Source organism: Pogoniulus pusillus, chromosome 12 (assembly GCF_015220805.1).
Source record: "Pogoniulus pusillus isolate bPogPus1 chromosome 12, bPogPus1.pri, whole genome shotgun sequence".
NCBI classification, from domain to species: domain Eukaryota; kingdom Metazoa; phylum Chordata; class Aves; order Piciformes; family Lybiidae; genus Pogoniulus; species Pogoniulus pusillus.
Genome location: NC_087275.1, coordinates 11,272,508 through 11,344,596, shown reverse-complemented (window position 1 = coordinate 11,344,596; position 72,089 = coordinate 11,272,508). Strand labels below are relative to the sequence as shown.

The 72,089-nt window shown below is 39.8% G+C and overlaps 1 long non-coding RNA gene across 1 annotated transcript; it reads right to left on the bottom strand.

Moving 5' to 3' along the window:
- Positions 1-49,197: 49,197 nt before the first annotated feature.
- LOC135180106 (uncharacterized) lies at positions 49,198-61,004 on the bottom strand. Its single transcript, XR_010304276.1, has 3 exons — positions 60,824-61,004; positions 51,598-51,743; positions 49,198-49,280 (listed from the first exon to the last, which is right to left on the bottom strand). It is a non-coding gene; the product is annotated as an uncharacterized LOC135180106 (long non-coding RNA).
- Between the last annotated feature and the right edge of the window lie 11,085 nt (positions 61,005-72,089).

Sequence of the window (72,089 nt, the reverse complement as noted above, 5' to 3'; positions counted from 1 at the left end):
TCTTTTAAAATAAGAATATCCCTCCATTTCTATTAAAAAATGTAGTTTCACCTTTCACTTGAGATATACTTGTTCAGAATAATTTTCTTGAACATTCAGTTCCAGTTTGGTTATTTTGATGTGTTTGAGACCTCTGTACAGGAATGCTTTGATAGCACAGATGTTTCCTAGTAGTTCCAGATTCTGGGCCCAGGGAATAAAGTGGAAAATCTGGATGATATCATCAGGGAAATCACTTTTATTTCATGATCTGTTTAGTAAAAAATAATAGGAGGAGTCCCCATTCATTTTCTTGTGGTGGAGAATAATTTCCCAGTTTTATTTGGTTTTACAATAGGATTAAATAGCAAACTTAAGCAGATTTTTATCTAACTGCAATTTGAACAACTGCATTTGACAATTCAATAATTTGTATTAATAAGAAATAATCAACCACACTGCTTTGTGATGCCAGACAATGCGGTTACTGACACCATTGCAGAAGAAATGTCAGAAAAAGAGTGAAAGTTAAACATTCTGCTGGTTTTCATCAGTTGTGTCCAAAAAATGTTAATGTATGATAAACTGACTTATGGGTGAAGTAAAAACTTAATTCAAATCATTCAATTAGAGAGTCTGTCAGTGATATCAGAGGTAAAGATGAAATTAAATATTTGAAATTTTGGCTAAGTTGTAGCAGTGAGACAATTAGACACTGTTATAGCAAATAGATTCAAGCCTTCCCTAATTCTGCTTCACCATGGTGATGAGAACCTATTTGATTACTTTCCTTAAGTTAACCAAAATCCATTGGCTTTGTTGTCTGTGCATACTGAAACAGCATCAGTGACTGCCATACAGCTGAGACTCATCATCAGACATACTGTTGTGGTTGTCAGGAAATTCTACAGGCAGAAAAGGGACCTATCCTGTCTCTGTTCATTTTCATTGTTCAGATTCTTAATTCTTTCTCTATCATTCTCCTAGATACTTCTTATTTCTTCCTTTTTTGCCATTTCTGTATCCATATGTCCTTTTTTCTCTTCTCCTTCTCTGCATATGAAACTCCAACTCAACTAAGACACTCTCAGAGAAACTACTTTCCCAGCTGATTTTTCTTTTTTCCTAATTTTTCCTATTTTAATATCTCTCCATTAAAATTATTTCTTTCATGTGATTATTTCTCCTCATCTGTATTTTACCGTAATGGTTGTTTCCACCAATAATATCTCAGCATCAAAAATAAAAGCATTACAGTCCTTTAATCTCAATTGATAAGTTTATTAGTGTTTGATGTTTGGAAAGGTTTCTTTTATGTGTCTTTGTAATGGCATTGTGTAAGCAGAGTAATGTCTCTCAAACTACTTTGAGACCTCAAGGTCATCTATCTGACAGGAAAAATAAAGAACAAAAAAGGTTGTATAATGCAACCAGTCAATATAACATATGTTAGCATTTGGTTTTGTTTGACTGCAATTTGGGATCGTTCCTTTTTTTTTTTTCCCTATGTAAAACCTGAAAGAATACTAAGCTCAAATATTTTATGTAGTAAAATACAGCATGCAAGTTGCACAATTTAATGAATAAATAAAAATGCAGCTAAGTAAAGTCTGTAACATTTCAAGTTTAGGTTTATCCTTCAGGTAGTATTCATTGGTACAAAACTCCAGCACATGGTTCTGGTACAGAGAAAGGTGCTTCTGGAATAAAGAAGGTGAATTTGAAGCAAAGCTCCAATGCAGACAAATAGATTTATAGGCAGGAAAGAAACTCTCCTTGATGAGGAGGTGCTTGAGAGGATTACCAGTCAAGAATTTTGAGCAATTATCCATGCTGAGTTTGTGACGTGTTAAACCTTTCAACAATCAGCCAATGCTGTAGTCTTACAGCAAGCCATCATTTTTTCAGGTAACAAAAGATGAGGGATTCTTCTGCCATGAGTGTGAACGAGAATCATTTGTCATGCTAAAACATCGTTTTGATATTGCATCCTTAATATATCTGCTCTGAAAAAAACACTGGGTCGAAACTATGCTGAAAACTGCATTTGTATCATTATGATAAAACTGAGAGAAGTCTTTCCTTAAAAGCAGCGCTGCTTTTCAGCCTAAACAGCTGCCAAAAAGTTACTCCATTTTGATGTGTGTATATAAGATTACCATCATAGCCTGAATGCCATACTTGCTTGGTGAATCTTGTTGGTGGCCATCTTTTTTCTTGATGAGCATCCTCTATCTGATGGAATCTTATCATTCTTATATTTAAAACTTAAGGATGTTCATTAAGGTAAATTAGTTTTCTATTATTATGTATATATGTGCTGTTTGTTTCAAACCACAGAGCTAGAGATCATATTCATGAAGCACCATGAGTCACAGATTCTCAGAATTAAGCAGGTTGGAAAAGACCTTTGAGATCGTTGAGTCCAACCTCTCACCCAACACCTAATTTAGCCATGGCTCCAAGTGCCTCATCCATCCTCCTTTTAAACACAACTCTGAGCTCTGCCCTATCTCGGTGGGAAGAGGATGGAGCCAAATGCTTTCCTTCTACCCCAGCTGCCATCCACTGACTCTTCCAAACACTACATTGAGGTTCACATCAGTGACTGAAGCAGCACCCAGATGTCCTCCTCTTCGGGAAGCACAACACTATCCCAGGGCAGCGTCAGCACAGGAGTGTGCCTGACTTTGGCCAGGTTCACCCTTAGGCACAAGGATCCAAAAGGCAGCACTTAGAGACCCAGGGTCCTGCTCTCCTCTGGGCAGAATGAGGCCAGCAGAGCTCTGTGGGTCAGCACAGCCACAGGGCTGCCTGCAGGAGAGAGTCCAATTAGTAAGCTGTAGCTTGAACAATCCACAAATGGCATCGACCAGGCAAAACTAATACTGTGAACTCCAAACTGCTGTGACACACTTTGGCTCAGAAAATTCATCGAGATCCTATTGCAGCGACTTGTCCCTAAACAGAAGCAACAAAGACACTCAGAGATTCATTTAATATCAGAGTTTGACTCTACAGTGAATCATACCTATCATTCAAAGTAATTCTGAATACCATGTTGTCAGACTAAATAATCACTTCAAAGTACACCATTTCTTGTTTGTCTGTCTTCCCTGATAGAAACCAGGGAATCTATTGATTTTTTTAATACCATTTTTTATTGTACTGCAAGGCATCACAACTGCTATTAACTATAATATTGTATGGGAAGTGAAATAGTGCTATTGGTTAATGTGCAAGCAAATATTGACCAGTAATTTTCAACAGTAAATGTAATGATACACATGAGTGTTTGTCTGTCATTTTATTTTGACAGTCCAACAATTGGAGAAAATCTAAGAGTCATAATCTAGCTATCATTAAAATTTATGCAATGATTTTTTTTATCCATCTAGGTTTGGCAAAATTGACTGTGAGCCAGGGGTCTAATGACTTCAGCTTTAGCAGAAAATCAATGGTATGCAAATAATTATTGAATTATCATACACTAAGCAAAGCCACTCAAAGATTTAAACAAAAGGAGGAGTTTTAATTCACAAAACAAAGGCTTGCTTCTGTTTCCCTTGCAATGCAGGCAGCGTTTCAATAAGTAGTCTTTTTGTTTCCTTAGGAAAAATTACTGGGAAGATAAGTGGCAAGCACATTTAAGATGAAGCACATTTAAGATGAAGCAGTTACCTCTTTTACCAGAAACCATGTACGTTCTCTTAGAAGCACATAAATAGTTTACTCTTTGCATGTCAGAGCATTTCTGCAATAACCCCTCTGCCATGTATCAGCAATAGGCACTGTGGCATAGAGCCTCTCCTGGTACCTGTTGGTTTCAGTGATGGTACATACCCTTGCCTCAGGGAAGGCAGTACCCCTCAGACTGCACACCCACTGTGAATGCAGCCATCAACTTACTATCATTTTGGCTTTGCTTCAAGAAAGTCACAGACCTGGGGCTTGCTTTGGACTGAGCATGCCTTTAGACATGCCTTATGGCCAAGTAAATGGAAACGCTTTGCTGTGGTAAAATAAAGCCTAAATTTACAATACAGAAAGGAAATTACTATTTCTCTGGTCAAATAATTGTATGGCTATGTGAATCTTTAACACTAGAAGGGCTGTTTATTTGGTGGCCTCCTTTTAGGCATAAGAAGTAGCGTTTTACAGATCTGAGTACTGACAGCCTGCTGAAGACTTGAAGAAAAGTGAGAAATGTCTCCTACCTATTTTGTGTAACCCATGATATCTTGAAATGGAGCGGTAGAGCATCTGACCTCTTTATTCAAAACCAAATTATTTGTCTGTTAATATTAGCCTATGCCACTAAAAGATGAAAGATTTATTATCAAATTGCTAGGAAACACAAAGCATTCAATTAAGATTTGAATTTGTGTTTGCATGTTTTTAATTCTTCATCACAATCAGGTCTTTTGTGAATCACTCATCATTTACGAAACACATCATGAGACTATGCATAATGTTAATTTTCTCAAAGAAGGAATTAGAAGGAAGTCAATTATTTCAACAGACTATACTATTAAAAAAATATTTCCCAGAATTTTAGTTTTTATTAGTGCAAAATGAAGTACAGAACAGTTTCATTCAATGTAGCTTTCCTTAATTTATGTTACATTAATAATATTACACTGTGACCCAGTAAGTATACTTGACACTGCTGAGGCAGCCGTTGGGCTGTGTCAGTTCTCAGAAGGTGATTCAGTTGCCATTGGCCTGCACAGGCTGGACTACGTTTACCAGACACCCTGTAGCCAAGTACCCATTGTCCAGCCTGTCTGAGCTCCGGCTCAATGGGTGCTGCTAGAAAAGGGGTTGACAGCCCCAGGCAGTCCCTGCTGGACAAACAGCAGGGTGAGCTTTTTGGGAGGGAGGTGGCTTGAGTGAGAAAATGCATAATGATGGGATATGAGATTGAAGACACTACTACAGACAAGGGGGTAAATACTAGGAAGATGCTTTTATGTATTTAACTACTTTGTGTCTTTCATGAAACTTTTTTGTCTTGAATCATTTGGAGTATTTGACTGTGCAAAATGCTAACCAAACAAGTCATAAATGGCTTGCTCCCTTTAGCCACAACAGTGTTTTGAGAGTCTGCAGACTGTATATCTAATTTACATTGGGCTGATTAGTATGACCAATCTTTAATTTGCTTCGAAACCTACACCTGTATTTCATTAAGTGCATAATTGATTACTTTTTTCCCTTGTACAACAAAGACTAGTTAAAGCAGCCTTGTCCTTCTATTAATTCATGTATTAAGGACTCTTCAACTGTATTTTCCTATCTGTCTTCTTCGCTGAATTTTTCACCATATTGCTTTCCCGGTGACACAGAGGGAATTTAGTGTTTTCCTTGTCTTCCCTCTCAAAGCGAGAGCGGCCCTGGCAGGAAGGGAAACAGATTCCACAGGAACCACTGTCTCTTTAGTCGCTTCATCTTAGGGTAAGATAAGGGACATTAAAAGTGTTTTTTTTGTCAGGCCCCACAAGCAGAAGTGCAGGTGATAGGCTAGCAAAACTTATTTGTTAATATAATATTCCTTCCCTTTCGGTTTGAAAGCTATTAAGTGTAACAGATGGCAGTACTATCAACATAAGATAAGGGACATTGGTTGATACTGGAACACTATGATAATATTTATGCACTTGGAGACTTTTTCTTTACAATAACCTGATTCCCTTAATCAGGCAAGAATTACTTCCAAAGAGATACTGCTGTCATCTAGAAGTCACTTGGAAACTGTTCAAATGTCACAAAGGTCAAATTAAATGGCAGGTCTTATTTCCAGTGGATATTTCTCAAACCATACGATCTCTTCACAACTGAAGCAGTTCTAATCCTTTGCTAACAAAGAGAGTGAATGTTTAATGAAGAATTATTGGAAGAGTTTTCTAAAAGCAAGGGAAAGCAAGATGACAAGTTAGGAAGAATCCCATCAGTGTGGACACTAATTCACTTATTTTGTCTGTCTCAGTTTCAATACTTAACATTCAAGTAATTGCAGATAAGACCCAGCCATCCAAATTTTGGAGGATTTCAGTGTTCACTGGATCTATAAACCACCATTTTTTTAAAAGAAGAATCATTCTTGGCTATCTGAAACAGCAGATCACATGGACTAGACATACACCCAAGACCACAGAAGATATTAGACTAAAGCTACAATCTTAGTCTGCCCCTACTTAATATAGATTGTCAAAATTTTTCCCTGGATTCTAATAGTTGAGTTTTATTTTCTTATTAACCTACCTTTTACATAATGATTGATGGAGCACTGCAAGATATTTAAATTTTGACAAGAAAATCAAATATCATTGCTACAGAATGCAATCTGGAATCTAAACCTATTAGCTTTTTAGGATATCTCTACAGTAGGAAATTATTTAATCTATTTATTTTAATTCTCCTGCCTGTAGGACATCTCTCTATGTCTTGGAAATAACATTTGACAAGGACTTCAAGATTATAATGTTAGGATTATAATAATAATTAGATCCATTTGCAGCATTTCCTAGTCTTATTATAATATAATAATACTGTAGTAAAAACTATTCAGTGTTTGGATGAAAAAGCTTTATTGTTTTCTTATGGTCAGTGCCAGATTCTCAGGTGATGTAAATCAACTTTGCTTCCAAGAGCTAAAGATCTTGGCTTCTATTTTTTATACATATTTTGTTTACATTACTTAAGAAGCATTGTGATGGTTGTTCTTTTCCTTCCCATCATTATTTTTTCTATCTGGAAGTTTTCTTTCTTCAATCTCATTTTTATTTAAATTGGAACAAAAGAGGTTTTTTTCCACTTCATCATTAGTTTAGTGATTTTGCACATGGTGCTTAGTTAACACCAATTTTACTGACAAGAGGAGAGACCTTTTTAATTCCATGTTATCCCCAGATAAATGTTACAGATCCTTCCTAAGTAATAATGATTTTTAGTTTCTTAGAGAAATTAATACACGTTGGACATTATTTGCAGTTCCATATGTAATGATAGAATCATAGAATCAACCAGGTTGGAAGAGACTGCAAGATCATCCAGTCCAACCTATCCAACCTATCTATCCAGTCCAACCTTTCCAACCAAGATCAGTCCAGCCCTATCCAATCAACTAGACCATGGCACTAAGTGCCTCATCCAGGCTTTTCTTGAACACCTCCAGGAGTGGTGGCTTCACTGCCTCCCTGGGCAGCCCATTCCAATGGCAAATCACTCTGGGAAGAACTTCCTCCTAACACCCAGCCTAGACCTCCCCCGGCACAACTTGAGACTGTGTCCCCTTCTTCTGTTGCTGGTTGCCTGGCAGAAGAGACCAACCCCCACATGGCTACAGCTTCCCTTCAGGTAGTTGTAGACAGCAATGAGGTCACGCCTGAGCCTCCTCTTCTTCAGGCTAAACAACCCCAGCTCCCTCAGCCTCTCCTCATAGGGTTTGTGTTCCAGGCCCCTCACCAGCTTTGTCGCCCTTCTCTGGACACATTCCAGTACCTCAACATCTCTCTTGAATTGAGGAGCCCAGAACTGGATGCAGTACTCAAGGTGTGGCCTGGCCATTACCAAGTAGAGGGAAAGAATAACCTCCTTTGTCCTGTGCCTGATCTGTGCCTGATCCAGACCAGGATGCCATTGGCTCTCCTGGCCAATTGGGCATACTGTTGGCTCATATGATATGGGCCCTGTGTTAAAATGGCCTTCTGTCTTGAGATCTAAACAGTAGAGTTGTTTATGTATTTATAGATACAGGAAGAAAGCTTCCACAAGAAGCAGTAATGCAAATCACTAAACATTGATTCTCTGTGTTCCAGCTAATCTCATCAACAAACTTCTCTTCTGCTAAACATTCTCTGTTCATAACTTAATCAACCTGTTATTAGCTGTTAATCTCCTATGCAAAAATTGAATTTCTTATCTCCCAGGCCATAGTCTTTACCACCTCTTACTCTACTTAAAATTCTTTTTTCTGTATTTTGTCTTGCAGTTACACCTATTCTCTATATTGCTTCCTTCATGAAGTTCATTTATGTCTTTTCTTATTCTTTCTAAAGAATAGAACCTGTTTCAAGAGGTTACAGAGGCGATTCTACTCTGTTTCACTGATTTGTTCATTTGCTTCACACTGTCTGGCATTCACTGGCAGATTCTGGCCTCATACATCCATTTCATCCTCTGTGATGATGGTCTAATCTTTGCTCAACCAATTGAGTATTCTCTCCTTTATACAGTGAATTCTTTAGTGATGATCAAAATCTGGCCTAACAAAAGAAGTCTTAAAGATCCACATATTTTCCACAATTTGTATTAAATTGACCCTAATTCCACAGTAGATTTTTTCAGCAGCAGGCTTCCAAAGTTATAAATTGAGCCTGCCTACCAAACAGGTCATGATACTGTATGTAAAAAAAGCATGTGCTATGACACCTGCAGTAATAGAATAATACTGATAAATTCTGAAGAGTGTAGAAATACAGTTTCTTAGAGGCAGGAAGTAAGATTTTTTCCTGCACATTTGCCTTGGATGGATGGGATCATTTCGAAGTTTTTTGTTCTAGCCATGTCTGAGCCAGGGAAGACAACAGGACAGTACCTGATCAGTGGAATGGAACATGGGTAGAATCCTCTTTTACACAATGTCAACCCTGTTTGAGAAAGGGTGATTTTGACTCTGAAATGGATTTCCACGTGAACAGCAGAACATTTTATCCAAAGGTTGGTCGGTTCTTTCTTTTCACATACTGAAGCAGTGCATCATACCACAGAGGGTAATGTCACTGTTGAAAGCAGATTGCAAGCATATATTACGAATTAAAATGTTAGTTGGATTTGGTATAGTAACCTGTATCTTTTCCAATGTAATAGCAGTTGCTTCTTGCAGAGCTGTTCAAGAGGAACAGTACTTGAAGGCAGTGAGTAGATATTTGCTGCTCTGAAGCTACTGTTTCTGGAGCACTATCATACACAGTACCATCAGCATCCCTGTAGAGCAGCAAACAACCAAGATGCTAAGGTTGCTAAGGCATACTCTCAAGCTCCTGGACTATTTGGAATATCTTAGTATATAAAAGGAAGCCACATCTGAAACAAAAATGTAATGAACCCTAACTGACCCCTAAAGACATTTTAGTGCTTTTAATTGTTTAACCAGTTTCTTTCAACAATTGACCTCTGAAACATAGCTTAATTCTCTCAAATAAGGAATGCATTGTCTTGGACTGAATGTGTTTATCACTTTGTGCTTGCAAAATTTTAAATAGTTATGGGATGAAGCCCTATTTAGACATCCTGTAGGTCAAATCTGAGTTCCTCATCTAAAGCTGATGGGAAAACTGATGGATTTTTAGTTTTGGGTTTGGAGGGGAGTTTTGAGTGGGGTTTTTTTGAGCTGTGTGATTTACAAAGCCCTACAAATCATCACCATTTCAGTATATACGCTTGCTGTGCAATTTTGCTACTCAGTCATTTCAGAAATTGATTTCAGGGCTCTTTTGGTGCTTGGTTTGTATGAAGCAGAAACCAGGTGGCTTTGCTTATTATTAGGTATAAGCAAACCAAGCCAGCCAGACAAAACTGTGAGACAGAACAACAATAAAAACAACACTAATAGCAGTAGTAAATTGTGTATGTTTTAACAGGTTTCTTGAGTATTAATGAGTCTTCCTAATGAGTAGATTGTAATAACCCATAATGTAAGAGCAGAACTCCTTCCTGATCATGGATTCATATAATTTAGTACCTGACAGTCCACAGGAGTGATGCTGACACAATTCTCATCTTGTATCTCTCTTGTAATTTCCTTAGGTTTCTAATGTGTCTGTCTTCTTTCCTTGGGGAAAGATGATAGAAATGTCATCCATTTGTCCACTCCTGCAGATGCAGAATAGTTGGATTCACAGATCAAAATGGTGATGTGTTTTCAGTTTCTTGAGATAATTGTCGTGTTGAAGTATAGTGTGCAAAATGCCTCACACTGAACAAAAGAAGAGGCAAGATGTTGACTTTAGACTACAGATATGACCTGAGTGAGAAACCTTGGGTTTTCCCCCTCTGTCTCCCGCACTTCTCCTATGTTGCCTGGGCTATGGGCAGCATTGGGCAGAGCAAAACAGCCTTAGTGATACTATTTTCCAGCATGCTGCACCGTTCCCAGCTAACTCTTAGAACTGCCTGAGCAGAGATCAATAAATCTTCCTTTAAAATAAACACAGATTTCTATTGGCATCCCTGCATAAGAAGTTGTAGAAAAATGGAAAGGAAGTCCTTAACCACCAAGGTGCCTGAAAACAAACAAAAAGTATTGGAGACAGAATAGTGACAGCATAGTTTAGTTAAATGTTGGGGTTTTTTTCTTTCTTCCCTGTTAGTGGAAAGAAGAATTGAATTATATGTCAGGAGACATTCAGCAAATTGATGGCTCATGTATTCTGTAGGGCAGGTATGTGATGGATACCGACACCTTGATGCCTCCTGGGAAAGCTGTGTTTGCCTTCTCCATTCCTATTCATCTAGCATGCCCCTCTAATGGAAACCTGAGTAGCCAGGTCTTCTGCCATCATAAAATTGCTTTGTAGCTATGCAAACATTTTCTCAGTTGCATAGTTGCAAGCCATATCTGCAGGGTCACAGTCAGTGGCCCTGTTTCTCCAATGTTCTTCATCTCATGAATTCACAGAATGACAGGGGGGTCAGGTTTCAGCTGGATGGTCTCACAAGATGGGGGAGCCAGGGCTACCACTGCCAAGCTAACACAGGGCAGAGCCCTGCCACAGCAAGCAGAGCCCACTGGCTGTCAGAGGGAGGATCTGCAGACACTGGCAGGTTTCAGCTGAAAGAGTGCACCAATCAAGACAGGCAGCTGGACCAGCCAATGCATATTTGACACCATCACGTCTGTTGTGTAAGGAAGGGGCTGGCTGGTGCAAAGGCTGATGGGGCTTGTAGTTCGGACTGTTACATAAGGTGCTTGCTGTTCCCAGGGGCTTTTTCAGCTTCTGGCCTTGGCACATTGTTCTCTTCTGCTTGCTGGCTGATGGCCTGAGGGGTGTTTTCTCACTGGTTTGCTTCTGCTTTTGCTGTGCTTGCTCCTGAAATTTCAGTACCTTTGTTTTGTATTTTTCCTTTAAACTCTCTGTATCTCAATCCACGGGGCTTTTGGATTTTCTTCCTTTTTGCTCCTTTTTGTGGGAGGCTTGTGTAGGAAGGCAGTGTGGGAACTTAGGCAATGGCTCAGTTAAACCACTGTGCAGGGGTTGGAAAGGACTTCTAGAGATCATCTAGTTCAGTCCCCGTACTAAAAGCAGGGTCAGCTGGAAGAAGTTGCACAGGCCTGCATCCAGGCAAGTTTTTAATGTCTCCAGAGAACAAGACTCCACAACCTGCTACAGTACTCTGTCACTCTTTATTCTTTTTTTCCCCTTATTTCCAGATGGAACTTCACATGTTCCAATTTGTTCCCTTTACTCCTGGTCCTTCACCAAGCATCACCGATGAAGAGTGTGGCCCTATTCTCTTGACCCCCACCCTTTAGGTATTTATGAGCATTGATACGTTCCCCTGTCAGCCTTCTCCAGCATAAACAGTCTCTCAATAAGAGAAATGCTCCATTCCCCTTGTCATCTTTGTAGACTTCCGCTGGACTTTCTCTAGTAGTAACAAGCTGAACTCGAGGACCCAAGTCATTCTTTTCAGCCTGACAAAATGCAAAGTGAATGAAAATGTTAACTAAAGCCTTAGGCATCTCCAGCTCAAAGGAAACTGTTGAAGTTCCTCATTTTCAATCTTCCTTATTCCTTCACATGATGTAGTTGGATGAGAGCAACAACAAGAGATAGAAAGTAACAGCTTATTATGACTGTGCTTAATTTGGGGAGAGCTTTTCTTTTAAGTATCTCAGAGCCTGCCTATCCTGGCAACAGTACCATACGTAGAGGGGAAGCTGAGCTATTTTGGAGAGGGAAAGGGAAAGAAAATAGGAATCATACAGTGAAACCACAGGACTCACAAGTAGAGAAAGCACAAGATGTGACAAGAAATGGCTATTTAATATTTGGAGGGCAGCATAACCACTAGTTATTGCACCTTTTGCTGTACAGTACCTAGTAATCTTTAACTGTTGATATGTGCAGCATTGGTATCTCCTCTAAGAGGAACAGAGGAGACTACATGATCAGAATAGACTCCTGATCTAGGGTAGAGTGTCCCTGCCTGTGGAACTAGATGATCCTTGTGGTCCCTTCCAACCCTGACTGATTCTACATTTTCCACAAACTGAAAGCAGTAAGGAAGTAATCAGTATCAGTAGTGCAACTGAGAAAACAGGGCATTTCTGTTTATTAAGCAGGGATATCATAAGTAAGGCACATTCTAATGAAACACCTTGCGTGTCGTTATTATTGCAGATGGGCTATTGCGTAAGCAGGCTATGGGACAGAACAGCATAAAGGAAAATATGCTACTATTAAAAATGATGGGAAAAAATAGTAACAGGAAATTGAACTTATGGTTCACCTTATGACTAAAAACATTTTTACACAATGGGACACCTGGTATTCCACCAGAGTCAACTAGCAAATCCATTCTGGTGGAATATAAGAAAGAGAATAGGAAACTGCGTGTTTTGTTTGCATTCTGCCAGAGCTGATTAGAATAGCGTGTTCTATGCAATGCTAATGATTTGAGCAGAAAGAGACTATGTTAAAACAAAACAAAGGAGGACAAATTCTGGAGTCCTTGGCTGAGTGAGTTATATAGCCTTTAGTAGAAATACGGTAAATATCAGTTGGTTTGTACTTGCTTACTTTTATGTGGTGTTACCTGTATTTTTTTGAGGCTCTTGTGTTTCAGTGATAAAAATGTCTGTAGCCTGCTTTTTGTAAATATTACTACTGATTCCCACAAGTCCTCGTTTCCTTGTATTTCGACAGAGATGAGGATAACATTCTTACAGACTGAAGAAGATGCTGGCAATGTGACAGAAATTACAATGAAAATAAGTGGGAGCATTTCCATCTTTCAGCAGAGCCAGACGTAGTATAGTTGAATCAGTAGAGCACTGAGCCATAAATGCTAAGTCAGTTCAAGACTACAGGAATGTGGCAGTATGCTTAGGGAAGCATGTGTCTCTGGTTAGCATCAGTCTGCACTGGGTGACTGTCCTCCCATTTGGTATCAATTAACGGATTCCCTGAACTCGTCTTCTTTGGCCAGTACAGATATCCTTTAAGCCTTTAGATGCAGAAAGGTCAGTGTCCTCTGTATTGGTTTGAGCTGACTGGCCCCACTGGAAGGGACGAGAGACAGAGGACAGGGCTATCCTGTGCCCTGAAGTGGCACAGTGCAAGCTGGACTAGGCACTTGATCAAGTGCCTTATCTGCTTTGATTTATTTATTTTGTTTGCAATCAAAGTAGATATTTTTATATTTAACCCTTTACTAATTGAGAATGCACTTTTCCAATGTGCTTACTGCTATGTACATTTCAAAAGCAGAATGCAAGCTCATCATTCGTTTTATTTCAGCAATCAAAACTGAAGAAACCCTGCTTGTTTAGTTGCCCTCTGAACGGCCTAATAGAAATTACATTTTCTGTATAAGTCATCTTGCAACACAAGGAAAAGAGGCTTCATCTGTAGATTTTCATCAAAGTTCTTTGTGGATTACTTTGCTGATAAGTGCTTTGTATAGCATATATGTAAGGTAAAAATGGCCTAGAACTCCCAAAATTTGACTTTCTTCTTTTTTCCCTGGCAGGTATCTCTACCCATTTAGACTTTTTAGCATCCACTTTGTACCATCTATACCATGTGCAAATCTATTACCTTTTCCTCCAAGCAAGACCCTGTCTTTCTTCTATTTTTAAAGTACACCTTCCTCATCCACAAGCCCATCACATCCAGTTAACTGCATTATTGTAGCTCAGAGTGGCTTACTACATGATGAGAGTGGATTTTTGCCTTAAAGTCCCAGCAATCCTAATCAAACTGTCCAAGACATTCAAACCATATCCCTGTATTTATCTTGAGTTTCACCAGTGATTTTTGAACACTAATGACATATTTTTTGCTAATCTTAACAGGTAATAGATTATTTTTCTATTGGTAGCATTTTTATGGGGCAGCAACTCGTGTTTTAATATAGAATAATCATTATTCTGAATTAATAATAAAAGTAGCATTACATTGCTCTTGGATATTATTATATAGAAAAGCCATTGAAACTCTACTGTGGAGCCCAGGCATTATTCATTATCCTATTCTTTATAGGAGAGTAAAAAGGCACTGTGACAATAAAGCAGTTACACTCCAGTAGGACAATAAATTAAAAGCAATGAAGCAGAAATGAAGGTCAAAATTCAAGATTTATGCACATAGAATATCCATAAACCTTAAAATAAAAAGGAGGTTGTCTTTTCAAAATGGAGATGGTGGAGCATGAAGCTCAGCCATGGAAATGTAATAACTTAGCCCACAGTCAGCTCTCAGAGCAATAAGAGAACCAAGCATTGAATGCAACATAAGGCCTTGTATCCTGCGCTCTGTTGCATATCTGCTCTTCTGATCTTTGCTACTACTGAGTGGAGCTCTGAAAGACCTGAAAATGTTTAAACAATATATGTGCCCCAAACCATGCTGAATTTGATTCCACTGCCCTTACTTTCCCCAGCAAAATTACTCTGCAGTTTAGATTTCTCTTAATCCATACATGATCGATGCATGCATTTAATTCTGATAGAATTTTTCATCAAAGGACAAAGCCATCTTCACTTCTCATCTTGGTGAGGAGGATAATTTTGCAATAGAACAATATCTCAATTATTAGAATATTCAGATGACTGTCTGGTGGAAAAGTCAGGCATATATGGGAACAAAAGCTTAATTCCTGTGGTATATCCTTTTAACTGTCATACAGCTAACCGTACCCAACAGCTGAATAATTTGTGATCAGCTACATTACTTAGACTGCTTTATAAATATTAAAACTAAAACAAATGAAATTTTCAAAACTGTATTGATTACACCCTGATAGGTAAAGAAACAGAATGTATTCACAGTGGAGGAAACATAGCATGTCAAGTTAGTATTATTCACAAACCAAAACACTACTCAGGAGAAATGAAGTTCCACAAGATCCAACACAGCCAAAAGAAACAGGAAGTTAAAAACACTGTTTCAGAATAAGCATGTTCAGGTTCACATCGAGATTCCACAAAGGCAGAATTGCTGTCTACAACTACCTGGAGGGAGGTTGTAGACAGGTGGGGGTTGGTCTCTTCTGCCAGGCAACCAGCAACAGAAGAAGGAGACACAGTCTCAAGTTGTGCTGGGGGAGGTCTAGGCTGGATGTTAGGAGGAAGTTCTTGGCAGAGAGAGTGATTGGCATTGGAATGGGCTGCCCAGGGAGGTGGTGGAGTCACTGTCACTGGAGGTGTTCAAGAAAAGACTGGATGAGCACTTGGTGCAATGGTCAAGTTGACTGGACAGGGCTGGGTGCTAGGTTGGCCTGGATGATCTTGGAGGTCTCTTCCAACCTGGTTGATTCTATGATTTTATGAATATACAGTTTTAGGCATTTGATCCACACAGCGTATAGAATAATAAGTTAAGGGGAACAGATGGAATATATTGCAGTGATAATTACTTGGGAAGACTTTGATTTACTTGCAAATTGCAAGATAGAGTAGCAAGAGAGTAAGTCAGAGCTCAGTCAACTCTTGAAGAGATATAAAGTAACTTTTTGCATCATTTCTTCCTTAATGATGCAACCAAAAGAGTTGTTTCATTTACCGCCCATATGGGATGAGGACATGAACAAATGTACAACTTACTACTATTGCTTCGCTGTTTGTCTCACAAACAGTTTTAGAAGCAGTCAAGGAAATCTTCTCAGTACTTTGTCCTGTAGCCAAATGAGGGATTCAAGATTTGTCTTCTCTGTATATCCTAGCTTCTGAGTCTCTGTGCTCACTTGAACAGGGGTAGTGCATATCAAAGTAATCTGAAACTTCTGAATGCTGCATTCTCAAAGCTAGAAGAAAATCTTGTTTCTTTTCCTGCTGCAGTCATTTGAGTGTTTTTATACAAAATGGGTGAATAAATATTTACTCTTTCCCTATGCTGTTTCACTGCCTGCTATCTCAGTCTGGAGGAAAGAGACTAAAAATGTCTTGGTCCAGAGGATAGAGATTTTTTTGTTCTTACATATTCCCATGTTGTGAAATTAAGGTGGAAGTAGGGTCAAATATCAAAAGCAAGACTATTTATTAAAGGATAAAGTGAACAGCACAGGGAAAAAAAGAGAGGAAGAGGGAGAAACAAATGGAGAAAGAGAGAAGAGCAGAAAATGAACTATATATGCCACACTGTCCTGCAAGACACTTTCTTTGACTGGAGGGGTTCGAGGAAGGATACTGCTGCTTTGGCTTGGAGTAGGTGTCCCCAGGTTCATCCTTGTCAGCTTCTGCTGTCTTTGGCAGGAGGAGGGAAGGGAGAGAGCATCTGGTTCTCTCTTCTCTGACCAGTTTCCAGTATTAGAAATTATTAGAAACACATTATTAGAAAACACCAGAATTAATCCATGGCTTGATATGCAGTAAATCTTATCAGAGGACTTCCAGCCAGGATCAAATCATTGTGACCGCATGCTATATAGCACTTGACTTAATATGAGCTCACCTTGATGATTTAGTTTTCACTGTGTTCTGATTTGAGGCTAATTTGAATTGGAACCATCACACACTGATTAGTTAGCAAGTTTTATTATAGTAGACTAATTGCCATTTCTCCTGCACCTGATATAAAGCCAACTGAAAGGTTCACACTTTGTGTGTTCAGGCTGATTCACACAAGTTCAACTGTGAGGCCATGCCTTGTGTAGCTGAATTTTTCTTAGTGATAGGCCTGTTAATACACAAATGTGACAATAAAGCTGTGTCTTCATCCTTGCATGCCTCACGGAATATGAGTTTGGACTTCAGTCTAATGGCAAGCAACATATCTACTAGAAGAGCATATTTATATATACCAACTGAAGCTTTAGTCAGTGCTAATTCGTATTTATAAATGTGTGGCCCTTTTAAAGGTCTGTTTTATGTAAGTCATCTTTCTGAAAACTTTTGGGCTAAGCTAGGTATTGGAGTGGAAGTCAGATTTCCCCTAAAGCAGAGTTAAAAGTTGGAGGATTATAATCTAAATTCAAAGTATAAACATTAGCTCATCACAGAATTTATGACAGGATTCCTTGTGAAGCATTTTTTGCTTGAACTTCTTGAAAGTATTTATAGGTATAAGAGAAGGAAGTTTTTGAACCCAGGCAAAAAAATGCTTGATAGCAGATATGCAATCTTTTGTCTGGCAAGTTCTTAAACACTGGTGTTTATCATACTTTGCCTTTTCAACTCTTTCCACAGTGTTTTTTCAATAGACAGAATGAGCTGCCCAGGAAGGTGGTGGAGTCACTGTCCCTGGAGGTGTTCAAGAAAAGACTGGATGAGGCTCTTAGTGCCATGGTCTAATTGCCTGGATAGGGTTGGGGGATAGGTTGGACTGGATGATCTTGGAAGTCTCTTCCAACCTGGTTGATTCTATGATTCTATGAAGTGAGGATAGTGGATATTTCTCTAAATTACTCCATTTTCCCAGATGGATTCTCATTGATTCTGTGAATACATCTTCCAAACAAATAATCCATTTCTGCTAGCTAGATGTGATAATCTTTACTTTCATTTAACTACCAAAAAGCCTTACCAGTTGAAAACAAAGAAAACCAATGTTTATCACATCTTGGTACATACACGTCTTCAAGAAGATCACAGAATAACTGCTGATTGATTTATACTTTTTCTCTTCATGAAGTCAGCCCTGCCTGGTTACAGTGTTTATACTGTTGGCCCCTGATGCCCAGCTTTTATAGTATTGCATTATTTGCTACATGTCCTAGAAACTAGCATTACTTCCTAATACATTTAAGAGTTATCTATGTTAATCCCTTGTGTTGCGTACACAAGTCATGCTTCTCGTGGGCTTAGAAATCTCTTAAGATAGCGATGCCTAAATCGTAGCCTCACTGAAAATACTTTGTAGCTCTTGAACAGCTGTGTGTTTGAGCTCCCTGCTAACATAAGGCTGTTGAAGCATCTGGATAAACTTTTTTTCAGGATTTGCTTTGGCAGTAGCTGACCTGATAAATATTGATGAATTTGTATTTGAAAGAGAAGCTCTTTGTGCAGAAGTCTCGGCAGAGAGGGCAAGCAAGGAATATCATTTGGAGCTGCAGAGATATACATCTGTGTGGAGCAGAGTCTGTGCTGCTGCTTTCCTTGTATATTATATGAAAGGGGGACAGACTGGGAACAAAGGCAAATCTGCTTCTTCCCCTAGCCCCCTTCCTTGTACACACTCGGAGATGGTACTTCTCACTGAGAACTGATGATTGTTCCTTCCCTGGGAGGAGCAAGTAATATTTTAAGTAGATACTGCAGTGCAGAGGGAGGCCAATAAAGAAATTAGAAGATAATACAGGAAATGAGGAAGAACAAAGAAATCCAAGAGAATATGTATCCAAGAGAATATGAATACACATTTTAGGCACTGATGCAATGATCATTGTAAGAAAGTGGCCAAACCTCTGGCTAAGAGTCCTAGTCTCATCACTATGTTTTAGGAACATAGGACTTCCAACATCCATCTCATCTCAGATCTCATGTAAGACAGTTCTGAAGATCAGATTCCCAGAAGTTTCCTGGAACAAGTTAATCCAGACTTATCTATCATCAAAACATCATCTAATAGCTGGGCATATATTTATTGATGTTAAAATAGTTACTAATGAGAATTGGTCTTTGCAAGAGTGTCCAATGGAAGGTCCCATCTAACATCAGAAAACTGCTTTTAAAATTAATTTAAGAAACTTTGGGAACATAGGTATGTGTTAGAAGTCCCAGACCCAAAAATATTGCTGCAGATTGTACTAGGGGAGGAGAGGGAGCAGGCTACAATCTTCATATGTGCAGAGTGCTGCTTTGATTACTTGTCTGGTGAGTTATAATGTTAATATTGGTAATGTGGTTAACTTTATTGTTTTATCTTTAGCTCTATAATATTGATAGCTTACTGAAAGGTCACGAGATTAGATAAACTAACTCATCTGATTCAACTTCACTACTTAACAAGTTTCTACCAAATGACTTTCAAGGGAAAGCTTGAAAGCATGACCCACACCAGCTAACAGGCACCACATCATCTTTATGCCTTAGAACTAAGGTAACAACACTGAGCAATGTCTTGTAATTTGCAGCTGTGAGTACTCTGCCTGTTAGTTTCCAATGGCTTCTTTTAGTTTACTTTGCAGAGACTGATTAAATGGAAGAAAGCTGATGTATTTTAGTGGAAAACTGGTGACACCTAATTACTTAGAGCTTTCTTTTAGTTTACAACTACAAGAGAGAGAGTTGTTGCCCTGGTACATCCCTAATGCAGGATCCAAGAAGGTGGGAATCTGTTGTCCTATTATCTATTCATCTGAATCTAGAAATTTTAACAAAGTATCAGGTCTACCTTATACATATGTCCAATATCATAATTGAAACAAGAAACATTGAGGAACAAAATGCAGGATTTATTCATCGCTACTGGACTGTGCACCCAGATTGTAAGATCTTAGTCCAGAATACTAATGGTTACAGTTTCAGTTACCAAAATAAATGTTGCTTCATATTAGAAGTGGAAATATAAAGGAGATGCTGTTTAATACCATTTTATGTATTTTTTAAAGAATGATTTTAACATCTGCTACCAAATTATAATATGAAAACATGAAACAGAGCATATTGTATTTACTAAAATTCTGGAGTTTATTAAAGGAATAATGTGGTAAAAGTAAAGCAACAGAAAAAAAGAAAACATTAGCTGAAAGAGCTACATTCAGGGATGCAGTTTGTATTATGGAATATCCTACACGGGTGTAAAATGAGGGCCAAATATTAGCTTTTATATCTGTAGCATTTAAAAAACCATTTTGCAGCGTCTTTAGTAAGTGGAGGTAATGCAGCATCCTGGTGAATGAATGTTGAAATTTTCCAGCAGAAGACAAATGGAGTCAAATTCCAACTTACGTTAAACTGATGCAAATCAATTTCCTGTCTAGGCTGAAAATGAAAGCAGGTTTTGATCCAAGTACTGTGCATAAATCAGGTATTCATCGTATGTAAATTCATACAATTTCACTCTTTCCCTTTTAGTCATACTATTCCAATAGATAATTTTTCTCCTGTATACATATGTACGTACCCCACAAGCTAATAGGTTTAAAGCTCAGCCAAGAGTGTATTCAAATCATTCATGTCTTTATCAAAAGCAGCATGAGTCACATAGGTGACTGAAGTATCATCCTTGTGATTATATTAACTAGTGTTTGGGATTCTGACGACCACAGGTTTTTTCTTTTCAGGTGTTTTTATCCACTTATCATCCTCTAAGAAATGTAGGGATTGAAAGAGGAAAAGAACTTTTTTTTTTTAATGCAGTGAGGGAGACACTTTAAAAATATTTTAAATAAACCTGTGGCATTGATGGGTTTTATAACATGGAAGAATAAAAGTTCAGGTTGTAAATTTACCAAGAAAACATCAGTTATAGGAGCATTGCTAGAAAGCCATTTTTATTTACAGTATGTTTTACAAAGTTAAAGAGAATGTGGTTCAAAATTAAAGGAGGTAAATGGTGCTGTACATTTGTGGGTGTCTTTGTCATGGAAAAATAGGGGGTTTAAAATTGTAGTTCAGTTCAGGAGGAAAACTGGCAAATCACAGAAAAGAAATCCACTAAAACCACACTGAAACTGAAAAGTACATAGAAATACAGTGAGCCCCTGAGCTAGCTGAACATACTCCAGAAATATTAGTGAGAAATACCATACCTGTGTGGGCCTTTGTTTTCTCAAGGCAACTACTTAGAGTTACTGCCCTCTAGTAAGACACAGAGCAATGCAGACTCTTATACAGACCCACTACATTCTTAATCCAGAATCTTGGACTCAGCAAACTTTTGAGTCTTTCTGAAAAGCTGTAACCACACCTTTGCTTTCAAGACTGGCAATCCTACCTGATTGTGTGTGCCACATCCTAGCTGTGCTCAAGCTCTTTATGCATTCCTTTACTTGAGGAGTGCTTCTAGAGACCTCTTGTGACCTTCAGTTATACACTAGGCTCAGCTCTTCCAAAGCAAAGAGCAAAAGCATGATTCTGTTGCTTCCTAGGTTATATGTGCAGTACCAGATTACTGCACTTCATATTTCAGTTTTCAGCTTCTATTTTAATTGGTGTCAAAGTCTGGATCTTACCATGGATAATAAAAATAGGAAGTGCTGGAATTGATAGAATAAGGAATTCTCTTGAAATGAATGAGGTTAATATTACGTCCAGAATGTGGTATCAAGTGTTTTGGCTTAGTTCTCTGAGAAAGCAAAGTAATTGATCATACTTTGTGAAGTGTGGTGGACTGGTGAGTCATGGAAATTTATGAAAAGCAGCAATGTATTTATAACTTCCATGTAATGGGGAAAATATATATTGATTACAGAGAAGCTTAGCATAACCTTCAGCATGACCTTTCACAGTGACAGACCACAGTCATGGCAGCAGGTGCGTATTGTTATGTTAATTTGTTTACTAATTTGGAATAATCATATATGAAGGCTCCTGTAACTTGTCAGCATTTTTTTTCACTACTGTTTTGACATTTATCTTTCTCTCTGCTAGCCCATAAAGCCCTAACAGGCTAGAAATAAAACTGTAGCTGCATTCCACAAAATGCTTACCACAGTCATGTTGGGGTAAGCCACCATTGAACTGCAATATGTCTAAAGGCTATTGACCATTCTCTTCACACATGAGATAATACTGCAGGTTCAGGGGATTATTTAGTGACTCCTCAGAAGCCCCTGGGCTGGCCAACACTGCACATACTACCAATGATTTCCAGTCCTGAAGAAGGTAACTGATAGGAAAATGCTACTTTCAGGAGGAGTTAAGACACTTGAGGGTCTCTCACCTCCTGAAGGACATTCATCTGTGGCACTGATTTAGATTTCCCAAATGAGGAAATAAACAGAATGCAATGAAATTAAATTCTAATGCACTGAGTTTTCATTCTTAGTTCCTTTGAGCTCACCTGGGGAAAATATGGGTATTTTCATGCCTCTAAGAGGCAGGAAGAATGGAGAATAAAACACCTGTAATGTACACCTCTATGGGATGTGGCTTCCCCTTCTGCTCTACAAATGCAGATTAGTTAAACAGTGTCAACCAATACTGTATTGGAGAACTCACATATTTACTTCTCTGTGAAATCCTTGGCATACCTTTGCTAGTGAAAGAAGGACTGAAAGCAGACAGTTCCCTGCTTTTACAGCTTTGAGACAACTGTCCTTGATTCTGGCTGATTTTGCCCAGCTGTGATTTTCATGTTCTTTGTACCTTCTCTTTAAGAAGCTCTCACTTCTGGAAAGCTACTTTACTTCGTAACACTGATTATTCCTGTGAGGAGACACACTGGTTCCAACTGGAGTTAATTTTCTTCATAGCTGCTACTGTGGAGTTATGCTTTGAATTTCTGCTGAAAGTAGTTTTGATAACACAGGGAGGTTTTATCTGTTGCTGACCAGTGATTACACAGGGTCAAAGCCACTTATCCTTCTTACCCCACCAGTGAGTAGGCTTGAAGTGCACAAGAAGCTAAAAGGGTTGACTCCAACTGACCAAAGGGATGTTCCACAACATACGGTGCTATGCTCTGCGTAAAACACTGGGGGAAGAAGAAGGAAGAGGGAATACATTCAAGGTGATGGTGGCTTGTCTTCCAAAGTTACAGTTACCTGTGATGGAGCCTTGCTTTCCTGGAGATGTCTGAACATCTGTTACTGATGGAAAGTAGGAAATTAATTCCTTGTTTTCCTTGCATGTGCACCTTTACTTTGCCTATTAAAATGTCTTTATTTCATTCCACAACCTTTCTCACTTCTACTCTTCTGATTCGCTACCAGGGAGGAGTGACTGAGTGGATGCATGGTGCATAGTTAGATGTTGAACTGAAACCATGACAAGGTGTTAGTGGTCAGTTCAATTTGATTTCTCCACAAAGACCAAATAACAAGAGAAACCAAGTCAGGAAGAACCAGGAATAGACTAGGTTAGAAACACAGGAATTTCAGGACAAGCGAAACAGTATTTGTGCATTGTTTAAAGCGAGGGATGGAGTTAAGTCAACTCTTTGATACGTATTTTAATACTTTGTGCTTTGAAAGGAAAAGCCCTGAAAAATGTGACCTAATATCTCCAGCAAAAAAACTGTCAGCTGCCACATCAGAGATAAGCATTGCTTATTAAGCTGATAATGTTCTTCCTCCCTCGAGGAGGTTTGTGGTCACCGACTCCTGAGAACAAAGCACTATCATATTTAGTATGTGATTCACCTGGAGCTTTGCCAGACACACTAGATGAAGAGACTTATCAGGTCCCCTGTGCCTCCATTTGACCTGTTGCTTGCTGATAGAGGATGGTGTTTGGGGCAGCCTGAGGAAAGACAGTGTAGGAGTGCAAGCTCCATAAGGAAATTCTGCATATAATCCAATCTGTTCAGGCCAGTGATGGGTATGGTATTGATTAAAGACAGACAGATCTCTTCACCTTTTCTGACTAAGACAGAACAGGGGAATGGATGTGTTAGAAATCTGACATCCATTTTCTTCTCATATGATACATTACCTTAACATATCTTTGGGCTGTTCCCAGATTTCCTGTCAGAGACAGCTTCCCCTCAGGAGAGGAAAACTCTCACGCTAATTGTAGTCTCATTTCTAGGGAGTTGTGATGTTAGCAGAAGCTCTGCTTTATTATTCTGCTCTCATATGACAGAAAAATATGCAGAAAAGTATGATTTGATCATATGGCAGCAGGTATATCAATTGTCCCAACTGTTGTACTTCCATTTCTACCATCGAGTCAAATGCTTTAAATATATTTTTAGCTAAATTTGCTGTAATGTAGGAACTTTGCATGAAGAGTTCTAATTCATATGCAGTCCTTGATGGTGTTTCTTTTTTCAGTTTTTTCCACACATATTTCTCATCTTCCTGGAAGCTATAGGGAAGTCAAGATACCAGCAAATCCTTGCCAGTCTCTTGCTGAGCAAATGTTTCAACTACAGAATGTAATCTAGGTAAAACAGTGTCTGACATGATACGTGGAGCAGGCTGCTGTGGCTCTTCAGAAAGCCATGCTGAGCACAGAGTTAGAGCTCCAAAGTGTCTGTAACAGTGGCCATGTCACTGGCTACTTTAAAGCCTGTGGTCTTGTGGATTGCAGTAGTGCACAAGTACCCAGGTTCTTTGATCAAGGCAGCCACACATTCCTCACCTTTTTGCTACAGGTGGTGCACAATTGGAAGTAAATCTGGCCTGTGACTAGTGTTTAGGCTTGTGCTACTTGTTCTGAGATGCCATACACAGTTGTATGCCCCACAAGGTGCTACTGTGTGCAGGTGCTGAGCCAAGTACAAACCGACAACTACAGAGAGGCGGTTGGCATGCAGAGCAGGTGGTTGTGCATGGGGTATGTTGTGGCAAACCCCAGCCTGGGGTGAAATGATTAACAGGTGCACTTCAGTTTGAGCAGCATCATACTGCCCCTTTCACATGTTTCTGCAGGTCGCTGACTTGGTGTTTGCATTTCTTTATCATGAGAAAGCTGATTACAAACCTTTTCCCATTCGTTTCATCCATACTATCAGGACAGATGTGATTTCATCATTGGTTTGTTTGGGCTTTTTAGGCTATTAAATGCAAGCTGCATATGTGGAGTGATTTTATTCTTCATTTAGAGAAGGAACAACCTTTGAAACATTTATGGGTTTGGGTTTTGATGGTTTTGTCATGTTTGGGGTTTTTTTGTTTGTTTGAAAGCTCAGAAAATGTCTTTTCTTTCCAAAATTATGTTTTATAAACTCAATACTGAGAGTTAAAATGCCTGTTTGCCATTGAAACAAATTGATCTTCCTATCCACATAAACCATGCTTTGTTGTTTCAACATGGTTATATAGTTCAGCTTTTATATTTAATTGGGGTGCTTCTGGCACATGTCAGATGAGAGAGAGGCCTAATGGTCAGTGAGTCTGGATTTGCAGTCTGAATTATTTTAAGAAGTAATCATTCAAGTAGGAAGAAGTAAAGCTTACTGGGGCCATTGTTAGATAAGCTGTTGAAGGAATGGGGAGAATTGCAGAGTTTATTTTTTACTGTTGTCTTATACACACCCCTGGGCAGTATTACAAAATCTGATGGCTTCATAAAAAAAACATCTCACCCATTCAGGGTAGTGACAGCCAACGTGTCACCTCCTGGGAGCTGTTTGAACCATGGAGTTATGACTACTTTTATTTTTTTAATATTTCCAGAAAATTAGGAATCAGCTCATTGAAAGTGCAATGACAAAAAGCTTTCTGAGAAGATAGATGGCAGATCAATAAATAACAACAACCAACAGTGATCCCGTAGAGCCTCTCTTATGCTACTGTCCAGACTCTCCCAGAAACCTGTAGACTTGATTTACCTCTGGCAAAGGAACAAATGTGCCAATGACTAAGATATTTTGTAAAAAGTACTCAACCTAAGTGCTGTCACCAGCAGTAGATGGATTTAAGACCCAGGAGTTCCAAATCACATGTCCCTCAAATAGAATTGAAATTCATATACTCCTCCTTCCAAGCATCATTTTTTTATTTAATTAGGTACCTCCTTAGTCATCCTGCTGCTGTGGATTTCTTTCCCAGGTGTCTGAACAGGGCTGTGTTGCTTAGTGGACCCATATAGCTGCATAAGACAGCTGGACTCTGATTTTGGAGAAGCAAGGAAAAGTTGGTCACTCTTAGGCTAGAATTTCCCAGTGGTCCTAAATTCTGGTGAAACAGCAAGGAGAATAAAGAAACTCAAGAAATGTCCACCTACCAACATTCAAACACAGAAAATAAAATTACACTTTGCTGAGGATCCTTTTTAAGGCATTGCTTGAGCCACAGGTAGAAAGCAGTGTACAGGGAAAGAAACAAATCGAAGATTTCTTGGACAAGTAAACCTTCTCTGATTGGTATGTGTAGGAACGTGTTTTAAAGTGTTTGCACCACATGTTGAGAGCTCTATGACTCTTGTGGGCTACAGTTACAACCAGAGTAAATCCATCATCCTCTGGAATGAGGAGCTACCAAGGATATAGCCTACAAAATGACATGGGTATGCTCTAGCCTGCAAAGTAGCATATCTTTTGGTTTTAGCATCCAGCTTGTACTACTTCCTTGTTCTTTGTGAACTTGAGTAACTTAGTCCTCCACCAAACGCCCTGACACTATGATGCCAATTTGGAGCGCTTGCTCTAGCTCAGAGAAGACTGGGATTGTGTTCTTGGTTCATGGCAGAGTTTCAGTCCTCAGTGTCTTGAGTGATGCTTTTTACCACATTCACTTTGCTGCCTGGACTATCTATTTGCAATTGCAAACTTGACTTTTAATGTGATTAGCGGCAAAGCTCTGCTTTTTATTGTCAGAAGATTTCTTGGCTGCTTTTCCCAAGCTGCTGCTTGCAGTGTTTGGAGCCTGCCCTGAGCCTGAAAGCCCATTACTGGCTGGCATCGGTGAAACAAGATGGAGAAAAAATATATATTAAAAAATTGCTGATGCATCATTTAATGCAACTGGAAAGCACTTAATTAATATCCTGGGTTTGTGTATCCAGTGATTAAAGATTAATTAATTCCTTTGCCTTACTGGTGTACAGAAGGGCTAACTACTTCTCCAACAAATGCTTTTCATATTGTTTTAAAGGCGTTTGGAAATTGTCTTACGAGAACTAAAACACCCTCATCATATGCTTCCCTTTTTTTCCTTCCAGCTAGCTCATGAACTAAGAACTGAATCAGTAGAAATTATGCTTAGAGCTGATGGCTCATCTATTTCCTTTCTTTGGCTGCTTTTACAAGTAGGCAAAGAAGGTGCTGACTTGGCAGGCTTCAGAGCCAAGACTCTTTAAGACCAGCTAGTGATTTGGAGTTCTTATGTTTTATATGCTTGGCTTGAAATGCTGTAGAGGCAATTGATTTTCAGAGGAATGGCACTCAGCACTTTGTAGAAAACCAAGCCCTTTCTAGCACTTTCAGAATTACTGAATGCTTTTTAAAATCTGAGTCCAGGTCTTTGAGTTCAGGGTCTAACAGTGAAAAATCTGAGTACAGATTTTCAGTGCCTCTCAGGGTTTGGAGTGCCAGAGCCATTTGGAGGAGAGAGGTTCTCTTTGGATGTCTCCTCTTTCTCATGCTTCATTTGGTTTTTGCTCTGTTTAGTTGCTGGAGGAATTGACAGAGACTGTTTCTCTAGGTAAAATTCAAATCCATAATTCCTGCTGCTTTGGGCCTCTGGAAGTACTTTGAAGTTCAGTTTGAAACCACAGGTGTTTTGGATGGAAAGCAAAGTACTCTGAATTTTTCAAAGTTGGTATTTTGACAGAAGTATAGGCAGATTCATAGAAGGGAAGGAGTTTATAGTCAGTTTCTACTCCAAGTCACAAATCAGAGCACATGAAGAATTGAAAGCAAGGCCACAAAACCAAAGGAATAGATGTGTACATGCCCTCTCCTGGGATAGAGCAATTCATCAAGCAGAGAAGGCAGTGAAAAGTGTGTGCTTACTGGTTTGCTTCCTGGGTGATCAGGAGCCACATTGGTTAACTTTCCTGGCTCTCAGCAATGTAGGACTGCATATGTTGTCTGTTGCAGTGTGGGAATGATGTGGGAACATCATTTTTTAAATAATTTTGGTTGTAAAGCAATGAAAGTTTGTCATCTAGCCAAAGATCCCAAATGTTACCATGCAAATTTAATGATCAGTCACAAGATGGTAACACAAAGCCATCAGAATGATCATTGGAATCAACATTCATTTAACAAACCAAAGATATAATTGATTTGTGTGAACCAATCTGGTGGAACAATCTGGTAAACAATAAAAGGATATAAAACTTTTCAGCTAGTATTTCAGCAGAATAATTCAGCCTGCTTATGCACAACATATATGTAAGGCTAGAGAAAATGAGGAAGAACAATTAAGCTAACAAATCCCCATCTCTAGAGTGCTGGCTGACCTATACCAATCCCTAATCCTGGGCATTCACTCTGATGAGCACCATGTTCAGAAGAGCAATCCATGCAGCAGCTTTCACCACTTGCATTTCATCAAGTAAATACGGCAGGTCTTGTAATCAGCAGAATTAATTCAGTTAGACTGTGTAAAAGGCTGCCAAAAAAACCTTGTGCTTGATGGTTCACTTCTTTGCTGGAGTTTCCAGCAAGTATGTCTCCAGTGCTAAGTGGCTTGAGGGCTGCTGCTGCTGCATGAGAAGCCATAAGAATATGCTGAGCTTTGTAATTGTGTCCATTTTATACAGTCCATGAAATTCACACTAATTGATCTGCAAGAAAAAAGCAGCTCCCTCTTTTATTACTATGTCTTCCAAGTGCCTTTTAGGAACCAGCAAAATCGATATGTTTCTGTAAATAAAATTCATCTGTGTGGTTATAAATTTGATAAAAAGCTGGCAAATTTAAACTAATAACACTTTAATAAAATACATATTTGTATATCAGTAATTATTTCCCCATGGCCACATTTAACTCAAGAGAAAATAGCATGCCTATGAAAATAAATACATTTACTATTACAAGAGTTCTTTGCCTCTATGCTTTACTGTTTCCTAAATGCATTTTAGTGTTGTTACTTTAATTATATTTAAGTCATGTTGAAAAAAAGACCTATGAACATGCACAAGCAGTTTCATAGACAGCCATTTAGCAGCTGCAGCTGCAAGCAAAAGTAGCTGAGTTTTGCTATCCCAAGCTGTCCCAGGCAATGACAGTGTGGATGTGTGGCTCTGCCCAGTCCTAGCAAAAGAGCTGTAACCTTACTGTCTATGGGTGGTGTTTTCTGTAGAAGTTTAGTCCTCATAGACCAAAGACCTGCCCTGTTGTTCCAAGCTCAAAGTTAGTCATGCTTGGCCAAGAGAGCCAACAGCATCCTGGCCTGTATCAGGAACAGTGTGGCCAGTAGGACGAGGGAGGTTATTCTTCCCCTGTACTCAACGCTGGTCAGGCCACACCTTGAGTACTGTGTCCAGTTCTGGGCTACTCAATTCAAGAGAGATTTTGAGGCACTGGAACGTGTCCAGAGGAGGGTGATGAAGCTGGTGAGGGGCCTGGAGCACAGCCCTATGAAGAGAGGCTGCGGGAGCTGGGGTTGTTTAGCCTGGAGAAGAGGAGGCTTAGGGGTGACCTCATTGCTGTCTGCAACTACCTGAAGGGAGGCTGTAGCTAGGTGGGGGTCAGTCTCTTCTCTCAGGCACCCAGCAACAGGACAAGAGGATACAGTCTGAAGTTGTGCCAGGGGAGGTGTAGACTGGATGTTAGGAGGAAGTTCTTGCCAGAGAATTTGCCACTGAAATGGTCTGCCCAGGGAGGTGGTGGAGTCACTGTCCCTGAAGATGTTATAAAAAAGACTAGATGAGGCTCTTAGTGCCATGGTCTAGTTGATTGGATAGGGCTGGTTGATAGGTTGGACTGGATGATCTTGGAGGTCTCTTCCAACCTGATTGATTCTATTCTATTCTTTTCTATTCTATTCTTCAATGAAACACCTTTCCATGTAGCACTATCAGCAAGCTCTCCTGTGGCATTCAAGGAATTTATGGGGTGTATGTTGGTTGGATCTATCAGTCCATGAAGACCATTAGGTGGCCAGTTCATTGCCTGTGGCTGCCCAAGCTCTTGTGCCCACGTGGCATCAATTCTACTTTTGTCTCTTCTTTCTTAATGTCACAAGAGATGGTGCCAGTTCACCTGCAGTGTGTCCAGCCAAGAGATAAATGTCTTGCAACCATGAAGCAACTTATTAAAACACAGCTGTTCCTTTGCAATTTTTGTTACCCATCATGAGGTACTGTTGATTCTCAGAAATGAAAAATCCTGTCAGGCATTTTTATTTTTGTTTCCCTTATCTATTTTTTCAGTCTGCAAGTCCCCAGTGATTATTCCAGTCCAACATTCAATTTGCATCCATTGATGGCTAAAGGAAAAATTATCTTTGTATTCTCAGTATATGATAAGTCTGCCAGGTGCCTTTTGACCATGGCAATAATCAGTTTATAGGAAGTTTCAGCTAAGGCAGGCCTCTCATAGATAAAGGTAGACAGTTTTCATTCTTTGGGCAAGTGGCATTTGGGTTTTGCTTACACTCCTTAATATGCAAACCAACAATTCACAGTGTTTACTCTATTTTGTTAAGACATTTACCCTAAACTACTCCTTGACCTGTTTGCAGTCAGTTTGAGTCTGTGCTCTCTGTTACAGTACCTCAGCAGTGATAAAATGCCAAGCTTTCTATTAAGACTTCCAATGCACAAACACTGAATACTTTTACACATCAATGCTTTTAAGGTGTTATGGTTAGCTACATTACAGACAAATAAATGCCAGCATCATTTCTTTTCTCTGGCATTTAATTTCCAATGCAGTATTTAAGTGTTTCTTCCTTCTGGGCCTGACAGTTTTAGAGCTGGCATCTCAGTGTCTCTCTTTTCAAAACTACCAGTTGCTATGTTATCACTACATTTCCCAAGGAGGAAAGCAGGTTATTTATCTGTATTCATCATGCTCAGTACATACTATCAAATCATTGATTTTTTCAGTGAGATAAATGCACCCAAATGGCAGTCCCTAGAAATGGTGCTTTCCAAAAAGGTTACAATAAAACATAATGCAACTTACGCTCTGGTATCATAAGGTAACCGGCCAGATTCCTGATGATAGTTTGGACAGCATAAATCACATCAGCTACCCCCTTTACCAGTTTTTACCCTCTAAGTATTTTAGAAGTTGTAAGGGGTTAACGTTCCTGGGAAAGTGGTCTTGACCCTGACCCCAGGTCTTCCTGACCCCTCCCCGGGGATGAGTCTGAACCTTTCTCCAGGTATAGTGTTTAGCTGACTCCCACTTCCTGTCTAGACCCCTATAAAACCAGAGGAACTTCTTGTTTCTCTCTCTCTTGCCCTGCCTCCCTGCCTGACAGCATCATCTTCCTGCTACTCTTTGTCTTACCACATAGCCATGGTACACAAGGCAGACAAAACCATTGCCATCAATCTAGTTGTGTTTACATATTTTTTATCTTACTTTCCCTTTGCTATACCTTTTGTAATTCCCCTACCTCAAATACCTTTTATTTATTGTTAAAGTTTTCTCTTTTAACTTCCAAATCGAAGTGAGGCTATTCATTTTGATGTGTTATACCTTTTCCTCTCTACCTCTAATCGCTTTTCTTTGGAAAAAAAAGGGGGAAGAGGGAAAGGCATCCTAAACATTGTTATTGGTTCTATTAACTATATTTCAGTCTCTGGGAAATTTAAATTAGAACCATGACAGAAGTATAGCATAAAACAGGTTGTAAGGTTATTTAGATATGGAGCCTATATGGCCCAGTTCCAGCATTAGGTAGTATTCTCTTATTCATGTTAGAAGAAAAGAAAAAGGAAAAGAAGAAGTTTTATAAGGGCATAAGTGGTGAATATGTTTCTCTGGTATTTAGCCCTTTGAAAATTCATCTACATCCTGAAAAGTTCAAACTACCCTTCCTAAAGTGCACCTTCTTAACAGAAGGAGCAGACACATACAGTTGAACCTGGTACCATTTAATTTCTCTCATAATGCTACAAATCTAATGTCTTTCTAGGTCTTTTGCCTTTTTATTTATAGAATCATAGAATAATTTTCATTGGAAAAGACCTTTAAGATGACCAAGTCCAAACAGAGAGAGTGATTTGCCATTGGAATGGGCTGCCCAGGGAGGTGGTGGAGTCACCATCCCTGGAGGTGTTCAAGAAAAGACTGGATGAGGCACTTAGTGCCATGGTCTAGTTGAGTGGATTGGGCTGGGTGCTAGGTTGGCCTGGATGATCTTGCAGGTCTCTTCCAACCTGGTTGATTCTATGATTCTATCACCTCACTGTAGCAAGTCTAATAGTAAATCATGTTCCTCAGCACCATACCAATAAGTCTTTTAAACACCTCTAGGGATGGTAATTGAACCACCTCTCTGCTATTCCAGTGTTTGAGAAACTGCAATGTAATGTTTGTTTTATCTTGTCCCCTTATGATAACAATAAATTATCTTACAGTGCCTGTTTTGGTACCACAGACAGCCTTTATATTCATGCTCAGCATAAGTTAGTGAATGTTTCACTTGCTTTTATACTGATGTTCCTATCACACCCTGCAGAAGCACTTTCTACTGCTCCTGTGAAGAATCCCTCAGTCGTTGTCTGCGCATCCTATACTGTGTCTGTAAACACTTGCAAAGCAAGGAAATGTAGTTCTTGCTTTGGCATCTTTTTTGATACGGTGTATGCAGACATGGCATATGTTGTGTATATGGTTTTCTACAGTCCACTGAGGGAATTGTTTTCAGTCTTAGTGCTGCACACATACTTTGTTTGTGTCATCTTTATTTTGATCTTCCAAAGCCACCTGAGAATCTAGGCAGGTCAGATGGGCATAGAATTTCCTGAGTGAGGATGTGAAGTTGAAGTTCAGAAATCAGGGACAGTGCTAGCTCTTGTGTTTGAGCTCTGTCCTGAAGGTAGACATCACCTGCTGATTTACAGCGCTAATCACTCCCATTAGTAGCAGTCTGTCTTCCTTTTCTTGCCAAATTATAATGGGTTCCTAAGTGATTATTTCTGAATCTTCCAATAGTTTCTTGGGGGACACAGATGGACAGATTTATCTGGTCAAATAAGAACTATGCACTCTAAAACACTGTTAGTGATTTAGACTGTGTAATGAGTTACAGAAAATGCACACATCTAGAGAGCACTTTCACTTATGTTAAAGGGGATTTCTAAAATAGATAAACCATGTTCCAGAAGATCTTACTTCTCTTTAATGACTGTAGAGGATGTGCTAGTTTGAAGCAGGCTAGAATGTTTTGGTGAGAAGAACTAGTTTACAGGCTGTGGAAAGAAAACAATGGTGATGCCTACTTCGCTCACAGCCCTGCTGAGATGTATAGGAACAGAAAATAAAAACATAGATAACCACTCTCACTTGGGCTGCTGGTTGAGCTGCATCTCTCTAACCTCACCCTCCATTTTGGACTAATCCACATTGCTTCCTAACCTCTGGCTGAACCTCCATTCTTCCTTGGGACTGGGGTAAGGTTGAGAGGGGTAGGGGGAAGGTGAAGGGGTGGTTGAGAGCACCTCCTGGGGACTCAGGTTTCTGGGAGGGGAGTTGTGTTTCTGTGTTACCTTTTTACCTTGTATATTTCTGTATATACTGTAAATACCTGCTTGTATATTGTGCTAGCTGTAAATATAAGCTTCATTCATATTTCCAGAGTCGGCTGAGTCTAGTCTGGGTGATTTCTAAAGTGTGGGGGAGTGGGGAACATCCAAACCATCACAGAGGAGCCTGTAAAAATCATGCAGGGAAATAGCAACACCACTGGTGTCTGAAGTCAAATGATGTTTACTGCTAGCCTTTAAATCTCTCCAGATTTCTGTGAAGGACTCAGCAAAATGTACTGTTTAGCCCTGTATCAATAATGAGTCTTTGCATGTTTTCATTTCTCTCAAGTCTTGTACGTTCCATTTTTTGATATGGAATGGAGCATCCACTGGTTTTGTATAGCTTTCCTACCTGCTTTAGCTGGAAACAGTTAAACACCTGAGCATCAAGAAAAGATATCTACAGAAATGAAATTATTTTCTGCCTGCTTTTAGTTTTGATGACAACTGTAGCTTGAAGGTGCAACATGGAGCAGTGTCTGAACTCTCCTTTCAAAGGGTACTTTAGTTGTATCTCTGCTATGCCTAGTGTTCAGCGATCAACTGATGTCTAAGAGTTATGTGCAAATACGTTGGTTTGGATGTGGTCCAACTAACTGGGCATGATGGCAGTAAGAGCTACACTGCCTCAAACAAACAAACAAACAAACAAAAATACACACATAAAAAAACCCTTCTGTCCCCTTTTACCTACCCATATTTATTGCCAGTCTGGTCCTTAAGCTTTCCAGAAGGGGTCAGCTCTGAGTTTGTAATGACTTCAATATGAATGAATTTGCTGGGCAAGTTGTGAAGATGCTTAGATCCTTCACAGCTGAGTGGACTGAAGGGACTTTCTGCCCAGAGAAAGGGAACGTAAAAAATGTGCTCTTTCTTTTTTTTTTCTGCTGCACCAGCAGCAGAACAGCAATATGCTAACTATCTAGAGTACGAGCAGTCCAACTATCTTCTTATTCTGCTGGAAACGTGACAAGAAATGGGGAAGAATGCTCTAGAATACAAAATGAGACAGATGGTCTGTTAAAAAAATTAGTAGCAGCAAATCTCTCTAAGAGGCAGTTAGGGTCTACAAAAAAACCTGAAAGAACCAAAGGAAGCCAAATTACTGCTGCTGTTCCAATTTTATGCATGCACAGTTGGGTGGGCCTTTAGAATATAGGTTCGGAGTCTTCTCTGCATTTATTTAGGCAGAGATGCCAGTAGTGAATATAGCAATCAACCAGCAGGCAGAGCAAGCCAGTCCAAATGTAATGTTAGTATTGAATTTTTTGTGGGAGGCAAAGGTAAGATGAGGTTGAGGCTTCTCTCTCTCGCTCTCTTTTTTCTTGTCTCTAATTTAACTGTTGGAAGACTCTCAAATGTGATCCATCTGTGAATAAGGTACTAGAAGGTAAAGGTATTAGAGCTTGAAGCTTAGAAGTATAATGGTATTAAAGTTATTGTATTGTGCATGCAGCTGATTAGGATTCCCATCTGAATACTGCATTCATCTTTGGCTTGTGTCTAAATGCTGAGGTGGAGAGCATTCCATCACTTTGGCAAAAACTATCAAGGCCCAGTTTTGGCTTTGAGTGAATTAATTCAGACATTTAGAGTACTTAGAAGTGTGTTAACAGAAGCAGCAGTCCCTTACAGGGAAAAGAGTGTTCATTTCTGTGACAGAGGTATTTGCTTCATTGTTATGAGGTAAATCATGCCAGTTGTACTGATGAACCTATCACCAATGCTTGCAAAGAGACTGGCTTCTAACTAAGCAGCAAATGGTTAGAATGAGAGCCCTGTGGCCCAAACCAGAACAGGTGGTACTGCTTGCTAGGTCATCACGGACAGATCTGGGGGCGGAATAGAAAAGATTTGGCAATTTGGTTATTGGTGAATGGAAAAGAAACTGGAGAAACCTTCTGAAAATTCACTGAAATATGAAGTGTGCAATGAGAGCTTTCAGAAGACAGAATAAAGCCCCTATTTGCAAACTCAGGATGCAAGTGAGAAAGTAGAGCCTGTGCACAAAGTACAGGTGCCACAGTAACCCACTAGAATAATGACTGAGGTGCTCAGCAGAAGACAGCATCTCCAGGTATTCGATGTGCCTAAGCAAGCTGCAGAGGACTGCTTTCTTATTATCTTACAAGAACTCCCTATTTGGATTCAGTGGCATATGCTACTACTTCTGTGCACGATGTCTTGGTTCTTGGGGTTTATTTATGTTGCTTTCCTTAGAAATCTAACCAATCTCACAAAACCAGCTTGTGGCTGCAGGAATGGAAACAAGTGGAAAGTGCCAGCAATTCCATTTGAACTTCAATGTTTTAAAATAAATTATTGTTTCAAATTACAATGCTTTGTCACACCAATCAATCTTCAGATATACAGCATCATGTGTGGAATAACTGCTTACCTCAACTGATAAACCTTCAACTACAGAAGAGGAATCAGGGATCTTAGAGATAAATCTCATAGTAGGTTAGGCCAGGAAGTTCAAAAGATAGGGGGGAAAAAAGTGTAAAAAAATTGTGGAGATGGCAGCAAAAACTTGTGCTGCTCTAGTTACATTTGCTGGCTGACCATCAGATAAATGCATGGTTAATTTGTGCTTCCAGCTTGTTATTGAGGCAAAGCACATGACTCTCACCATGTGCAAAACTGCTCCTTAGAAAGAGCTTTGTCTTTCTGAGGGTTTTAATTTTCTCATGTATTCCTGGTATCAGCAGGTCTGCCAAAGAAACTGCATTTCCTTGGACATGTATCACTTTATAGTCTTCAACACAAATAGCGGGGCCACATCATTCTGTGCCATTCTTTATTCCTTGCTCTGCTGTAACATGTACTGACAAAGCCAGAAGCAATAACTCTTTGAAATTATTAAGCAGCATTTTCTCTGGAAATGCTGACTTAGATCTACCTAGATAGGGCAAGATGACACAGAGTGGAGTGAGCAGAGGGGCTCTGTGAAACAGGAATAGATGAAGTTAGAAAAGTGACATAAAATGCTGGGGTTTATTTTAAGAATGGAAAGGAAGCAAAGATGCACAAGAGGGAAAAAAAAAGGAGTCAAATACACTCTCATCTGTCAAGTGTTGGTCCTGGGATACAGGAAGGCAAGGACTGGAGGTTCTGCCCATTAGCCATGTTGTGATCAACTCTGCCGCTGTGCCTGATCTGTGAGAGATCTTTCAGGTAAATGAAAGTCAAATCAGCACTGCTTGGCTATTTCATTAGTGCCCATGTAAAAGAGAAGTCAAACTCGATCAGCACTAGAACTAGGTGCACTAGAAATACACGTATGTGTGCATGGCTTCATTCCCCTGCAAAACTTATTCCAGAAGATGTTTCATCTTGCCATGCAAACATTGCTGTCTTCATATCTCTTTAGATTAAATTTCGATGTAGAATAATTTTACTGGAATCAAACTACTTAAAACTTTGATGTTATTTCTCTTACAAGCTTTTAACTTTTCTAGTTTCATTATAGTAAGACTATACATCTGTTTCTAAATGTAAAATTTGTGAAGCACTGGAGCAGACCAAAACACCTCTTGAGACAGAAAGTAGCCATTTGGAAATGTCGATCCACGTTTCTGGCCAACTCTGTGCTTTCCTAATCCTGCAAGCTTCCCAGCATCAGTTCACTTGAGCACCAGTTCACAGCACAGGGCTGATTTGATTTTCACTGATTGCCAGCAGCCTCAAGGGGCCAGCTGTTCTAGCAGTTGGAGACTAGCCAGGAGAAAAGTGGCCCTGGCCGCGATCCCTTGTGCTAATGGCAGGGGAAAGGAGGTGTACAAACTGCTGCAGTAACTGCTTGCAGATTCCTGAAATGGGGCAGAAACCCAGCAGCTGATCGCTACTGCATCAAGAATGGTGTGGTCAGCAGGAGCAGGGAGGTCATTCTGCCCCCATACTCTGCACTGGTTAGACCACACCTTGAGTACTGTGTTCAGTTCTGGGCCCCCCAGTTTAGGAGGGACATCGAGATGCTTGAGCGTGTCCAGAGAAGGGCGACGAGGCTGGTGAGAGACCTTGAGCACAAGCCCTACGAGGAGAGGCTGAGGGAGCTGGGATTGGTTAGCCTGGAGAAGAGGAGGCTCAGGGGTGACCTTATTGCTGTCTACAACTACCTGAGGGGTGGTTGTGGCCAGGAGGAGGTTGCTCTCTTCTCTCAGGTGGCCAGCGCCAGAACGAGAGGACACAGCCACAGGCTGTGCCAGGGGAGATTTAGGCTCGAGGTGAGGAGAAAGTTCTTCACTGAGAGAGTCATTGGACACTGGAATGGGCTGCCTGGGGAGGTGGTGGAGTCGCCGTCCCTGGAGCTGTTCAAGGCAAGATTGGATGTGGCACTTGGTGCCATGGTCTAGCCTTGAGCTCTGTGGTAAAGGGTTGGACTTGATGATCTGTGAGGTCTCTTCCAACCATGGTGATACTGTGATACTGTGATACTCTAGCTTTTAGGTCACCCTTGACCCAGCAAATTGGTGCCAAAGTGTCCTCCTAGTTTGAAAGATCTAGGTCCATGTGTATATGCTTCCTTACATTTATTTTTCTCTCCTACCTTTTTTTACTGCAAGCAAGGGGTTGGCTGTACAAAAATAATGACACGTTTGCTTGTTTTCTAAAATCATATGCGCTACAGTAGTCAATTTAATTCAGAAACCTATGTTGTGGAACTGTACATGGTCAACATACAACACAAGGAGTGGAAAAAAATTCCCATAGAGCCTTACTTGAAGCAAGATTTACACAGATTTAAAGAGCTCAGATAATCTATAGAGAAGTTAGAGAAGGCAGGACCTTGTAAACAGTGTGCATAGTGGCGATAATCTGGAAGAACACAGAGCTGGCCATGGCACTCACCAAAGCACAGCAGAGTCTGGTTACATGAACCTTTCCAGCTTGCAGTTATCTAAGCCAGAAAAATCAGCATGGTACAGCGCAGAATCCTGAAGGCTTCCTAGCAAGCAGAGAGACAACACAATGAGATTAATACATCCCCTTCTAGAGCACACTATTGTAGCTGAAGGAGATGAAAACTTTTCAAAACTTGTTTGTCTGAATTCCACCTTTTTGCAGTAAATGTTCCACAGGCCTAGGATAACTGTAAAGAAAAATCCTAGGGTATGTCACAACCCAACATCCAAGGCTTTGACCTAGGGTGTGAGATCCTGAAGCAGTCTGCAAGCAATACCCCCAAAACTCATATCATATCCCTCTAAATTCATTGCTTGTGTAGCCAGATAATCCACCGGTGGATTCCAAACAAAAGCAACAGTAGAGGTGTGTGAGGATAATTAATTCTTTAGAGTTGTTTTTCTTGCATTTATTTTGTAGATGTTGACAGAATCAAACGTCACTCGTCCTGGGGAAAAAAGTCTGTTAGGTTTCAGTCTTGAGAGTTTCTTGTTTGTTTGCTTTCTTTAATAATAATAATGAGACTTAACTTTGCCTTTTGTTTACAAAATTGTATATTGTATATACACTGTGAGAGCTATGGCAAAGAAATGCAAAAACGCAAGTGAAGATGTAGTTGTTAAAATGTTTATTTTGCAGTTCTAGCTGTACTGTAACAATCCACTCCTTATTTCAAATCCTCATGCTTAGTAAAAACACAGTAGACAACAATACAGAACTGCTTTACAGTATCAACAGTGCTCTAAGACATCCAGTTAACTACCTTCTAACCATTCACACATCACCAGGTAAATTCCCCTGGAATAAGATTTTTTTCCTGTAATAGTTATAGGCAAAGGGATTTGTTTATACCTGAAGTCATTTTTGTGATAGTTATTTGAATTAACTTGGGGGAAAAAAACAAACACCTGTCTACAAAAATGGAAGTATTGGGTTTTTTTTGTCAATGAATAACCTGAACAGGATATATTTTCCACCTTTTCAGGCAGATGAGTTTACATAAATATTTTCCAAAGTAATCTACTTCACTGAAAATTTCAGATGCTTATTTTGTTCAGTATGGAGACTTCTATAAAGTATTTTTTAAAATCTAAAACTATTCAAAGTAACAGAATGCCAGATTTGATGTATCTTTTAAATATACAAATTTAAATATGTGCTTTATTAGCCACTAGTGATAGAGATTTATGCCTATTCAGAAGCTGGCCCTTTAGAGGTGCTTTCTGTATTCCTTAAGTACAAAGATATTGTTAGCAAACTCTGCAATGCAACAAAAATCACAGTAGGTGCCTTTTGTCCTTAGCCCATGCACACATGGAAATGAGGCAACAACAGAAATGGGGTTCCTAATTACATAAGCATATTTTGTTGTAAAATCTAAGGCTTTGTCCACCTACACAGATGAAATCCAGAACTCTTCTGAGATCCTAACATTTCTAAATACCTTTATTGTTAGAGGAAGCCTATACTTTCAAGTAACCCTCCACATGAGCCTGCGTGCACTTCAAAGGTTTCTGTCTACCTTTTGAAGTACACTATCCGTATCCAACGCTAAAGCTTTCCTAAGTGGAGACTGGCAGCTGCAAAAATAGACTGTAAATCTGGTTTCAGCCAGACTGTAAGTAGATTTAAAGGCATATTTTAAAAAGCTCTGAGAGTCTGTCTTGATTCTTGTGCCAAGAATTTCTACCTTGACATTTTCACTCAGTAACTCCTTTCCCTAGTGGCCCGTCAGAAACCTCTCTGCTCCTCATCACCTTCCCCTTAATGCTTCTTAAGAAGAAACAGCGCTGGCTATGAAGTCCCTGATGTATACTGCTTCCAATGAAAGGCTGAAACAAACGGTCAAGGCTTTATCTGCAGATAAAAATACAAGTATTCCTGTGTGCTGCCATATAGATACTAGCAGGAACAAGACAAACAGAATCACATAGAATCACAGAATGTTAGGGCTTGGAAGGGACCGTGGGAGATCATCTAGTCCAACCCTCTGCCAAAGTAGGATCACCTATACCAGATCACACCAGAATGCATCCAGGTGGGTCTCAAGTATCTCCAAAGAGGGAGATATTGTTGTAGTCAATTCCATAACAAAACTTCAACTGAAACTCCACACACAAGAGCATGACTTGGTAAAAGGATGTTAAGGTCAGACTTTTTCCATTGTGCTTTCAAAGTACACTGTTTCCAACTGGATGATAAAACTGCTGTTCTACTCACTGAAGTATGAGCATTTCAATAGCTAGTCAGTTACTCAGTAAATTCTCTTTCCTTAAAGTCAAATATATGAGCAGTTCTTTTGTACTTATTTGTGTTTTAAATGCTCTGCTTCAAGAGCAAGAAGTATTTACACTGCTGTTACAAAGAGCAGCTTCTGTGGACTGCGCTCTTCCACTCTTACCCAGAATGACCAGAAACCTCCATCACAATAAGCCCCAGTGCTCTTTCTCCCCCCCCTGCATTGTCAGGCTAGCACAGGCTGGCCAGGCCCAAAATGTCCCACACTTTAGTCAGGCCAAACAGGCTGGTGATACTCCCCCATTGTTACCAGATAGTAGATGTGTCTCTCCAGGAGGAGAGGGAAGGAGCAGAGAGAACTGGCTTTGCTGTCAGCCTAAATAAAGCAAGAAAGAAGAATTATGGGAGTGAAATAACCTCGGGATTACAATTTCCTCTATACTCCTGGCCACTCTGGACCTCTTGAATGTCTATACTCCATAGTTCTGATTTGGGTGTTACCCGCCCTCCCTCCACCCTTATGAAATCACCTAGTCTAGACTCAGCAGAGCTGAAAATTAAGAATGAGCTTTCTATTTACAGCTTAGCACAATACAAAAGCAGATATTTACAATATATACAGCTATAGACAGACATATACAAAGTAAAATTGGGCTGCCCAGGGAGGTGGTGCAGTCGCCGTCCCTGGAGCTGTTCAAGGCAAGGTTGGATGTGGCACTTGGTGCCATGGTCTAGCCTTGAGCTCTGTGGTAAAGGGTTGGACTTGATGATCTATGAGGTATCTTCCAACCTGGTGATACTGTGATACTGTGATACAGGCTGTGGAAGGAAAGCAGTGGTGATGTCTACTTCCCTCATAGGCTTGAGAAGAATCAAAACATAGATAAGGCTCCCACTCCTGCTGGGAGCTCCGAGCCGCATCTCTCTCTAGCCTCTCTGACTAATCCACTTTGCTTCCTAACCCCCTGGCCGATCCTCCATTCTTCCTTGGGGCTGGGGTAAGGTTGAGAGGGGTAGGGGGAAGGTGAAGGGGCAGTTGGGAGCCCCTCCTGGGGACTCAGGTTTCTGTGAAGGGAGTTGTGTTTCTGTATTACCTTCTACCTTGTATATTTCTGTCTATAACTGTATATACTGTAAATATTTGCTTGTATATTGTGCTAAGCTGTAAATATAAGCTTCATTCAATTTCCAGAGTCGGCTGAGTCTAGTCTGAGTGATTTCCAAAGTGGGGGTGAGGCAGGTAACACCCAAACCATCACACATATGGAGCCCACCTACATTAAGTTTGTCAAAATGTAAAATAGCTAAGTGTCAGTGCTGGCTTGCCTGCTTTCTGAAAGAGTGTGGTTTTTTTTTGGTTTATTTTATTTTGGTTTGGTTTTTTGTTTGTTTTATGTAACAAAAGAGAAAAGGCAGCATGAAAAGAGCAGTTAAGCCACTCTGGGTAAAGCTGGAGTACTTTGAAAATGCCCTAGGTGGTTGATGGGATGTTGAAGTGTTGTTGTTTTCTTTTCTAACAAAAGGATAAGAAATTACTGCTTCTGATACTCCAGCCAGTGGTTTGAAGCTTTACTTCTCATTCTTGCCTGATTGGTGTTTCAGAGAAACTGTCCTGCTTGCTTCCTTTGCCCTTACTGATTCTCTTTTCTGAAACAAGTATTTAGTAGTGCTTTACTTGCAAAGTAGATGTATTGCATTCACAGGAGCTTTGCTTTACTTTGTTTTCAGATTTACTGTGGGGGTTTCACAGAAACACAGAAAACAAATCCATCAGTTGTCTTGTCTTTTATGTTTACTACTCCTGCATTCGTATTGTGTTTCGTGTTGCAATGGTCTCGCTAAAAAAAAACCTGTCTTAATATTTAGACAGTACAGAATAATGTACCAGAACTAACATTTGCATATTGTTTTATTAGTATTGTCATGATGCCAAAGAACTGTTATTGAAAATTAATTATTGATGGAGAAATTAATTACAGTAAGAATTCACTGGAGGAGTAGTAACATTTGGCTTCATTCTTTATGGTTTCCATTCTGAGAAGGTTGTAAAGTCTAATGAAATTAATCAGTAATAAAAAACATTATACTGCATTCTGAGAGGTAGAACTGTCTTGTCTAGGATTGCTTTCCAGTGTATTTATGGTATTAAAATATAACAGTTGACACTGGTGAGGAGGTTGTGATGCTTTTTCCTTAAAGCAATATTGTAGGACACCCACTGATGCTGTAGCTCCTAAGCTATTTCAAAACCTCCTAGCCCTTTTTCTTTCCTGCTGCTAGCCAGAGTCTCCCTGACCTCCTTGGTGCAGTGCCAGAGAAATCTCTCATCTCTCTGCTTCTCTTGGTTCTGTCATTGTCCTTATTTTTTGTGCACATTTTCCCTTTACTCTCTAACCTATGTGTGGTAAGCAGTCCTGTCTCCTAAAGACCTCTTTTGGCTAGATTAGGTACAGTGAGATTTTTATGGCGTTAGATACGGGAACACAGCTCTCAGCCACACCTTCCTCCCTCTGAGACTGGGGATTTTCAAGCCCATATCTGAGAAAATATATGCATATACATGTGTGTGCATTGTCTCCTGCATAATTCATCTCAGTTCCTCTCTCTCTGCTTCTGCTTCTCTCTCTCTGGAAGGCCAGTTCTGACCTCAGCAGGCAGGGAGGGGAGATTGGCAGCAGGAAGCCACAGAAAATAACATTTACTGTGGAACAGATTACCAGGGAGGTTTGGGATGCCCCCTCCCTGGAGGTGTTTAAGGCCAGGGTGGATGAGACCTTGAGTAACTTGGTCTAGTGGAAGGTGTCCCTGTCTATGGCAGGGGGTTTGGAACTAGATGATCTTTAAGGTCTCTTCCAAACCAAACCACTTTATGAACTCTGTGCCATTTCCACATGACATGCTCTATCATACTTCAGTAATTGTATCTATCCTGTAAATAAGGGTGAAGTTCTTAGATGCATTTCCTGTTGAGGAAACACAATCTGATAACTAGGAATAGAGCATTTTAATTTTAATATTTTTGCAACAGGCACTACAGCTGGATGAAAAATCCAGAGGAATATTTCTTAATTAAAAAGAAAAATTAAATTATGACCTTTTTTTCTAAAGTTTGGTCTATTTCTCAAATTGTTCATATGAGGTGAAGAGGAACCTCTGAAGATGTTCTCTCTATGAGGACAGACTGAAAAAATTGAGTCTGTTCAGTTTGAAGAAGAGGAGGCTCCCAGGTGACCTTCTCGTGGCCTTCCAGTGTCTGAAGGGAACCTACAAAAAAGCTGAGGAAGGACTTTTCAGGATGTCAAGGAGTGACAGGACTAGGGGAAACAGAGCAAAGCTGGAGATGGATAGGTTCAGACTGGACATGAGGAGAAAGTTCTTCAGCATGAGAGTGGTGAGAGCCTGGAATGGGTTGCCCAGGGAGGTGGTTGAGGTCCCATCCCTGGAGGTGTTTAAGGCCAGGCTGGCTGAGGGTCTGTCCAGCCTGCTGTAGGGTAGGGTGTCCCTGCCCATGGCAGGGGGGTTGGAACTAGATGATCCTTGTGGTCCCTTCCAATCCTGACTGATTCTATGATTCTAAGAGTTATCTATCTCAGTGTTTCCTTAAAAAGTGTTTGTGCTTATTATATTCAAAACTCTTTTCTTGATTTTTTTTGTTGTTTTTATAGTTAGATCAGAAATTTTTAGACTTATCAGATGACCAAAGAGCTGATTTTTTACCCAACTCCATCATGCAGGCATGTTCTTAGGCAATGCCATTTAAATGCTTTTAATATATCCCATTGTTAATATGTGGTAGAAAAAGATTAATTTGAGTGGTTCTTAATCAAGCATAATTGCTGTGGCAAGTGGCCCTACTGAGCTGTCTCAGAAGGAACATAGAGAAAATAAACAAGGACTTAATGATCAACCAAACGAGGTGTAAAGGTACAGCTTCATGGAGATACATTTTCCTAAGCTATTTTACTCCAGTTCAGTAATTCTGTTGTGAGGTCCCACAACAAAACTAAAACCAAAACAACACCAAAAATAAAATCAACCAAACAAGTCCTTCAGAGCTGGTATAGCTAGACAGAGGAAATGGATGGTGAAGTTGCACTACTTAACGAAATGGCATGGTCACTAAAAAAATACAGTCATGACCATGGGCATAATCTACACTGTTGGTGTTCCAAATCAAGGATTTCTAAAAATCCCCCACTGAATGTCTTTGGAAAAACAGTTTGGAATTGCTAAAACTGTGGCAAAACCAGAACTTTCACCAGGCAAGTAAATGCCACATCCTGATTTCATTTTAATGTCTATATTTTAGTCAGTACCAAGATGGAACAAACTGAATGTGGGTCTAGATTGCCTGTGGTTATTGCCAGTGTAGCAATAGATGGCCTGCATTGACACACCAATGCTTTCTAAAGCCCTCCACTAAGACTACTCAACCTGCTCTGCCTAAAGCATCATCTTTTTGCATTCCCTCCTCTCTAAGATAAACAAGTATCTGTAGCCCAGGTAGTGTCTAAAGCAGGAGCAAAGCAGTTACCATTCTGTCAAGCCCTCACTGGGTCACAGAGAGGCATGCACAAAAAGCACTTTAATCTTGTTTGCATTTTATGTCATCAGAATGGCTCTAGGGGTGAATAGATTGCACTACAACTAATCCTAAAAGTGGTGGTGTGGGTTTTTTTCTTTTAAAAAAAGCAAAGGAAGTAGGACAATCCCTGCAAAAATAATCATATTAGAACTAAAGTGATGAGATATTTTTATTTAAGGAGGATGAATTTGACATTCTGAGCTTTTACTATGCATTTCTTTCATGCTTTCAGCATTTTTGCTTACAGCTGTGAGAGTTACATTTTTTTGCCCCCTTCTCCTGTTATTTTGTGCAATATTTTTACCCCAGAATCTGGACTTTAAGAAAAATGTTATGTCGTGCAAGGCTCATAATAAAACTGAAAGAATGTTGTGGACTTTTTTTAATTAAAGGTTTGTAGATACAATTTTTTTTTGAAGGCTACCAAAACCAGCACACATTTATACATGTATTTATGCATGTGTACATATATATATGTGATTACTGTGTCCAGTTCTGTATTCCTCAATTCACAAGAGATGTTGAGGTGCTGGAACATGTCCAGAGGAGGGCAACAAAGCTGGTGAGGGGCCTGGAACACAGCCCTGTGAGGAGAGGCTGAGGGAGCTGAGGTTGTTTAGCCTGGAGAAGAGGAGGCTCAGGGGGGACCTCATTGCTGTCTACAGCTACCTGAAGGGAGGCTGTAGCCAGGTAGGGGTTGGTCTCTTCTGCCAGGCAACCAGCAACAGAAGAAGGGGACATAGTCTCAACTTGTGCTGGGGGAGCTATAGGCTGGATGTTAGGAGAATCTCTTCCCAGAGAGAGTGATTTGCCATTGGAATGGGCTGCCCAGGGAAGTGGTGGAGTCACTGTCCCTGGAGGTGTACAAGAAAAGCCTGGATGGGGCACTTAGTGCCATGGTCTGGTTGATTGTCTAGGGCTGGGTGATAGTTTGGACTGGATGATCTCAGAGGTCTCTTCCAACCTGGTTGATTCTAGAGTACTAATCAATGTGCTCATTAAAAAATCTCATTGCTTCAGAATAGGTTTATTTGGAATTTACTTCCTGGTTCTAACCCTATTCCCTTTTCCTAACACAATGTACAGTAACACAGTGTAATGCAATGCTTTTCCTAAAAGTTCTTCCAGTCTGAAAAACCAGTGGTGCTCTCTGGCCTGACACAGCGGCTCTATCCACCCATCAGCTTGTTTTTTGGGGGTTAAGTTAAATGACCCTCTCAAGATCTTTACAGCTGGCAAGTCCTTGCACTCCTCCAGAAACCAATCATAGTAATAGTATCTTCCAGTGGCAGTGAAGAGAAAAGCAAAGCCAAAAGAAACCCTACTGGGGCAAAAGCCTCTGGGCCTTGGGACTCTATCCAGGGGTGAGTAAATTCAGTCAGAATCACTCCACTGACAGCAAGAGGTAATATATCAAATCTCCAGAGCTGTGTGAGCTCTACAGAGCTCCTCTCTATGGAGAATCAACAATGTCCACACTTCTTGACTTGATGTAGACAGAGCAGAGGCTGGAAATCACCTCTCAGTCATCTGCTTGAGAAACAGAATTTCCCTGAAAGCTGTGATTTCTTGGTCCCATTGCAAGTCCTTGAGTGCAATTTTGTCCAATGCCTGCTGGCATTGTGTTGATCAATGCTAGAGATGTGCATGATACAGGCAAAAAGAGTTTTGCAGCCCAGTAAACAGGTCCTTTCTGTACTCTGGGAATAACTGATGAAGGCCAGAAAAACATCTGGAAATTCTCTGGCCGTGATACCTTTCCATATGCAAGATTTGTAACATTTCCAGAGTGAGATCAGCTGTGACTTTTTATTTTAGAGGAGAGAGGGGAAGAGGGTGGGGGAAACTGATAAGGTTTTGAGGTGTTCTTTACACTACCATGAAAGCTTTTGAATAGTTCTAGTTAACTTGGCCTTGATTTACTGCCTCAGACTACTGTCAAGGCTTTCTTTAGCAAAACCCTGAAAGCTAAAATTCAAACCCAGAAGTCTTCACTTAAAGATTTGATGTTTATTGGTCAGTATAACCTTCTTAGGGCTTGAATAGATTTTTTCATAGATTGACTATTGCTTACTTTCTGTAAGGAAGTTTGCAGCTGTTTTCTTGCATGCATTTATTTCAGATGAACAGAACCTACAGAAGGTGACAAACGTGCAATAACAGTGTGTTTTTATAAGCCTCTTAGCCTCTTCCTTGCATTGATATTCAAGCCAAAGAACTCAATGTTATTACCTCCTGCATCTGATTTTTTTTTACTACAAATATTGCTTAATTCTTTTCTGCATGAAGCATGTGTGATAAATATCTTTTACCTTTGCTGAAGTTCTAGTATCCATCTACAACTACCTGAACGGGCATTGTGGTGAGGCTGGTGCTCTTCTCACAGGTAGCTGGAGACAGAACAAGTGGGAATGGCCTCAAGCTGAGACTGGGGAGGTTTAGATTAGATATTAAGAAAATGTTTGAATGGAGAGAGTGGTCAGGCACTGGAATGAGCTGCTCAGGGAGGTGGTTGAGCCACTGACCCTAGATGTTTTTAAGGGTGGTTTGGATGTGGTGCTTAGGGATATGGTTTAAGGTGAATCTTGTTGAGTAGGGTTATAGATTATAGGTTATAAGGTTATAGGTTGGACTTTCTTAGAGTCTTTTCCAACCTGGATGTATCTGTGATTCTGTGATCTCTTTCCTTCTAACAAACCATATTTACTTTAACTTTTTTCATAATATAAAACATTGGGCTAAGATCTCTAGCTATTTATTGCATTCAGCCTATTCTAGTACTCTTCTTTGTGTATTTTTTAGCATGTCCCAGGCTTTGCTTTCACCATTTTCCTCTGAAATTTTTGGCCAATGTGGGAGCTACTCAAGTCTATGAGATGCTTGGAGCAAAAAGCTTCTCCCAGCTATGAACTACTTTGTGCCTTACTCTGATTGGATTCTGGGGAAGCAATTTCACAAGAAAAACCTTTGCATCATAAAAGGCTACCATTATTTGCTCTCCTCAAAAGGACTATGTAAGCTTACAGGAAGACATGGTTGAATGTCAGCATAATCATCTCTTATTGAATATCTCAGGGAGAAGAGGGGCTTGAATGAAGGAAAAAAAAAAATCTCCGTCAAGGTTTGAAAACAGATGAAAGATCACGGGTTCAAGTGATAAAATGCTACAATTAACTTTGCTTCTGTGATCTTAGGAGGAAGTTCTTCACAGAGAGAGTGATTTGCCATTGGAATGGGCTGCCCAGGGAGGTGGTGGAGTCACCGTCCCTGGAGGTGTTCAAGAAAAGCCTGGATGAGGCACTTAATGCCATGGTCTAGTTGACTGGATGGGGCTGGGTGCTAGGTTGGACTGGATGATCTTGGAGGTCTCTTCCAAGCTGGTTGATTCTATGATTCTATGATCTTAATTCACTCATTGTCCATACTTTTCATCACAGCCTTAAATCACTCAGTCAGAATCTTTTTCCATAGATTTTTTTTCTCTTTGCTGCATCTATTCAAAAGGTACATAATAAACAAAGCAGACTTCAGGAAAACAAAGGACAGTATCTCAGTCCTAAGAGTTTCTGCATGACGTTAGGTATGTTCCTCAAAGGATCCTTTCCACAAGCGTTCAGCAGTTGAGTCCTCATTTTCCCATTATTTAGCTTGCAGTTTGGGTGTTAGTTTTGCAGAGGTGTTAAGCACTCCATGCTGTAACTGAAGTTGGTGAGATGCCTGCAGACAGCAGTGTGTAGCTGCATTTCTAATACTGAGCCAATTAACAATTTGAGAAGTCCTACTTCGTAATGCTGTATGGACATATACACAAAGAGCCTGCTGCTATGTTCTGTGAGAAGTCAGGTTATATGTCTCATGCTGGGCATAAAAATTAATATATAATCAATTTCCTTCTCAGCCTCAATTGTCTTATCTGAAAAAAGTAAAACTAATAGTCCCTTATCTCACGTAAGGAGAGTTAAGGTTTATTAATGGCAGTGAAACACTTTAATATTCACCAGATTAGGGGGGGGGAAGTTGACATTAAGAACTGGAGATAGAACTAATGATGAGAAAGACCACTTTATTTTCAGGAATAATATTTGCAGGACTTGAATTCAGGAGCACATACTGACCAGAAAGAAGATTGATGTAGGGATCCTGTGGAAAAGGAATTGTATATGAAATTAAAGAAGACAACAGTGCCTGCAGGTAAGAAGCTATGAGAATGAGTGTTGAAATGGCTCTGTTAACCTGTTCCTACCATAAGGTCTTCTGTTAAGGTTTTTCAGGTGCAGATCCATTTCTGGGGAAGAGAACCTCAAAGCAGATTTTGTACTGTTACCCCTCCACAGATGCCATCTTCATACCCCACTGATACTGAATGCTTTTCTCCTTTCTTCCTAAGGTGCACCTGTCTCTGTTCAAGTGCACCTCTCTGTGTGCACCTCCTTTTCTCCTTTCTTCCTATGGTGCACCTCTCTCTGTAAAAGTGCACCTCTCTGTGTTCTGCATATGCAATTAATAAAGTTAAATGATTTGGTTTTCTCATAGCAAAGACATATGAGAAGCACAACTGAAATCAGTCCTTTCTTCATGAGCAGCTTCTCTGCAATGTTTGGGGTTTCAGGTTTGGGGTTTTTTTTATGGGGGAGGGAAGCGTGTTTTTTTTATGTTCTTGTTAAAAATGCATCATTTTCTAGGGGTTTCTTTCCTGATATGCTATTTCTGGCAGAGGCAGCTCCAGACAGAAGGTAGTTATTTCATAACTGGCAGCTGAAGTTACTTTTGCACCAATTTTACTATGCCTTCTGGGTGTATTTTGCACAAATGATACTTCTCATAGGAGAGTTGGCACATCTTTACGGTAGTGGTTGATTTATTACTTTTTGGTGTGATTTCTGACAACCCAAATTTCACATTATATAGAAGCAGTAACTTTTGGCTTGTAACAGATAGCTGGAATTTGAATAGATGTTTTGATTTTAACCTCTACCCTCATCAGAATTAAGAAGTGACTTCTTGCCAGTATAAACCACGTAGTCACCACAGATGTTTTCCTACTCAAATGTGGACTAAAGATGATTTTCTCAGACAGCATTAAAAAGATAAATTATAACCCGTTACAGAAACTGCTGCATTCTGAAACAGAAGTCCCCTTTTGAGTGACTAGGCCCTAAAGTTGGAGCAAAATGAAGCCACTATAAGATCTATGTATAAGGTATTTCTCACAAATACAGTGATGCTTGCTTTTATGACCTATTCAGTTTGGCCATCGTCAACTTCACAGACTTCTCTCCGGCTGCTGTTGCATCCTACTGTTGTATTCAGCTAAACAGAGAAGAAAGTTGAGGAGCACTAAGTGCACCTGGGCTCTCCCTCCCTCTTCAGTATAGCGTTATTTTTACCTTCTCTGACTCTCCTGGATCAGCATTTCCAGGAGACCGTGCCTTGTGTAGGCACAAAGAAGCTCCAAAGCATTACAAGCACTACAGCTGGAAGTACAGGTTTCGTGTGCTCAGCACCTTGAAAACTTGATCATTCCTTTATCCATAACCTGTGTTGGCTTTTGTTCTCTTCCTCTATCCTAATGCAGAGTCTCTCACACTCACATTTGTGCTCATGCACGCTTCCCAGCATCAAATCTTCATTCTGCTCTGCAGAGTGAACTCATCCTGTGCATACTCTCCTTGCTAGTTTTGCTCTACATTGTGGGTTTCCTCACACATTCACAGCCTCCTTTGCCTACAGTAACTTTACACTCCCTAGTCATGGTCCTGTGCAGTTTACTGTTCTTAGTGCCAGGAAGCTTTGGCTGGTTTACTGCTTAGAGGTTCGTCTAGGTTGCTATTCAGTTCACTGGCAAAGCTTGACAGCAAGAGCTGGTACTGTTACTCTTTACTACAGAGCCAATTACCTCTGCTATAAAATCAATCAATACAAATATGGGGTTATTGATTAAGAGGGTAGGACATGGAGATAGGATAGAATATCAGTAATATATGCTATTACATTTCACATGGTCTTGGCTCAGATATTCTTAAATGTATTCTTAAATTGTATTCTTAAAGGTATATCATCTTCTGGGTGATCTTTCCTTTATCTTAGTAGGAATCAACTTGGATAGCTTTCTTCTGTCAGTAAAGCTGTTGCAAATTTGTAAAGTAAATAAGAAGTAATTCTAATGAAATTATGAATTGATTTAATCCTGTTTCCAACACAGAAATACACAGTTCTGAAAATCAGCTTTCAGCTGCAAGCTACAGGATTTATGGCCAAATGTGCGGGGGATACAATTAGGTGAGTTCTTCTCATCCATTGTGCCATTTACTCACAGTAAGGCCTTTTTCTTCAAGTATAACTCTCTGCATAGCAGGGCTGTTCACTCTCTATCTAGAATTATTTTGTATGGGTTTATTCACAATGGGAGTTAGCTGTACATGCATAAGCTCCAAATCACTTGACATGGTCATCTTACCTGTCTCACTCACTTTTTCAGACAGCAAAGACTGGAAATAATGAGAAGGAAAAGAGGCAATTCTCATAGCTCTGCGGCTATTTCTCCACCGGGGTTAGCACTGATGGACTCCACATAAAGCAAACTTCACCTGCCAGAAGATCTGGCTGGAAAATACAAAGATGAAAACAAAAAGGTACTTTCCACCTCTACCTTAGAAAGTAATGTTTCCAGAAATACTTTGGCTTGAGTTATTGAAATAGAATGATAAAATATTTTACAGGTTGTAAGCCCTGCAATAGAGAAGTATCAATAACCTTACCAGCTGACAAAACCCACTTGTACACAGACTTTAAATTTATTTAGGTCTACTTCACACTTTAAAGAAAAAAAAAATTAAATTCCATAGGGCTATTTTAAACTACAGCACAGAAGATTAATTATCTATTACTCCTATTTCCCAGACCTCTGAGACCTACAGCAATAGAAAACCGAACACAGCTTTCTGTTTTGCTCAGTAAATGGAATTGCTGTCAGTTGTTAAGATTTTGCTTCCAGTCTATTGTATTGCCTGTGACTTTTTCAAGGGAAAAAAAAAAGTCTCTAAAACTCAGAAGCCAAAGGGGGAAAAAATTACTCTGCAGTCATTCATACATTTAAATATAGTTATTTCCTGCATTTTAAAAGTGATTTATCATTATAATTTGTTACCACTCTAAGGATTCAGGCAGTTTTCAAACTTACATCAAGTGACTGAATCTGTAAATACAAAGTCATGAAGAACATGTTACAAATCTTGTTAGATTTAGGCATGGAAAATCAGACCCTAAACATTTTGCTGAGAGTTCAGAGCAAAGATGTTGGAAACTGAAAGAGATTTTGTCTCATTCATTTTTGCAGTGTTATCCTGAATTATATTAAACAGTTGTTTGGGAGTTCAACCCCTTGTATGCCAAGAGGTCTGGCATTTCAGATATGATGATTCGCATTCACGTCAGTATCAGGCATTCACTATGAGTAGCAGTGGACTTTCCACAGTACACTCGAGGTAGACAGAGTTCATAAATGGCTTCTTTACATTGATGCCTTGTGCATATTTCCAAATACGTGCTGTGGGAGCTGAGGTGGACAAGCAGTTATCCATTTTAAGTGAAGGAGGACATGCTAGAAACATTGCTGCTTTGGAGATCCCACAAGGCACTTCAGTTTCTGACAAAGGACTGTTGAGAAAAGCTTATGGCAGATGGAAGAGGCATTATATGCCTGTGAGTAAATTGTAAGGTTTTGGACTAGGACTTTGCATAAAATTATGTTTGTACTTGTTATGGAGAGGTAATTAATTCATGGAAGGTGATATTTTCCAAAATTAATATTGTTTATTAATTCTGATACCCAGGAGTCTCCCCCCTCTGTCCACTAATTTTAATAATAATCAGTTCTTTGCATGGACATGTATACATTAGACAAAGGAATAACTAGATCTGGAAATAACTAGCAAAGTTATATAAACACTAACTGAACTCAATTGAACTGGAAGAGAAGGTTCCTGTGGTCAATATACTGCTTGTCCACTAGATGGTCTCAAGGAGCCCTTTTCTGCTTATGGCAGAAGGCAGTGGTAAATTACAAGAGGTTTTAAGTATTTACTCACAAAAATTATCTCCTGACTCACGGGGCTAGTGACAGCTTCAGACAGTACCCAAACATTTTCAGGGAATTCTGTTTCAGCCTCTGGTTTATCCTGGCTCATCTAGATGATCTGTGTATCCGCAGGACTTCCAGTCTTGGCAGGAGACTTTCAGGTGCAGCCAGGATGTCTTGTGATGTGCAGTCTTAGCATAGATATCATGCTGGCTGTGCAGGCCTATTGCATAGATGCATTTAGAGCCTGTTACTGACTCTAAATGAGGCAGTGGGGTTTCCAGGATACAATAAGGCAGTGAGGCAGAACACTGCCAGAAGCAGAGAGCAATAGCAGCAAAGCAACAGCAGGCATGAACATAACAGCAGAGCACACTGTGTTTACCTGCTCATCTCTTTTTAGCAACACAGCCCAAGACTAATGGGCCTTTGGACACAAATTAGCCAATCAGAATGGCAGTTACCCAAGCTTGACTGTATTAGGTAAAAATCATAGGCTTGCTTTATCCAAATTTGGGAAAACAATAGGCCTTGCACAGAGCAGGCACAAGTTAAGCATGTGTACCTTGTTTACTACAGCATGTAAACAAGACTGGGCAAACCAGAGTCCATAGACTCAGTGGCTCTGGGTTCTTTGTCCTCTTTCCCATGGTTGCTTCTCCCCACAGCAGAAGGAGGGAGAGCAGAAAAACATGCCTGGGCAAGCCAGGGCATGTATAAGCCTATTTTGCCCTGCTCAGGCCTACCACAGCAGTACTATATGGGATGGATTACTTCAAACTCTTCTAGATTCCTTAAGAAACTAAAGGCAAATAACAGAAATTTTGTTCATTTATCAGTTAATTGAGGATTAGAGGATCATTAAGTGGGCATTCAGTGAGATTTCCAGAGTGCACAGTTACATGAGTTTACTTGGAAAAAAAGAATACCATGAATAAATACTAGAGCAAGAACTGTCCTTTTTATTTGTAAAGTCTCTTGTCTGTGTGGTGGAGATGTATCAGCCCAGATCCCTTAAGCATTAGCAAAATAAAGGTATGAAGTAATCGGACAGCATGTGAAAGTATCAAAAGTCACCTAGTCAAAACACACAGCTGAGCAGTCAACATGGCCATTCAAGGCAATGCCCTGGAGATAGTGAGGAGAATATGGGAGGGAATATTCTCTCACTCTCTTACCTGCTTTGACTGTGTCGTCTGCTGTGGCCAAGGAAAGGTAAAGGACCTGGCTGTATTTTTTCCACGACGTTCAGTATGCACAAAACCTAGCTCAGTTAGTCATATCCTCATGAGTCCCCCTTTCACTGAATTGACCTTTTAGACTCCTGCATGCATGAGATCAATCACTTTGATTTTAGAACACACTTCTCCACCCATCCATCCTCCCTGGAGAGACAGTACAGAATAATTGGAGAGGATGAATTCAAACAAGCCAAACAGATGTTGGAGAAAAAATTCCTCCCACTCAATTATCTTCTGACTGAGACATGTCTTGTCCTTATTACAGATGGCCCTTTCCATTTGTCCAGCATGTTAATTTACTATTTAAATAAGTACCATTTAGCCAATACTAGAGACTTCTCTCCAGCATTTTAGTAAGAAGCTCTCTAAAAGACTCAGTCTTGATGCCTGCAGAAGAAATTTGAAATGATGGCAAGCAACGTACAACTAAAATTTAGTTTTACCAGTGGACTACATCTACATTATAGGCCTTAATTATAGTGTTGATATGACAGTGCTAGTATCTTTGAAGGTAAATTTGTACTTTACATTTGTCCTTTCTTATGCAGGTAGTGGTCCCGTTGTGTAGGGAACTTGTAATAATAATTAAAAGGCATCTTGGTCAGAAATAGCTAATAATAGTAGGTCCATTGTGCAATGAGACATCTTGGACATCGTGATTCCCATGAGGACAAACTTCAAATATCAATGAACTTCAAGGTGCAGTGATTCATTCTATCACCTTGTACATGGAAGGAAGGAGAGCAGGAGGGAGGGAGGTAAGAAAACATTGATGAAAAATACCTGTCATATTTATTTACCTCTTAGCTTCAGAGGGTCAGTAAATGATAGGGCAAGAATACAGAACACATGAGACCAAAAAACAGAGGACTGAAATATGATTTTCCTGAGAAGAGGGTAAAAAAAACCCTTAGAAGGGAGCTATAGATCTCCAGGTTCAAAGTGTGCATGAAACAACAATTATGCTGGGGAAATCACTAGCTTTGTGGAACTGCAGTCTGGAAGCAGGCAGCACCAGAGAGACATGTTTTTGTGCTGAGCAAGAGCAAAGCAGCATGGCAGCAGAGTCCATACATGTCCAGAGGTGATGAATAGACCCATTAGATTTCAATTTTGCTGCTGAGAATTCAGAGTGCTGTGTTGTTCTGTGATGTGACACTCGTCCACAAGGATCTGTGCTGTGTCAGTGAGCTAATGCGATATTCACTATCTAACATTTGCCTGGTCTCGCTTAACAGTCAGAGCTCTCTGGTATCAAACATCCTCTACCAGTTTAAAAATGTTGGGCTTGAAATTAAAATCATAAATCCCCCCCTCGCTCCTACATCCAGAGAATTTTCTACTGCCAAAACTCTGTGAATAATTCTACGTAGGCTGTTTCATAGCACTGTTGTGAACAGAAAAGGTCACTTGCAATGAAAAACCTCATTTCCTCTGCAAAGCTAGTTTTACTACGAAAATTGAACAATAGCCAACTAGTCTTTTCTGAGGGTAGAAATGCACCTTTGTAAATTCTATTAATTTAAAATAACTTACTTTCATATGTCAAGGAAATACAAGGGATTCTGCTGTCTTTACCACCATTAAAATACACATATATGGAGATAGATATAAAGACTAATTAATCTTTCTGTCTAAGGTAGATAAAAAGTTAAATAGATCAAGTAGAGCAGGTCACTAGCTGATTACTTTCTCATTTAATTTGGTATCCTGCTACAAAATTTAAATCTCCATTGGAAACACAGCAAAGTTTAAGGGTTTTCAGACCTAAGAATTTGGCTTTTATTCCTTTTAAGTTCATAAATAAAAACTAAGGCAGCTCTCAATAATTTTTTTTTTTTGCGTGTAAACTAAATCTGAGTTGAATTTGCTACAGTAGCAATTTGGAAGAATTATTTTTTTAAAATGCTTAATTTTAAAAGTCAGAAACATTCCCCAAAGTGATCTTCCCAGTTGAGAGGAGCAAGAACAATTTCAGTCTAAAATGGATGAGTAGGAACTGTGCAGTCCACTCTTACATTTCAACACACAAACCGGATACATTACATTAATAGTATAAAAAATCTCACTGAAAAGGTCAACATTTCTTCCATCATGACCTAATTAAAGTATATTTTGAGTTTTGGTAGCACTCCTGGCCTTCAATGGAGAAACAGTAGGCAGAAAATCAATTCATGAACATCTCTTTTATGAGTGTAAGCATATAATACGGCATGTTGACATGTGAAAGTGCTGGGGATTCTGAAGCAGTGCAGTACTCTCAGCACGGGTAGCTAGAGCCCAACAAGTGCTGAGCTATAAATAATTCAGAGTGACTCTGGGTTCCATCATATAAGACATAGAATCAACCAGGTTGAAAGAGATCTCCAAGATCATCCAGTCCAACCTATCCTCCAGCCCTATCCAGTCAACTAGACCAATGCACTAAGTGCCTCATCCAGGCTTTTCGTGAACACCTCCAGGGACGGTGACTCCACCACCTCCCTGGGCAGCCCATTCCAATGGGAAGCCACTCTCTCTGGGAAGAACTTCCTCCTGGCCTATGCTTCTCCTGGCACAACTTGAGACTGTGTCCCCTTGTTCTGTTGCTGGTTGCCTGGGAGAAGAGACCAACCCCCATCTGGCTACAGCCTCCTTTCAGGTACTTGTAGACAGCAATGAAGTCACCCCTGAGCTTCCTCTTCTCATCATCCTGCACCAAATTCTGCCATGTAAATATATTTATTACTTCTTAACTGATCCCACCTCTTCCAAAAACTATAGATAGTAGGCCTGCAAATACCACAGGTAAAATCAAGAACTCCTGTAAGTCAGTCGTTAAATATTTATTACACACATTCACATGCTGTCTGCCCCAGACTTGCTGAAATGTCAAGACATAAACTAAAAATTAAGAACTGCATTTTTTTTCCTTCAGTAATCTAGGTGCTTCATTCACTCTTATTTGTTTAAATGTCCAAGTTATCCAACATTTGTTTATGATTAAGTCATTAGTATGAAGAGATGTCAGACAAAGAGCTGAAGACCAGTAAACATACAAACTTAGAAGATGCCTACATTATTACCTGTTTTACTTAGCTTGAAACCAGCATGCTGAAACATGTTGTTCATGGTTTGCTTTCAAGGGAAATCGTGTCCAAGACCTGATGCAATTAATAAATCAATAAAATGTCAAATTTATGCAACTGGAGTTAGAGAACTAGAATTTGGGTGAGAGAACTGAGGTATATGGACACAGATTGTAGGAAATATATAAAACATTTGCATAAATTTAGCTTGGAAAATGTGTAGCGATTTGTTTTGTTGGCAGTGTTTAGGTTCAGCAGCAATATGGAGCTCCTAAATGCATTGGCATGTTGCATAAGTCCAGCATGGAGGCCAAATACTCCGAAGAGTTAGACTGCACCAAGTTATGTGTTTCTACATGCTGCTGGCACCTAAGATAGAAGTATCATAGGGTCAGCTTGGGATAGGCTTAGGACAGGCTTGGAACAGGCACCAGTCAGACCTTAGCTTCAAGCACACAGTTTCTTAGACAAAATTCAGGTCTCTGTTCTGGCCAACGAGTGGTGCAAAGCAGATTTCCAGAGTACAGTAATATTTTTATGTATTTCATTAATGATCTTTGATTCCAGTCCAATTCCTGAAGAAAGAGTACATTTTCATTTCCTCTGTGCCTAGTAAACTGGTTGGGGCTTTTGTGCTTTGCCAATGGTAATGTTTCCACTCTCTTTGAACACTGGCTTCTGACACCTGCAAGAGTCATAGACAGTGTTGATCCTCTCTTTCAGGCAGGTGAGCAAGACAGAAGGTATGAATAGGGGATTAGTTTTGACTTCTTTATCCTCAGTGTTCTCATCAACATAGTGCAGATAGCACTGCACTATTTTGATGGGAGCACTGGAGGATAAAGAAGTACACGCCTCATCCACTACCAGTAAAAGTTAACATTTCCAGCACAGAGGTAGACATTAGGCAAGTTAAGTTTAACTCTGTGTCTTTAAGGAGTGATTTCTCTCACAAGATACATCATCATGTCTTGCACAGGTACATGTCATCCATATAAAACATTTCTATTGCTTCAGATCAGCCCTGTGTGTTAGAATAGCAGGACTGCTGGAAACATTCAGCTCAATCTGTAAAGCATCAATCTTGCAAGAAAATCTTGATTGCTTTCTTTGCCAGAGTTATGGAATTAGTAAGAAAGGCAGAGACTGTGGCTTTTAAGGCCAAAGAGAAGCATTTAATCACTATGTCATGATAACCTATTCTTAGAATTATGTTAATTGATTTAGATATGAACAGAGTCATATAGGTCAGAAATTAGCTGAAAGGCTATAAACAGAGGGATGTATATGAGATATCATTGTTCTGAATGCAAAGTAGAGAGGGAAAGAGTTTTCCTCCTTGTATAATTCCAGAGTTCAACTCTAGAGCCATAATTTAATTTCTAGGAAACCACTCATTAATGCAGTTCTGGAAAGTCTGTAGCACCATAAAGGAGTGAGACAGAAATTACCAGGCCAGCCCGTTACAAGGCGCCGAAATCCTCAAGCTCTTGCTGCCTTCACTTTAATCACGTGCCTAATGAAGTTCCATTGCTAAAGCTCTTTCCATTTCTCAGTCTTCTGAGTCCCACAGTCCTTTACATGATGCACTTCAGAGAAGAGCAAAAGGACACTCTCATAGACTAACTCATCAGGAAATGGGGGAGCTGAGGTAGGAGCTAATGCCAAATGGTTTCCCCTCCTCTTCAAATCTGGCAGTTCCTGTACAAGTAGACTGTGACAGGCACAGAGAAACATAGCCAGCTGGAGGGGAACAAAACTGGCAAGCAGGGTGGCATTTTCTCATGCAGAAAATATATTGGAACTTAATGTTGTTTTTCAGAGCCAGGAAAATGCCATCACAAGAGGAGGGTGGCTAAAGAGCAACTAAAAAAGCATGGTGAGGTGTGGGCTGTCACAGTTGCCATTTTTAAATCACAGGATCATTGCAGTGGAAGCCTCTCTTGTGTGGGACCAAACACAGAGCCACTCTTAAAAGCAACATGTACTGGGAGTCATGTTCAAAGTCCCTTCAGTTGAAGTCTATTGCAGAGTAGCAGGCAATCTCCACAGCTTTGTGTAAGATGAGCGCCCAGTTTTGTTGTTCTTCTCTAGCTTATTTCATAGAGGTATGGAAGGGATGGTTTTGAGCCTGATGTGAATTGAATCCCAGTGATGGAACTACTCAGGGCTGGATGGCAAGCTAATCTCTGTGAAGTCTGAACTGTTGAAGGTGAGATAGGCACACTAAAGTGTTTGCAGGATAAGTGGAGAAGCAGCCAAAAGGAGTTAAATATTTGTCATTTTTGGATAACGTGCTTGTGCCAAGCCTGATGGCCACAATACATCATGAAAATGTCTGTGTGTTAGCTGAACAATCAATACCCACCAGAGACTAAAAAGATTTTGAGGTAAACTAGTTTCCAGGGTGCTGCAAGTCTGAAACTCTAAATGAGATAATGGATGTCAGTCTAAATCATTATACACACCAGCTTTCTATTATCTCCTAGCATCCTAATGTAGCTTAAGTACTTAGGAAGCTTGTTAGTGATGTAAAGGATATTAGTGTAATCAAATCTAACATTCCGCTTTAGGTGACAATGTTACTGTGGTCTTAGTCTTTCATTTTCATATTTCTGTGGCAATTCAAATACTTTAAGTTACTTATTACTCAGTCCCTAAGGAAGTCTCTATTTTTCACACCATTCCTAGAATCTATACCTCTTACTAAAACCCATTAATATGCTAGAGAATGTCTTTATCCTGCTAAAAAGATGAGTGAGCATCCCTATGTCACAAGTACCCTCACAGCCTTCAGACTGTTAATATTTTGTGCTTCTGTAGAATTCTGTACTATTAGACACAAATGTCTTGATGGTCTTGTTTAGATAAAAGACAAACCTCATTTCATATCAGCTCCATAACATGCAGTCTTGAGATGAAAGCATCAGGGAAGCTGAGACCCAGCACCTGCATTCATTGGGTTTTGGGTTTGTTTTTTTCCCCATGGACATGCTAGCAGTGAGCAGCTTTGCTTGACCAAATACCATTAGAGCTGGTTTGCTACATCTACTGAAAGAACAGCTTACTCAGCCTTTCTTCATTGGTGCACCCATCCAGGGCTAGCAACAATCTGGCCCTCAAGATCATAGTGGCAGACATGGAGATTAATGTAGCACCTGACGTGTCATCTGCCTTGCGAACTGAGATTATTTAAACAATGCAGGAAGCAGCCTACAGTTCATTTTCATGGATTTAGTGAGGGAAACCAAGTCAGTCTGAGGTCATTAAAACTAATGATGCTTGATACAGTTTTACCTCAAAGTCTCTCTGCTGTGATTCTCTGATGTCTGTTGAAGAGTGAGCTCATGCTTGTGCCTTTGCGTCGATAGGGTTGCAGATTGTAGACAAGTAACATTTCTTGGCTCTATTCAGATGCTTGTAGGAACTTAATCACTTAATATCTTCTCCTCTGTCAGATTTGATCAAAACTGGACAAGAGATTCTGAAGATATTTAGAAGGAGATTAGCAATAGACACACATATGCCTGCATACATAGAGTAATCACATAAAAGTCATTTCCTTATTAAGCCAAAATAAACCCAGTCATCACTGGAAAAGACTGCATGTAAGATATAGCTCATATGCTTCTGCTTCAAATCTAAGACTCACAGGAAAAAATCTAGTATGTCTAGGTACCTTCCTAACTCTACTTGATTTCAGTATTTAGAGTCCTATGCTCTCCAAGAATTTGCAGTACCTATGCCTTTACTGTATGTTTTCAGAGACTTAAAGAATGAGAAAACATGCCTAAGAATCACAGATTGTAGTTATTAACAATCTTCACCTGGACATCAAAATTAATACAGATGATTCATTTTGCATAACTCCTCACAGACCCAGCACTTGGCTTTGTTGAAGCTCAGACAGTTGACCTCAGCCCATCAGTCCAACCTATCCAGATCCCTCTGTAGAGCCTCTCTACCCTCAAGCAGATCAACGCTCCCACTTTCTTTCATGTTGTCTGCAAACTTACTAAGGGTGCATTCAATCTCCTCCAAGTCATTGGTAAAGAAATGGAACAGGACTGGTCCCGGTACCATGCCTTGAGGAACACCACTTGTGGCTAACCTCCAGGTGGATTTAACTCCAATGACGACTGCTCTCAGGGCCCAGCCATTCAGCCAGTGCCTTTACCCAGCAGAGTGTGTGCCCATCTAAACCATGAGCAGCCAGAGTTTTTATGAGAATGCCATGAGAAGCCGTGTCAAAAGCCTTACAGAAATCCAGATAAACACCATCCACTGCCTTTCCCTCATCCACTGGGCAGGTCATCTTGTCATAGAAGGAGATCATGCTTGCCAGGCAGGACCTACCCTTCATAACCCACACTAACTGGGCCTGGTCACCTGGTTGTCCTGTATATGGTGGTAATGGCACTTGAGATGATCTTTTCTCCATGACCTTCCCTGGCACTGAGGTCAGACTGAGGCAGCAGTTTTACTAACCCCTCTCTTCACTTCTCTAAGAATTGAAAACTCTATCTTATGATCAGTATGCCAAAGACAGCCTCCAACCATCACTTGCTGAAGCCAGGGAGGCTGTGCTGGTTCTGCCATGGTTTAAAGACAATTAGACGAAGCTCAACCACCCCCAGAGTCAGACAGCTCTAAGATAACACCTGGAATCTTGAACTGGAATCAGATTCCTATAGAGCTAAGCACTGCTGAAGCACACAATGAAATATAGTCCTTCTGACATGCATTGCTTGAAGTATAAATGCAAATGCTTTATTCACCTGTATCTTTCTACTAAGGAAAAACAGTAAAATTAATAATGGACTAATGGTGATATATACAGAAATAGATTTAAGTGAAAATCAATTTTCTGACTCAACAAAATCTTCCCTATCTAGATGTTCTTAAAATATTGTAACATTCTACAGAAGGTTTGCATATGCTGGCACCAAAATGTAGGGAAAGACATTGCTTTTATTATAAAATACAAAAAACTTGGCTCTTCTTAACACTTTTACAAAGAAGTAATAATGTGCAGTTTATGAGAAGTAATGTAAATTATACCTGCAACCCATTAAGCTGCCCTTTGTTAAGAAGCTCTGAAGTGCTGATATAGTTCTGGTATCAGCAAATCTGCCATTTTATTGCAGTTATTCATTGCCCAAAGCAATTCAACAGAAAATTAATTAGCATCACCCCACCATAAATCTCAACAGTATTAACTAAAATGCCAGTTCTGTAATCACTTTTCATTAAAGCCAAAAATACTAATTAAAATTGATTTTTGCCTGTGCTTTGGTAAACTGCTGCCAGTGTAAGGATCTCAGCAGTAATGCTGGATGAAGGGAGACCTTTACTTAAGTGGATTTTATATATTGTCTTATCCTGTTTCATAAAGATAACAATGTGTGAAAGGATAAGGACTTTGAGAGCAGAAGCTGACAGGTTTCATGAAGAAAGAGAAAAATGTGAAATCACTTGGGAATGTAACCTTATTAAAACTGTAATATCCTATATTTTCAATCTGGACTATGTCTTTCAGGCAAGTGCCTATTAATACACTTCAATCAATAAGCTATGGAGGATTCTTTTGACAAATAGTTCTAGCCATTTCAGTGATAGATACTGAATAGAGATATGCCAAATACTTTTGCCTCAACGTAGTCACCTTTTAAGGACTTTTCCATAGGCGTGAAAAGTAATATACTGCAATCTCTTCCCACTTCTGTGCCTATCATTTGTCCCTGCATACTTCAGGAGATGTGGAATGAACTTGTGCATTGTTTAACACCCTTCTCGGTGAGGGAATCATCACAGTCAAACAAAAAGAAGCAAAATTTTTGGGGAAAAGAAAATCATGAGGTCCTGTAGCTATAACACAGATCATACTCCTTAAGACTCCATCACGGGCAACCTCAGTGATGAACTTTGCATACTGATTTAGAGCTGACTTTGCAAGATTATAACTTATCTCCAATATAGTGTTTGTGCCTCTCTGAGTGACAGCTTGTTATTAGTTGTAAATTAAAAACAAGTTTTTCACTGTTGAGCATTTCTTTATCACATGTTTATGCCACCCACATAGCTGAGTAAGAGATAGTAGCAGCAGACTGTCTTCCCTGTGAGTAAACAAATGCACACTTCAGCAGCGAGCTTTACTGAAAATCCCCGGTGTCAGAAAGTTGCTGAGGCATGAAAATGATGCATTTTTGCCCAGTGCCACTTGTCCTAAAATGCAGCTGGGTTACAAGAACTAGAAATGAAGGATATATGCACAGCCATGATTGTGTTATATGAAAAAGGAAAACACTTAGTTTTCTGGCAAGCCTCTTTCTGCAGTGGACAGACCTACTTTCCCATGTTCCTGCCTCATTGGATTGGATCACTTCTTTAGTTTTTCCTTCTAATTCACTACCCTTCTCATTCTGTCCTTCATCTAACTCTGTGTATCAAATCCGTTTGTCTTCCTTTTCCATTTTCTAATACTCATTTTCTCATTGTATCATCAGCCTACCTGCCCAGCTCAGACAGTTCAGCCAGTGCTCCTGTCTCAGCTGTCTCTGTGCATTCTGGCTTACCTCCCTTCAACTTTTTTAGCTACTCATGCAGCATTCTTCCTGGATTCTCATTCTATATCCAAGATCCCTACTGCCTCTTTTCCCTCATCCCTGCTCAAAACCTCACTTTGTGGCCTGTTTCTTATCCATGGTCATGTCTTCTTCTTCACTGGGCTAAACAATTCATGATGGGACCTTCTTATCCTAGAACTGTTTTGTCTGTTCCTGCTCAAGAACTTCGCTTTGCAGGAAAACAGCCCTGATCCTCCACAAATTTTCATCTCAGGCAATCCTACTGTAACGTTTGGCATCTATCCTGGAATGTGACACAACCTGTTCTTCAGGTTATAGCTGTGGACAAATGCATCCCCCACTGTTACAGAAGCAAAATTTTGCTCTTTTAAAGTGTTTTATTTACAGATGGTTACCATGGGCACACTTCAAACACGATTATTTTATTTGGCTTAAAAAAGCTGAAGGAATGTTGCCTGAAAATAATTTGGTTTCATGACAAATATGAATATATAAAAGGTATTGTCAGTATTTCAGATGCCAAAAGAGAAGTAAAAATTGAACATTATAATTAAATGTAATTAAGATTAAATATAGTGGATGTTGTAACAAGTCTATATGGTTCTTTTCATAGCTTGCCTTTATCAATGTGTGCAACACTCTGGTCTATTGTTTCTGTTGTAGTTTCAGTAATTCAGATATGCTAAATATCACAGCCTACAATCAAACATGAGACATGTCAGTGCCAAGGATTTAATTGTAAAACACATTAAACATAAAACTGTTTCTTTGGGGTTTTTTTTTCTGTAATGAACTATGATAAATTTAATATGTAGAATAATAAGATGAAAAATCTTCAGTGCATTACATGAGCAGGAGAGATTGTTTCAATTCCAGTTCAGTGCATTTTCTAAATTTCCAATACTTGTAATAGGGAAACAAACAAAAAGAAAAACATATTTTCTTATAACCCTCCCATAAATTTGGGATATAATCTCATCATACATCTGCTCCATTTGCCATCAATTAGTTTGATGAAAACAGTCTAAAGCCATGCAGTGATCATCAACAGAGAGAGATTAAAAACACTTCATTCTTGATTACACATCTTGCCTTATCCATCCTAATGGCTAGAGGGCATTTCTACCTTTTGTTATAGCTCTGACAAAATCTTAATGCTTCTCATTTCAATTTCCAACAATCTGTTTCACTGTAGTGTTTTTTTTACCATGAAGTATTTCCTTGCAGTACATGTGAAGAGAAATAACAAAAAGTACTAGGACTGATTAATAATCTTTCTGAACGAGGAATCCTTTCTCAAGCATGTTATCAAACCATGAAGAGTAAAGCAATTGTTCTATCACTTCAGTTCCACTTCTGATGTGGAGTTATAAAGCTTCTATGATTTCAGTTCTGCTTCTGATGTGGGGTGAAAAAGCTAGGCAATTAATTCAGCTACTCCTTACAAATATGTCTGGAACGTGTGACTTCTAAATATACTTTGTGTATTGCAGGGAATTACTATAAAGGAAGCATAATCTATCTAGAAATTAACTGCAAAAAATAAGAACAGAGGGGAGAAAAATTAAACACTCTTATATACAATCATAGAATCAACCCGGTTGGAAGAGACCTCCAAGACAACTTCAGACTGTGTACCTTTGTTCTGTTGCTGGGTGCCTGGGAGAAGAGACTGACCCCCATCTGGCTACAGCCTCCCTTCAGGTAGTTTTAGACGGCAATGAGGTCCCCCCTGAGCCTCCTCTTCTCCAGGCTAAACAGCCCCAGTTCCCTCAGCCTCTCCTCATAGGGCTGTGTTCCAGGACTCTCACCAGCCTTATCACCCTTCTCTGGATGAGTGGCTGTCATCAAAAGGAATTTCAACATTGTTTAAATCCCCTCTGCCTCCTTCTTTGGACCCAGCCAACATCAGCTCAGTCATGCACAGGCTTCAGTTCATCCACAAACCCAAACACTGAAAAAAATTACCCAAACACTGAAAAAAGTCTCTTTCTGAGACTCAGCTATTAGGTCAGTCTAGGTCAGCAGAGTGGACTTAGTTTCCCTTCACTACTTCTTTAATGTTACATTTTTAATAGATTTTGATCTATTTTGTGCTGCCACTTCTCATGTGAAATAGCCTTATCTAATGGCTATCAGAAATCAAGACTGATGAGAGGAAATGTCTGCCCTCTGTCCACTGACAGCTGAGGTCTTCTGTCACTGCCAGTAAAGCACTTTTGGTTTTTTTTGCATCCTGGCCCAAATCCAGATTGTGCCATGTCTACAAGAATAGTCTTGTTTAGATGGTGCTATAGTTTGCTTTCAATTACTTTCCCCTCTTTGCTCATCCTTAGCAACCAAAAAGTTGGATATCAGGCCACAAAAACATAAGAATGGCTACTAAAAAATAAAACACCATAATTTTTCATAAGGTTCACTGTGAAATGTCTGTTTGCCTACTGCTGCTTATATTTTTGAGGTTCACCTCAGCCAAGCTGCTCTCAATAATCATTACAGTTAGAAGCTTACATTAAAAACAACAACAAAAGCATACAAACAAACATAAACCCCCCACCCAAAACTCCTCTAGTCACATGTCATCAGAATCTCTTCTGTAAGGAGAAAACTGTAATCATACTCAGGAAAAAAATCCTTTAACAGCAGTCTCATGCTATGTATCTTAGATTACTCTGAAATCATGCTGTCAGAATTCTTTGCAAACACAAACTTCAATATACTTGAGGAAAGGTTACTGCAACTTTTCTTAGGGAAATAAAAAAGTAACAAAAATTAATTTATTGCTATCAGAGATCCAAATCAAATAAACTGGGGTAATCCTTAAAAATAATGGGTGTCTTCTTCCTCTCAAGGAAGTGCATCCTCTTATAAATGTACTTTGACCGTTATCAACTTTGTCATTTCTGCCTTTTACATAATCTTCATCACTCAAATCTTAAGATCAGACTGGAAATAAACTACAAAAAAAACCCCTTAAAAGCTACTCATAAATGGCAAATGTTTGAATAAACAGATAAGTCTTCCAGAACTAAAGCTTTCCAGTGAAATACAAGCACATCTCATGTCTGCTTGGGTGCTTTTTTTCCTTTACATTTCCCACTCTTGCCATCTAAAATATTTCTGAGTGGGTCAACAAAGATGAGAAAATTAATATCCATCAATAGCAGCGTTGATTGGTGAGCAATAATGTACATCAACAGGCACCATTTCATTTAATGTGCAATTAGACAAACAACAGTTAAAATAGTACCTCCCTGGGCAACCTGTTCCAGTCTTGCAGCATGCTAAAATAATCATAAACGTTTGGGACAGAAAACAGGTGTCTGAAATTTCAGTGAAGACTAGAGATGTGTGCTTGTTGTTAATTTTCAATATTTCTTCCCCCTAGCTTGTCTCTATCATGTCCCTCTTTACAAGCCATTGTGGTCAACCAGCAAACCATCCTCAAGAGAGTCTCAGTATCTGAGCAGAAAATGGTGGGTTAAGCACATGTCTTCAGCCTTCATTCTTTGTTTCCTTACTGGTGAACTGTAGCAAATCATACTCCTAATTTTAGCACATTTAATGCAGAGGAATATTACCTACATTCTGCTTGGCAGCTGAGCACAGAATAGTGGTACAAACATGCCTTAAGGGATTGTGAATGGTGAATGAATGGGGCTGGAATACAGAGATTCTTCTTGTCATTTCAATGATCAGAAAGATTGCATAACATTAACCCCACTCTGCATTATGAGCATTGCATAGATGAATCATTTTGGGTTTGAGACTGTGCTTGTGTCTGCCTCAACACAGTTTGATTCTGGGAACTCTGGGACTAGAGGTACTGAACAGCTTCCTACAGAGCCCAATGTGAAATCTTGGTGAACTTCACATTTTCTAGCTACCTGTAGATTTCATAAGGGAAATGGTAGTCTGTGTAATTTAATATTTTTACTGTGTTTTTCCTAAGCCACTTTGGCAGAGATTAATCTCACTATCTTTAAACAACTAGAGGTGCACTGAAAAAGAGAGAACACTTGTTGTCTAAGTTCCTTTAAGAGCCTGTGGAAAGTCAGGATTCTCTCAGTAGCACTTCATCACATCCTGTACCACATACTTACCTTCTCAAGGGAAGGATAAATCACCTGCTGGAGGTGCATGTACCTCGTGACAGTGATTCATTTTAGCCCTGAATAGGCTGAAAAAATCTATCTTCAACCAGATGCTTAACATTTGGACAAGCTAATGTAAGTCCAGTGAATTCCATTTGAAAGCCTTAAGTAGTCTTTGCTGTTTATTTTTGCTATATATCAGTTTAGAGGAGGAAGATTTGCCATTCTCCCTGGTGTCCTCTTTTGATGTGAGTTACGTATTTACCCACTTACATGAATGATACCAGTTCAAGAAAGATGATTCAGTGGCCCAGAGTGTGTATATATTGTACCTTTATACTGAAAGAGATCTGGGACAGAGCCTCTTAGCTGCCTCTATGATGGCAGTCCCGTTCAGCTGATTAACAGAATCATTTCCGTTGGAAAAAGCTGTTAAGATCCTTAAGTCCAATCATTATCTCGCTCTACCAAGTATGGTGTTAGACCATAGAAACACAGAATCACAGAAACATCCAGGTTGGAAAAGACCTTTGGGATCACCAAGTCCAACCTATAACCCTACTCTACAAGATTCACCTTAAACCATATCCCTAAGCACCAATCCAAACCACACTTAAACACACCCAGGGTCAGTGACTCAGCCACCTCTCTGGGCAGCTCATTTCAATGCCTGACCACTCTCTCCATGAAAAACTTCTTCTTAATGTCCAATCTAAATCTCCCTAGCCTCAGCTTGAGGCCATTACCCCTTGTTCTGTCTCCAATTACCTGTGAGAAAAGACCAGCACCAGCCTCTTCACAGTGTCCCTTCAGGTAGTTGCAGACAGCAATGAGGTCTCCCCTCAGCCTCTTCTAGTTGCAAACTAACCATCCCCAGCTCCCTCAGTCACTGCTCATAAGATTTACCCTGTAGGCCCTTCCCCAGCTTTATTGCCTTCCTCTGGACCTGCTCCAGCACCTCCACATCTCTCTTGTATTGCGGTGCCCAAAACTGAACTCCTGCTGGCCACAGCATTTTTGATCCAAGCCAGGATGCCATTGGCCTTCTTGGCCACCTGGGCACACTGCTGGCTCGTATTCAGCTGCCTGCCTATTACAACCCCCAGATCCCTTTCTGCCAGGCAGGTCCCCAGGTCTGTAGCATTGCTTGAGGTTGTTGTCCCCCAAGTGCAGGACCTGGCTGTATTGTATTTCCAGCAGACATTCGGGAAGTCGAAGTCTCCCACAAGAACGAGGGGTAGGGATCATGAGACCTCTCTCAATTGCTTATAAAAAATTTAATCTACCTCTTCATCCTGACTGGCTGCACTATTAGCATATTCCCACCAGGTTTCTGTGATGGCTGCTCTATCACAGTTGCCCTGTAGTACAGTGGCCTCCAGCTTCTCCTGTTTATTGCCTACATACCTTAGCATCATATCTACTCATCTTTCAAACACCTCCAGCAATGGTGATTCAGTTACACCCCTGGGGAGCCTACTCCAACATTTAATAATCATTTCAGTGAAGAATTTTCTTCTATGTATCAGATACTTTCATAATTCAGACAGTTGATCTTCCCTTGGACAAGCCAGATCAATGGGCCAAGGCCAATTGTATGAGGTTTAACAAGGCCATTTGCTGGATCCTACACTTGGGTCACAACAGTCCCATGCTTAGAGGAAAGTGTCTGGAAAGCTGCCTAGCAGAAAAGGATCTGGGTATGCTAGTTGACAGCTGGCTGAAGATGAGCCAGTAGTGAGATTGCACCTCAAATACCATGTTCAGTTTTGGTTCCTTCACTACGAGAAAGACAATCAGTTGTTAAAGTGTGTCCAAAGAAGGGCAGTGAAGCTGGTGATGTTCTAGAGCACAAGTGTTATGAGGAGCAGCTGAGGGAACTGGGTTGTTTAGTCTGGAAAAGACTCCTCTCAGGGCAGACCCCAGCATTCTCTACCACTACCTCAAAGGGGGTTGTAGTGAGGAGGGGGTTAGTGTCTTCTCCCAGGTAACAACCAACAGGATGAGAGAAGATGGCTTCAAATTGCATCACGAGAGGTTTAGACTGGATATTAGGAAAAAATTCTTCACTGGAAAGGTTGTAAAGTACCAGAACAGGCTGTCCAGGGGACTGGTCGAATCATCATCCCTGGAGGTTTTTAATCTATAGGTGTGGTGATTAGGGGCATGGTTGAGTGGTAGACATGGCAGTGCTGGGTTAACATTTGAATCCAATGATCTTAAAGGTCTTTATTAATCAAAACTGTTATGATTCTACATTTCTGTAATATAAGACCAAAGAATTTTATAAAAGTAGAATTTCTGGTAGGTAGCTGTGTGTAGTAAGAGCAGACATCAGCAAAAGATACATGTAATTCCATTATATCCAAAAGACAAGGAACAAAATCTACAGGTAATAATGCTTTAAGTAGCATATGCAGCAGTAATTCCTTTTTATTTTTTTCTTGACCTTAGATTTACATGCATAGAGGTAAAGTAAAACACAGAGCAAATAAGCACTTGAGCGTCATACACAAATAACAGCCTTTAATTGAACACATCTGTTGATAAAGGAACCTGAGAATTGCATGTAGAATCATAGAATTGATTAGGCTGGAAAAGACTTTTAAGATCATCAAATATGAGATCCAAGACTTCAGATTTAATTTATTAAAAATGCAAACACAAATAGAGACATTTTTCACTTACACATAGTAAAAAATCATAACCACTCTAGAGGGCTCATGGAAAAAATTCTTACTGAACCAAGCAGAAAACTTCCATTCTTTGATTAGTTCAAGAATATGATTTTTCCAGTGTGTTTCTAGTGTGTCTGAATTTCATTTCATACTACTGTTGGTTTTAGTGGCCTTATGCTCATTCAAGTTCAGTGCTTAAGTCCTTACAAAGGCAGAAATTTTCCAAGTCCCAGCCTAGTCAGCCTTCTTTGAAAACTGCAGCAAGACAACTGACAGAAATAAAACACCTTCATTACAACTGAGAAATATTGTTAGGAAATAAAATTGAATCCCAGCGAGGCAGGAGTTGTGATGGCTGCTAGGAGAGATTTTTTTCATTCAATGATGAAGAACAAGACCATCTGGTCTATAATCAATACGATTGTCCTACTAAATCAATTTTTCCTTTTCCATTAAAATGAATGGATTAGCAGAGATACAGCAAGGGAAGAGTCAGAGCCACTGACTATAATGATGAGTCAAAGAAAACAGAATTTGTCCTTTTCAGTATTTCTGGCATGAGTACACACATGCAGTGGTTGGTTGTGATCAAACATTTTTTTACATCTACTCACTGCTTGCAGAAGTGCAAGGTACATCAGGCTGTGCCTTCAAGGTCCAGCTTCTGCAAGTTCTGAACATGTCTGTATGTCATAAGCTATGCTAAAGCACATGTAAATGAAAGAACATGCTCATAACGTTTAGACTTCCCTAGTCTATCCTCCTTCTCAGACCCTTTGGCATACTCTTTACACAGGGTAATGCTGCAAAGTGTCTGAGTGCTCAGATTGTGACAACCCTCAGCTTCTCAGCCAAGCAGCCTCACACACCTCCCCAGGGAGTCACTGGTCTCTGTGAATGGCAGGTTGGTCTCATTGGCAACTGGCTCTTTTCCAGATCAGCTTATTGTTCAGAATGCTTGCATCTAAATTACTAAGTTTCTCTAATGTCCTTTGGGTTTTCAGCTGACATGAGATGAGAAGACAACACTGAAGATAAAAGAATGTGTACCCAAAAGACAGTTTACAGTTTGCTCCAGAGAGCACTCTTTCACATGGAGTTCAAAAACTGTAGACACTGCATCACATCACCACAGAGGCAGACTTCCTAAAAAGGAATGGTGATTCTATAGCAAGATACCAGTTTTATTACAGGTGAGAGCTTC